Source organism: Gigantopelta aegis, chromosome 8 (genome assembly GCF_016097555.1).
Source record: "Gigantopelta aegis isolate Gae_Host chromosome 8, Gae_host_genome, whole genome shotgun sequence".
In the NCBI taxonomy this organism is placed as follows: Eukaryota; Metazoa; Mollusca; class Gastropoda; order Neomphalida; family Peltospiridae; genus Gigantopelta; species Gigantopelta aegis.
Genome location: NC_054706.1, coordinates 53,024,367 through 53,080,792, shown reverse-complemented (window position 1 = coordinate 53,080,792; position 56,426 = coordinate 53,024,367). Strand labels below are relative to the sequence as shown.

At 38.0% G+C, this 56,426-nt stretch overlaps 4 protein-coding genes across 6 annotated transcripts in view; 2 read left to right on the top strand and 2 right to left on the bottom strand.

Annotated features, from left to right (window-relative positions):
• LOC121380165 (protein TBATA-like) overlaps window positions 1-2,471 on the bottom strand; it is a 24,318-nt gene extending 21,847 nt beyond the window's left edge. The window contains exon 1 of the mRNA XM_041508960.1: window positions 2,305-2,471. Coding sequence (XP_041364894.1) covers window positions 2,305-2,351 — 47 coding nt within the window. The 5' untranslated portion in view covers window positions 2,352-2,471. The remainder of the gene's footprint in view (window positions 1-2,304) is intronic.
• Window positions 2,472-9,978: 7,507 nt separating this feature from the next.
• Window positions 9,979-17,593, bottom strand: LOC121378879. The gene is made up of 4 exons (XM_041507235.1): window positions 17,130-17,593; window positions 15,256-15,317; window positions 14,472-14,594; window positions 9,979-13,677 (listed from the first exon to the last, which is right to left on the bottom strand). The coding sequence occupies exons 1-4, from the start codon at window positions 17,353-17,355 to the stop codon at window positions 12,514-12,516; spliced, it is 1,575 nt and encodes a 524-aa protein (XP_041363169.1). The 5' UTR covers window positions 17,356-17,593; the 3' UTR covers window positions 9,979-12,513.
• Window positions 17,594-26,253: 8,660 nt separating this feature from the next.
• On the top strand, window positions 26,254-32,590 carry LOC121379347. Of its 2 annotated transcripts, none has more exons than XM_041507919.1 (5): window positions 26,254-26,392; window positions 27,551-27,788; window positions 28,669-28,730; window positions 29,626-29,751; window positions 31,002-32,590. In XM_041507919.1, the coding sequence occupies exons 1-5, from the start codon at window positions 26,345-26,347 to the stop codon at window positions 32,157-32,159; spliced, it is 1,632 nt and encodes a 543-aa protein (XP_041363853.1). In that variant the 5' UTR covers window positions 26,254-26,344; the 3' UTR covers window positions 32,160-32,590. The 2 variants fall into 2 exon arrangements, with proteins under 2 accessions (XP_041363853.1, XP_041363854.1); XM_041507920.1 differs by lacking the exon at window positions 26,254-26,392 and adding an exon at window positions 26,437-26,529.
• Window positions 32,591-40,216: 7,626 nt separating this feature from the next.
• On the top strand, window positions 40,217-50,620 carry LOC121379021. Of its 2 annotated transcripts, none has more exons than XM_041507460.1 (5): window positions 40,217-40,314; window positions 42,791-43,052; window positions 46,633-46,694; window positions 47,650-47,775; window positions 49,419-50,620. In XM_041507460.1, the coding sequence occupies exons 1-5, from the start codon at window positions 40,267-40,269 to the stop codon at window positions 50,568-50,570; spliced, it is 1,650 nt and encodes a 549-aa protein (XP_041363394.1). In that variant the 5' UTR covers window positions 40,217-40,266; the 3' UTR covers window positions 50,571-50,620. The 2 variants fall into 2 exon arrangements, with proteins under 2 accessions (XP_041363394.1, XP_041363395.1); XM_041507461.1 differs by lacking the exon at window positions 40,217-40,314 and adding an exon at window positions 40,829-40,960.
• Window positions 50,621-56,426: the final 5,806 nt, after the last annotated feature.

The following is a 56,426-nucleotide window of genomic DNA, read 5'->3' as shown; positions in this document are numbered from 1 at the left end:
GCTTAAAATATTAGTGGCTGTATATTAAACGTGTTTCTGGTCGTTCTAATATTTGTACTAGGTTAAATTTTATTTTCGTACGTACAAAATTATTTGAAGACGAAGTCCAGTTTGGGCTTCTTACAAATATTAAGACGATCTGAAACACATTGAATATACAGACACTGATATTCTAAACAAGAAAATATATTTTATATGTAAGTTTAATCGTAGAAATATTTTATTAGTCGAAAACATCTTACAATGCAGCAAACTCAGGAATGTCCCTTTAAAATAACATTGAACTGTATTTCACTATAGCAGGGGCGGTTCCATGAGTTATTTAAACATATTTAAAATATCTTTATTGCCCCAGAGAATCATACGGTAACGTTAAGGTTCGGTTCCGTGAGCTATTTAAACATATTTTAAATATCTTTATTGGCTCAGAGAATCATACGGTAATGTTTACGGTTATATGGCGCCAGACATATAGTTAAGGACCACACAGATATTGAGAGAGAGGAAACCCGCTGTCGTCACTTCATGGGCTACTCTTTTCGATTAGCAGCAAGGGATATTTTATATGCACCATCTCACAGACAGGATAGTACATACCACGGCCTTTGATATACCAGTCGTGGTGCCACCGACGGGGATCGATCTCACACCGACCACGCATCGAGCGAGCGCTGTACCACTGGGCTACATCCCGCTCCTCGAAAGGAGGGATGCAGCCGAGCTCACAAGGGTACATTATTGGAATTTAGACCATCAGTTAAACAAAAATTGGCTTATAAACATCACATTAAATACTGAAATATAGTAGCTGAATTAGCATTTTGGGGAAATTATCATAGCAATATATATTATAAATACTGATTCAAGCATGCTTATTTGAGAATACAACCTCAGCTATTTGGTCTATTCAGGACAGAGGTTAGCAGTTTGTTGTTAGTGAGAGAGAAGTAGGTGTAGTGGCCTTACACCTCCCATACTAATAAACCGTTAAAATTCGGTTAGGTAGGAGCCGGTGTCGGGGTACGAACCCAGTACCTTCCAGCCTTAAGGCCAGTGACTTACCGCCGTTAATAGGATTCGAGCCCAGTATCCACTAGCCTTAAACCTGGCATCTAAGCCACTATACCGTCAGTGCATCATGTCATGTGATTTAAGAATACCAAATTATTGTCAGTACTATATACATGTATATATACTGTTATTACTGACGTGTTCGTTTGAAAGGAGGGAAATTCAATCACCGCAGCCTGCGGTGATTGAATTTCCCTCCTTTCAAACGAACACGTCAGTAATAACAGTTAATTTACAACTCTATTTGTATGTGCGTGTTTGCGTTTCAGATCCGCTCGTTAACAAAATGCTGACTTAGTCTACCAATTAGTAACTCGGTATAGAAATTCAAAGCTCTATCCCGGTCGCCCACCCCTTGTCCATTTATTATCCTGTTTGAAACTAATATCCTCATAGCTAATATCTGTCCATGGGATGGGAATGTGTACTGGGGCTGGTGTCGTGATAATAATATCGACGTTTCACATCTGACTTTATACACAGTGACATAGTAATCGGCCGTAAAGCTACATGGTCATGGTTTCGAATCCCAATACTGGATCCAGACCAGAGTGCGTTTTAATGTGTATACCACCAAATCAAATACCATAGTCGACGATAGTAATATATATATATGTGGTTAAAACTGCTTGTATACACCATGGATGTAAATAATATAAACACTACAACCTCTCACTACACCTACGTTTTTGTTACTAACCAATAACAATTAACACTTGTTACAACAAGCAACATAAATGATAAATAGATTTTCATTAATATACTGTAGTACAAAACTTACGTACATCATAATTATCGATAAACTGAACTCTTGAGAGACAGATATAGTTTACAACAATGTTTAATCTAAACTAAATACATTTTTTACGGTCATTAGTGTTTAATCACTGTAAGAAGGAACCTGAAATGTTTGTGGTGGGTGGGTGGGTGGGGGGGGGGGGGGGGGGGGTTGAGCGTGTGCATAATTTTAGCAGTGGACGACCACAATTTATATGGGGGTCGAAACCCCTTAACCTAACCCCTCCTGCACACACGCCTGAAAACACTCAAAACTTTCACTTTGAACAAATTTGGTTTGCATTTAAAACGAGATCCATGTGCATGTACAAACACAATAGTCATACAAGTTTATCAACATTTCGATTAATAACAAATATTCAATAAACAGTTCGGTCATTATTAAATGTTAATACGGGCAATTCTACCTTTGTAGGCGCTAAACTGTACACCTACCTTGCACTTTTACGTTCATAGCCAATGGTTTGACTCTCGCCATACATTTAATATGGACTTCCGGTTTTTCCAGACGGCTGGAACTACTGACAATAGTTATTCCATTTCTAAGGCTGACGTTTCCAGACAAAATCATTAAGCTCATAATAATGTGAAACATCCCAGTCTTCTGATTTCCAGAGCAAAGAAATAATAATATTAAAAAAGCCGTGACATGATCGAATCATCGACCGGACGAATCTACACTAGTAGACAGGGGAACAGCACGTAAATGACGAACAAGGAATTAATTAATGATTTTTACTGACTTCTGCCTTACTATCCATCTACCTACTTACTTGCTGACTACCCATCTTCCTAGTTGTCTACCTACGTACTTACCGTCCTATCTACATACCTATCTACCTACCCACCTACCTACTTATATACCTTATTTAACGACCTATGTATTTATCTACGTACCTACCTACCAAACTAGATACCTACCTACCTACGAAACTACCTACCTGCTTATCTACCTACCTACTTATCTACCTACCTACGTAGCTGCCTACCTTCTTCTATACCTACCTACCGACCGAGCTACCTACCTACCTACCTACCTACCCACCCGCCCACCTACCTACCTACCCACCCACCCGCCCACCTACCTACCTACCGACATACCTATCCACCCACATACCTACCTACCTACCCACATACCTACCTACCTACCAACCTACCAACCTACCTACCGATTTACCTATCTATATGTGAATACATACATACATACATATATATATATATACATACATACATACATGGATGTCTCAACAGCTCAAAAGGTATCGTGGTAAGTTTTCAAGATGCGGGCGATTTGGTGCCATGGGTTCGAGTCCCAGCTACGGCATGGGACAATTTGTGAGGCCAGAAAGGATTAAATTATTCCATGCGCCAGTGCGTTAATATCTATGTATGTAACAGTCAACCTCGACATACATACAATATATAGATAGTCATACATCAATACATACATATGTATACAGGATACCTACATACATAGTTTTTGCTGTAGGCTACATCACTTTCTCACATCGAATATTTCTTTCATGTATATACAGTTATGAGAGACAAATGTAGTCCATATAACATTTTACTTAACACATGAAGCAGATATGGTTCCTGTGATAGTTTGTTTTCGATTGATATGCAGGGGCCTATCTTCCATATACGCTGGTACGCATCTGCGTACCACCTCGGATTACAAATATATATTTTTTAAACTAAAATATATGATGTAAATGCGTGTATGGGCACAGCCAATAGCGATTTACTCCATCGCCGAAAAAGTCTGCGCACTACCTGAAAATCCCAAGCTAGCCCTTGATATGAAGCAATCAAGAAAAAGAAAAACCCGTTACTTTTGCTGCCATGTTTTGTCTCTTCGCATATATTTATTAGTTTATTGTATATCCAAGAAATGGAAAAATAAAAAAGTAAATCAAATTCAGTAAAACCACCCCTCGGTTGTCGAAATGTTCACCTCCCTGGGTGTGCGTTTCATATGCTTGCTTTTATATTTTATGTGCTGATATTTTGTTGTGCTCTATACAGACAATATTTTTAAAACATTTTTTTTTTTTTTATCTTCCCCAGACGAACTGTTCGACAAAGGGAATGCAAAATGTCGTCTGCGATTTTGAAGTATTAGCTGTTCAATAACGGAGATCGATATCGCTTACAAAAGGTTACCGACCGAGCACAGCGGCATGATACGCACTTTGTCACCAGAATGAAGTCATAGTTGACAGAAACCACATGTTCGTTTAATAAAGCGTATGTGTTTTAATAACCAGTGTAATATTGTCTAATTTATTTGAAGGAACACTTCCCCGTGTTTGTTTGACACAAAAGTATTTATGGCTATTGGCGACTTTTATATTCACTTCCCACAAACAGGAAAGCGCATACCACGGCCTTTGACCAGTTGTGGTGCATTGATTGGAACGAGAAAACCCCCAAGTTGAATGAATCCACCGAGGTGGTTCGATTATGCAACGCTATTACCTCAAGCGAGCGCTCAACCGACTGTGCTAAATCCTGACACCCAAATTAAAAAAACCCCAAAACAATGTTTAATTTTCTATTAAAACTTTTTGGAAAAGAATATACTCTACAATATTATCCTTTTTTAAAAGAGTAAGTTCGCCACCTAGAATCTGAAATATCATATATATTTTTAAACTCCATGTAAAATACTATGAACAATATTATCAAGGTCGATTTTTTCACTTTTTGGATACAGTATAAATTCTGTACTGCGGTTGGGTTGGGGAGCATGCATCTTTAAATCTTATCTGCATGTCTGTGTCGAGTTAAAAAAAAAAAAAAAAAGGTATTTTTTGTTTCTTTATTTTACCGCGACACGTTAACCTGCCTGTAGAGGGCGACAATGTACAGACTATTGAAGAAATACTTAGGCCTTAAGTGGATATTGAATTACGTATACAATATATATTGAAAAATACTTGTTAACAAAAGGCAGTATCCTATTTTGCTGACATGCATGAATAAATGGCACGCGTTTTGTCTGTTATTCGATTGTGAATGTAGTACAATGTAGTTGTAATATAATTGAATATAAATTACATTTTGTACTTGAAAACCATTTATTTTATCTAAATTGACGTACAGTTTGTTAATATATGCCAGTTATTATTAAGGTTATGCCAATTATTATTAAGGTGTATATTATGTTAATAGCTTCCACCCATACGAATAGTCAAACATCCATCCTTCCGTCCGTCCATTCGTCCGATCATGCATTCATTTATTCATTCCACTCCTAACAGGAAAATTTATCTACTTACAAAGATGTATTGAAACCCCTCCCCCCAAAAAAACCCACTCAAAAAAACCCAAACAAAAAACCCAAACAAAACCCCCTCCTAAAAAACCTACAAACAACAACCCCACCCCACCCCCGCAACTCTTTGAACGTAACCATTATGAAATACTATTTAAAACTAAACCCAGTTCCAGCATGTTACCGTGTATGTTTTGACATGTGATATTGAAAATAAAGACCGGTGTTCGGTTGATTTCTTTAATCTCCCCGAGCCAAATCGCTTCTACCAGTAATTCAAATATTGACAGCCGTAATACAAATATAAATATACATGTTCTATGTTAATGCATACAATTTATGTGGATTACTTCTTTTTGTCTTTCGGTTAACAACTGACATGTTTCTCATCTGTACTGAAATTACTTATGGTATCTCGGATAACTGTTTAGGCGTGGATACACTGGGTGTGTGTGGTGTGTGTGTGTGTGTGTGTGTGTGTGTGTGTGTGTGCGTGTGTGTGTGTGTGTGCGTGCATGCTCGCGCGCGCGCGCGCGTGTGTGTGTGTGTGTGTGTGTGTGCTTGTGTGAATCTGATATACTCCTCCGCCCTCACACTTCGAAGTACTCGTAAACTTCAGCGCCCACAACGCCCCACGTCAAAAACCGGGCATATGCGAGAAATAGTCCATATACTGAAGGTGTCATTTTTTCAAAGTTGCGCCTCCTCCTTTGCTGTTTACTCCAACTTGCCTGGGTTTGGTTTGTTTGTTTTTTAGTTTTCTCTAGAACCTAGTTCCCTTCTAATTTTAAATATATTCATAACTCGTAGTAATAGGCGTTATGTGGTGAAGAAAAGTGTGTGTGTGTGGGGGGGGGGGGGGGGCGCGTGGGGGGCGTTTATGACAGATATTTTTTGTTGTTGAGCAACCGCCGTTCACCCAGAACACGCAGATGTCTTTGGTGCATTCTGGTCGCCTGTATGGGATACAGTACATTAAAGCGTGTTAATGTGTTATTTATACTAAAATACATCGTAAACTACTGAAAATTAACCTTCTTTTTAATTTATTTCTCGCTCCATCCAGTGCACCACGACTGGTACATCAAAGGCCGTGGTATGTTCTATCCTGTCTATGGGATGGTGCATATAAAAGATCCCTTGCTGTTAATCGAAAAAGAGTAGCCCATGAAGTGGCGACAGCGGGTTTCCTCTCTAAATATCTGTGTGGTCCTTAACCATATGTCCGACGCCAAATAATCGTAAATAAAATGTGATAAATGCGTCGTTAAATAAAACATTTCCTTCCTTCCCTCTCCCTTCTCTCACTCACTCACTCACTCCCTCTCTCACTCTCACTCGCTATCTTTCTCTCTTTCTCTCTCTCTCTCTCTCTCTCTCTCTCTCTCTCTCTCTCTCTCTCTCCTCTCTCTCTCTCTCTCTCTCTCTCTCTCTGTCTCTCTCTCTCTATATATATATTTACTCTCACTCACTCACTCTCCCCTCTCTCACTCTCACTCCCTGTTTATTACCGAGATAGGTATAAAATGTCTTTACTTGTTTTATGTTTGTATGTATTACGGTCACAGAGCTGAGGTAGAACTAAGAATGGAAAACAAGTAGACATCAAAGTGGGTATTAAAATGGCCAACGAGCGGGGCCATTAAAAGCAGGATATAAAAGCGGCACTAGCCATTAATCCCTGACATGGATTGGTATTAATCACTACACTAACATTAAATGAAAATATCAGAGGGCAGAGCGCCCTGCCATTTCATGTATGGGGAAACACTATTATCAATAGCAATTGCGATACGGTTTCTTTATCGGTCTGACACGATTTACCTTGATACACATACTATGAAAAAACCCCATTTAATTTTTAGACTTACAGCAGTTATTTATGAGAGAGAGAGAGAGAGAGAGAGAGAGAGAGAGAGAGAGAGAGAGAGAGAGAGAGGGAGAGAGAGAGAGGTGAGGAGAGGAGAGAAAATGAGAGAGGAGAGAGAGCGAGAGGGAAGAGAGGGGAGAGAGAGGGAGGAGCGAGAGAGGAGAGGAAGAAGAGAGAGAGGGAGAGAAGAGAGAGAGATAGTGAGTGAGAGTGAAAGAGGGAGTGAGTGAGACATGGGAGAGGGAAGGAAGGAAATGTTTTATTTAACGACGCATTTATCACATTTTATTTACGATTATTTGGCGTCGGCCCCGCTCGTTGGCCCTTTTAATACCCATTTTGATGTCTACTTGTTTTCCATTCTTAGTTCTATCTCAGCTCTGTGACCGTAATACATACAAACATAAAACAAGTAAAGACATTTTAAAGCTATCTCGGACTCGGTAATAAACAGGGAGTGAGAGAGAGAGAAGGGAGAGGGAGTAAGCGAGTAAAAAGATCCAGTAAAGATAGAGAGAGAGAGCGAGAGAGAAGAGAGAGAGGAGAGAGAGAGAGAGATGAGAGAGAGAGAGAGAGAGCGAGAGATGAGAGAGAGAGAGAGAGAGAGAGAGAAGGGAGATGGAGTGAGTGAGAATAAAAGAGAGAGAGAGGGGGAGAGATAGATAGAGAGTGAGAGTGAGAGAGGGGAGAGGGAGTGAGTGAGAGTAAAAATATATATAGAGAGAGACAGACAGAGACAAAGAGAGAAAGACAGTGAGTGAGAGAGAGAGGGAGTGAGTGAGAGATGGGAGAGGGAATGAGAGAGAGAGAGAGAGAGAGAGAGAGAGAGAGAGAGAGAGAGAGAGAGAGAGAGAGAGAGAGAGAGAGTGTGAGTGAGAGTGAGAGAAGGGAGAGGGAGTGAGTGAGAGTAAAAAGAGAGAGAGAGAGAGAGAGAGAGAGAGAGAGAGAGAGAGAGAGAGAGAGAGAGAGAGGGGGGGGGGGGGGGGGGGGTTGTTGGTGGAGGAGAGAATGCAGCATACCACGACCGTTGCTATACCAGCTATATGGCCCTGGTCAATCATCGATATCATACGACTTTTTTCCATCAAATATTTATGAATGAAATCAACCAGAAATTACAAATTATAATTATTGTAAAATGTATGTATGTACTTAGCCCACAAAAGACTGTCAGGTAAAATTTTGGAAGTTAACGTGTTTATGTCTAAGGAATGTTCAAGCACGCTTGCTGTGAATACAACCTCTGACTTAGGCTAGACATTTTAAGCATTGTAAAATAACCTGTTGACCGTAAAGCTTTATTAAATTTGTTGGCACGCCAATACAACAAAAAACAGACGTCAACCACCTACTTCTAAGTAACACACTTTTTCATTGGCCACCATTCGCGCATTCTCGACTTTTCATTGGTCGCCATTCGTGTGCTCTCAACCAAGTATTCACCCACGATTTCCACTTCTGCACAAGTGGTCAAATTACCACCATTGTACTTTAACCGGAGATTAATGATATTGTTTAGTCCAACGAGTAATTTGAATGCCCGACAAGTGGAGCTGATCGAAAACTCGTTGTAGTAACACATACCGGATACTCCGAAGGGCGCATGACCCGCGAGCGTGGCTATGTTTTAGTACCGATGTGATCAGACACAACTTAGTCCACAGCAGGAGGTGAAAGCCGATTAGTATACACTTCACAGCGTCAGTTTCGTAGTTCCAGTCAAATATGGTGAATATCATCTCCATATGAAGTATATAATACCACCATATCTCACTACGCGTGCTCTAGCAGTGAGAATTTGCGTCATGGGAAAACTTTGTGCCCATGACAGATGTGCTTGAACACATTACACATCAGGTGTTTGAATATACCAGTTGTAATCCTTGTGTTACAGAACACCAGAGAACGCCAATCGACCAATATCAACATTACTACAGAATGGCATAATCAGTTCTCCGTTTTGATAATGTTATTAAAGCTGCAATTTCGCCTTCCCATCCTGTTTCATCTGTTATTAATACAAAAACGTATTTTCTCAAACTGGGTATAAAATGCAGAAGGCAAGTTCAGAAATATAGGTTTTCATTTGTCTACACGCAGTACCTGTAATCTATTACACTGGGATTTCAAAATGGCGTCAAAATGTAATATTCTCAGTTACACATTGTTTGATTTTTTTTTTTTTTTTTTTTTTTTTTACTTTATTCATGTACCTTTGACACCCAATATCCGATGTATTTGTCATGCTGAGATGCCATTACACGTTTTATTCATTCATTTTCACCCTAGTAAATGTAATATATTGATCATTTAAATTTTGTCGTGTTCAATTTTCTCATGTAGTTAATTTTCGTTTTCGTATAACCATGTTATTCTTGTTTATTCTTGTGCGGTTTATCCATATCAATATATAATACCATGATAAATGAACACGCCTTTACATGTAACAGTTTTGCTTCGGTATTAAAATATCCATCTATATGGTGGATTAATAATTTGAAGTAAGGACTAATATCGAAAATAAACGTTAAAGGGACTATCCTGAGTTTTCTGTCCAATCAAGACATCATATTGTTCCAACAAAACAAACAAACATCCTGCTTTTGTAAACACTATCTTACCTTAACATTTTAAATATGAAGCATTATACGAATAACATTTGGAATTACATGTACCTTTGTCAGAATTATTTCTAATTTTGTCTGGCCGTTGGACGAATAAATAAATTTATACGTACGAAACTACTTTACACAAAAATCAACATTTTGATTCTACAAAACATTACGATATCCAGAAATGCTTCATTTATAGAAATTTTCATATTTTACGCAAGGAAATGTAAGTACTTGGTCATTTATTAATGTAAAAAAAATAGCAGAAAACCTTTTAAAATGGCTACAAACTCAGGATTGGACCTTTAATAATAACTAGAAAACGAATACACTAACAACTCTAGTGGTAGATTTTTCTTGATTTATTTTCTATAGCAGGGCACAGACTATCAAAGATAATTAAGAACTTAACATTTGCATTGTAATTATCAAAACAATGACATATATTTTTTAAAAACAAAATACTTTTTATCTGCTCTCACTGCATATACATGTACCGATATATAGCCAATAAAATAGATTTCAGGATTAGCGGAACATAAAAATCCTTTCCATTATCTATATTTCCATAACAGACACTCAACGCACTATGAAAGAGTTAACTGATTATATATACCAAACATCTAACAGTTTATCAATTTGTCGCACCTTGACACGTACAATTCCAGCGAGCCCGCTTAAGAGAAGTACCATAAAATTGCCATCCTTATTAACACCCGGAGAGCCCTTTAACCATACAGTTCACTTGTGAAGACTAAGATTACGGTTAGCATGGAGAAAATGAGAGGGAAAAAAAGTTCATGAACTTACCTGCAGTGTTTGACGATTGCAGTGCTCAAATCTTGAATTGAATACCTGCCGAAGGGGGTTGGCGGTGTGTAACGGTCTACAGTAGCAACCGGTAACTATGGACGCATTAGAGCAATCTTGCGGGCATTGGGGACAAACAATGCGCCCGGGGGATTATTGTATTAAGCAGTCCGTGACTCTTGATAAAACACAACGTACGGCAAACACTGTTTTGTAAGAAAACCCCGGACAGATCGGCCAACGATATGAATTGCTTGGAACAGTCAATATACGTAGAGAGAGAGACTAGCATAGCGAAAACAAATGCATGTTGGTTAAGGGGGGCGGGGCTGAAATGCCTTTGATCGACCCTGGGAGGCAGGGGGCTGACCGTCGAACACCTAATGTGTGGGCATATTCACCCAAAACAAATTTCTAATTGTTGATTTGATTTGATTTTATCTTGATTTTCGTACATGTAATCGATAAGGTTCAAGCACGATGACCTGGACATATACTTCACGGTTAATGGTTAGTGGTTAGTGAGAGATCAGTCGGCATAGTTGTATTACACGTCTCCAAAAGAAGCGGGATCTAGCTCAGTCGGGAGAGATTTCGCCTGAGGTGCTTGCGACGTAGGATCGAACCACGGATATTGATCCCCCGCCCCCCGTCCGAACCAGTGCACCACGACTGGTATATCAATGGCTGTGGTATGTATGTACTGTAATGTCTGCGGGAATGTTCATATAAAGGATCCCTTGACGCTAACGGGAAAATGTAATGAGTTTCCTCTAAGATTACTGAATTGTTAGTGGGTAAGAGTCGATACCAAGGTGCGACCCAGGGCCGTACCCTGATCAAAATCCTAGGGGGGTGGGGTGGGGGCACTACTTTTTATAAACAAATTAAACCCTGAGATGTGTATGCTATTTTTGTGGAGTAAATTTTTTTATTGAGATTCCCGGGGGGGGGGGGGGGGAGGAAAAACGACCCCCCATGCCCTGAGGAGGGTACGGCCCTACCGACCCCGGTTCCTATCAGCCTTACGGACGATGGCGTAACCACTACAACACCGATGCTGTTACTCTATTGGTGTTTATGATATAATTAAGTTTTCTGTCCGTTGCTCCACGACTAGTGCAGGCACCACATTCCCAATAACCGTTTAGCATGTTAATGTACTAGTAGACCGGTTGTCGACGACGTCTGTGCTAAAACGCATATGAATAGCATTTTACCGTGATTTTTGTTCCACTATAGGATTCTTATTTGACTGGGACACGAAAACAATATTATTGTTTTGATTTTTATTCAATAAATATTTATGGAAAACAATTTTGTTTTCGTGTCTTAATCAAATTAACCCGATTATTTATAGTATAATCTTGTATAACAGCCACCTATGTATAACAAACATTTCAGATTCTTCCTATTTACATAAATCGTATATTTTACCTTTCTGTATAAAATCGACCAGGCCTCATGTTTATAAAACTTGTACAGTCTTGACCCAAGACTTTAATTCGTGACGGTACCATACAAATCGTACGCAAGTGATGTCATGGTACATTTGAGTTTTATAAGCACGTGCCCTGGTGACTGGTTTTATGCTTATACAATTTTAAAATGCAAGAGTCTGTGTTTGTACACCTGTAAATCATTATTATTTTAAATAATACGTAAACCATTTTTTTTGGTAGTCAGATGTAAAAGTCAGTGTTTGTAAACCTTTAAATCCTTATAATATTAAAATATACACAAACTATTAATTTTCTTCTTGTAGTGAAGTGTACAAGTCAGTGTTTGTACACCTTTAAATCATTATAATATTAAATTATACCTGAATAATTTCTTTTTGTAGTCAAATGTCACATTGTTTGTACACCTTTAAATCATTATAATATTAAATTACACCTGAACTATTTTGTTTGTAGTCAAATGTAAAAGTCAGTGTTAGTACACCTTTAAATCATTATAATATTAAATTATACATAAAATATTTCTCCCTGTAGTCAAATGTAAGTGTCAATGTCTGTACACCTTTAAATCATTATAACATTAAATTATACATAAATTATTTCCTCTTGTAGTCAATGTCTGTTGTGCCAGCCGAACCGTCCGCCTAACAAGTCTGGATCGTAGTACACCATGTCTTTATCCACACCTTTCACGTAGTCTCCTAGAGAGTTCAAGACGTCGTTCTCAATTTGACGAAAGTGACTCCTTGGCGTGTATCCGTCTCGCGTTGACCTACATACCGTGACTATTCCTGGCGTCATGTACGCGTCCTTGAGAATCTCCCTCAGATTCACCGTCCGAAAGTTGATCTCCTCCACGGATGGCATGTGGAACGGGACGATGCTGTCATTGGGTTTGTTGTAGCCGTCGCACAGCTTCATGCCGTACCTCGATTCGAAGTCGTAGGAGCTCACGGAGCACCTGTGGCATATGCCGACCTGCGACAGGGCGTCCAGCTGCGGCACCGTGTATTTGACGGAGTGACGTATCAACCCGCCGAGAATCGTGTTCAGTTTGGACTCGTCTTGCGTGCACAGCGCCGACCGGAGCACCTCCTGTCTCTTCAGGTCCTCGATCATGCTGGGAACGAACTGCATCAGAGTCTCGATCATTGCCGGATGCTCCTCGCACCGGTTGGTGGCGTTGTCCCCTTCCAGTCTCGTGCAGTAAAGTCTGACGTTTCGGATCTTCTGCATCAGGGAATGGTAGAACCTGTCGGCCATCGTCTCCTGAGCGGCGTCCCTGCTGCAGAAGAGTCTGGACACGTAGAAATCCGGCCACGTGAGAGTTCTCTCGTCCAATCCGGCGTCGTACAGCGGCTGCACCGCCGACTCGACGCCGTAGTAGTCCTCGTCGATGTCGAGGATGATGCTGTCGTCAGGGCTGATCCAGTTTCCGCGATACAGCATGTCTATCGCCGTGTCCTCGCTGACCACCTCCACGGATCCTCTGGACTGGATGTTACACTCGTCCACGCCCACCTCAACGGGATCCGGCTCGGCTGTCGTGGCGTCCTCTGTGAGGTTCTTCATGAAGCACATGGGCTCTGTGATGTCGCTAAGGCCCGCGGGGATACAGATGCAGTAGTCGAGTATCAGTTCGTTGTCGAGGCTCAGTCGCATCATGGTCCCCAGTTCGACTGTTTTCACTGCGTTCCCCACGTCTGCCGCAAGATCGACGTCCCAGGGAGGCGACACCCATATGTAGCGAGTAATCAGCCCTGTCAAAGCTGCTGCCTGAAATGAAAACATTATGGTAAGTCATCATTATCAGCGTCGTCGTAATCATCATCATCATCATCATCGTTGTCGTCATCGTCGTCATCATCATCATCATCTTTATAGTCATCGTCGTCGTCATCATCAACATCATCACCACCTTCATCACCACCACCACCACCACCACCACCACCACCACCACCACCACCAGCAGCATCAACATATCAAAACCATCAAAACCATCACCACCACAATTATAGTTATCATCATCGTCCGATCTATTATCGCCATTACTACTACCGCCATCATCGTTGATATCATAACTCACCTATTATACGCACCACATCATCATCACCGATACCACCACCATCATTATCACAACCACAGAACTATCAAGATTACCGATATCAGAACCAGCATACAACTAGTAACCTCCAGCGACAGTGATGTTATTGTCACCAGTTTGCACCTCCATCTCTGACATTATATTCATCATCACCGCTACCATCGACACCACCACCACCACCACCACGCAAACCACCCACACCACCACCATCACCACCACCCACACCACCACCACCACCACCAACATCATCACCATCATCACGACCACCACCATCATCATCATAAAGAAACAACCACAATTTATGCAATGTCGGTTCTGTTTTTAAATCTAACCCATACTGACATACTAATGCTTTCGGCTTTCATACAACAGCTCTTTGTGTTTATATTTGTCATGGACAAATTTAGAGAACAGAACGGAAAAAATAAAAACAACAACAACAACAACACGTGGATAAGCAACTCACCACGATAAAGACGTCGTTTTTCTGCATCATTGCTTTGACCTGTTTGGATGTTGGCCATTTGAACAACGTCAGAATATCACTGTGCGGCGGCATTCCACCGTCCGAATGTCCGTCAATGTGAAACTAAAGAGAAAACGGTCTCATTCAAGCTTAATTAATTAACATGTTTAGTTTACGTTTTAAAGATCTTAATGATGCAACAAAACCTGATGCAAATACTACTACTACTACTACTACTACTACTACTACTACTACTACTACTATTACTACTACTACTACTAGAACTACTACAACTATTTCTACTACAGCTGTTGCTACTACTATCGCTGCTGCTGCTGTTATTACTACTACCACTACTACTACTACTACTACTACTACTATAACTACTACTACTACTACTACTACTACTACTACTACTACTAGAACTACTACAACTATTTCTACAACAGCTGCTTCTACTACTATCGCTGCTGCTGCTGTTAGTACTACTACTACTACTATTACTAGAACTACTACTACTACTACTACTACTACTACTTCTACTACAACTGCTGCTGCTAGTACTACGACTACTATTACTCCTACTACTACTACTACTACTAGAACTACTACTACTAGTAGTAGCAATAGTAGTAGTAGTAGTTTTACTACTACTACTACTACTACTACTACTACTACTACTACTACTACAATAACAACAACCACAACAACAACAATAACAACAACTACTACTACTACTATTATTTAATCATCGTTATATATATATAAACAATGCAGCACTTACCAAAACGTTACCCTTCTTTGCAATGAGGCCTTTCTCTGCAGCTTGAAACCAGTATTTCAGCACTGTACACAAAATACAAAAAGAAGAAGCATATATTAGACTTCAAAATTAAAAGAAAAACAAAAACATTGATTATTTTTTATATTACTTAAATTTATTAATGGAATTTAGAAAGAAAAAAAAAAACATGGGTGCAGCAGGTGATTTTATATAAATGATTAAGTTTGTTTTTGAGCGTGGTCAGCCTCTGTTGTATGGTCGCTCCAGCCAGTGCACCACGACTGTTATATTAAAGGCCGTGGCATGTGCTATCCTGTCTATGGGATGGTGGATATAAAAGATCCCTTGCTACTAATGGCAAAATGTATCCTTTCCAGGACTATATGTCACAATTACCAAATGTTTGAATCCAATAACGGATGATTAATAAATCAATGTGCTTTAGTAGTGTCGTTAAAAAAAAAAACTTTAACTGTTATATGTAAATGTTAAATGTACTTATTTTAGAAAATGTATTACTAAATTTCGTTTGTCATCTCACAATTTAGCTGTCGAGACCGGTAGATATAACACTACTGACCGTTCTAAAAGAACATGTTTTGCTTGTGTTGATGAAATTGAAGATGAATTTCATTTTATACTGGTTTGCCCATTATATAACGATCTAAGAAAACAATATATCAAACCTTATTATTGGAAAAACCCTTCTGTATTTAAATTTATTGAATTGTTTCAAATTAATAACACTAAGTAGTTACGAAATTTTGGAAAATATTTATACAGTGCCACAAATGTGAGAAATACTTGTATTGTTTGCATTCTCCTAATATTTGAATATTTTGTTTTACTCTTTGTCATTTGTTCACCATGATGTAATGTATTTATTGCTGAACCAATGAGCTGTTAAGCTTAAGGTAAAATAAAAGAATATGGTGGTTAAGCCATTGGATTTAAGTGTGAAACGTACTGTTTTTCCTGAACGAATTTTAACGGCTCACTGTGTTGTAAAGCAATTATACTGATTTCAATTTTCACTAATCAACTAACCTCAAACTCACTTACCGGTGCTTCAATGCGTGCTTGAACCTTAATTTGATATAAGCACGAAAATAGGCCTAACTTAAAATGAATGAATTTAAGCGTTCACCATTTCAGAGCAATGCAAGGGAAAGAACTATTTTATAAAATGTTTTTAATTAGGCAAAGAGTTCTTAAAGATTAAATGTTAAATATGATTGTCTGAAGGGATTTTAAAAACTCAGCTACCATAAAAATATATTTAAAAAGCTCTAGTGTTTGTTATAAAATGATATTATTATAGTACAAACTCGCATTTAACAAAAACTGAAAAATACCAAATTATGCTAGCATATTGTATTTTTAAAATTCCGTTTTACAAATGGATCTATGTTTTGAAAAGCCAAATAATTTTATCACGTTATTTAAAAAAAAAAGCCAAATTACTAAATCATGTTAGTTTCTATAAACAAATTTTAAATGATAAAACACATGGCTATTTTTATCTAACCGTAACGATGTCAAAAGGCGAGATATAGGTTTAATTTTCCGACACAAACTGCAAGTTTCAGACCATTAAAACTTGCTTTATAGAAAGGAAGGAAGGAAATGTTTTATTTAACGACGCACTCAACACATTTTATTTACGGTTATATGGCGTCAGACACATGGTTAAGGACCACACAGATATTGAGAGAGGAAACCCGCTGTCGCCACTTCATGGGCTACTCTTTTCGATTAGCAGCAAGAGATCTTTTATATGCACCATCCCATAGACAGGATAGCACATACCACGGCCTTTGATGTACCAGTCGTGGTGCACTGGCTGGACCCTGAAAATAGAGAACGTATCTTACCTTCATGGTGTTCTTCCACTACATAAACTGGCGTGTTATCCGAGGGATTCCGGAACCCTCCGATGTCCAACGAAGATTTAAATTGTTCTGTTATAATACACGGTTGTCTAGAATGAGAAGATTCGCACGTGCTTCTCATATGCCAGAAAACCATGACACTCACCATTAACAACAGTATGACAACAGCTATCAAGTCCCGAATAGCAACTGCGCGACATCTTACCATGGTGAACAAGGAAAGAGAGAAAGAAAAAAAAAGCCCTTCACAAAAATTAAATTAGGCCTATATTTTTAAAAATGTCATTTTTACTACAAAACGTTTAATATATGCTTCACGTCTGAGATTGAGTATTTTGTGTATAAATTTGTCAAGTTTGTATCCATATGTTCCTCTATATGCACACGGACAGAATATATCCGGGTTTGTGTGTTAATGAAAAATGGTTTTATGTGGCGAACGGAAGGGGAGAGACTACCCAGTGAGGTCGAATAGGACTTTCATCAGGCCATATGTTGCGGAGAGTCTTGACACCTAGGCACACACACACACGGATCTAAATGGTGTTCGAGAACAACAAACTAGGTATAATGTGCACAACGTAATTAGTATACTGTCGTAAAAAAGACGTGAATGAACAAATACATTTAAAGACTGGATGAATGAATGAATGAATGAATGAAGGAATGAAGGAATGAAGGAATGAATGAATAAACGAATGAATGGATGGATGGATGGATGGATGAATTAATGAATGAATGGATGGATGAATGAATGGATTGATGAATGGATAGGTGGATGGATGAATGAATGGATGTGTGAATGAATGAATGAATGAATGAATGAATGAATAAATGAATGGATGGATGGATGGATGGATGGATGGATGGATGGATGGATGGATAAACAGATATAATTCAGTGGATGGATGAATAGATGAATAAATAGATGAATGAATGATTGATTAAATGATTGACTGAGTGATTGAATGAATGAATGGAAGAACGGATAAGTGAATGGGTGGGTGGATGGATGAATGAATGAATGAATTAATTAATGCATAGCCCCTATCTACAAGATGATTTTTATAACAAATTGTGAACGTAGATGATAAATAAAACTATTATGTATGTTTTATTTAAATATCGGCAGAAATAAACGGACATTTATGAACAAAAAGTTAACAGAAATACTTCATATGCAAATTAAAGCAAAATGAATTAACAAGTCATCAGATTTTTAACATTAAATCTATTTGAATACTAGTATATGCATGATTCGTGCAGGTAAATGTGAACGGATATAGGATATAGATTTTGCATAGAGATTAAAGGCATATTGTCACAGACCACTGACCTATTTAATGGTCTAACAAAGTATTACCTGAACAAATATAATTTGATTTGTCCCTAAATGTACTTTATTCAACCATCTTCATAACCACCATACTCTATTTATTAATGACATTTTGTAAAAAATAATTGAATTATGGCAATGGTCCATAATTCAAAAACTAAAATTGCCGAGAGGGATGACACGGATTTCACTCCATCGTGGTTCAGTTAAGGTGATGCGATAGCTAGATTTGGTTTCCAACAATTAATGTAATTTTTATTTATTATCCATTTTTAGAGAAATAAGGTCCTTAAATCTGTGACAGTATGCCTTTAAATCTTTATATTATAAGCGACGTTCACAGACAACATTTTAATATGCAGACAGACAGACAGGTAATTTATTAACGTCTCACTTTATTTACATCACACATATTGTTTATCATATACAAAATAAAACAAACATAAAATTACATACCGTAAGACATTCCTTACGGAAATGTGAGAGACCTTATAGTTAAATAACACAAGAAGGTACAAATAAAATAATAATGAAAACACTATTGTGTATGTAAAAAGCCTCAGTGACGTTGTAAAATATACAAACAGGTTTTGGCTGTTACAAATGCAAGGTTAGGGCTCTCACATTAAAACACATAACGTTTCTAAATTAAGTAACAACATATTTTTTTATTTTTTTTATTTATAATTTTGTTTTACTGAGCATGTTGGTACAAATTGAAACGGAGATCCTCATATAACGGACAGCTGTTGATAAAACACGAATTTCACCCTCAGCAGATTGGTATCCTAACTTGTATTCTTAAAGTTTATAAAGTTTGTTTTGTTTAACGACACCACTAGAGCACATTGATTTATTAATCATCGGCTATTGGATGTCAGACATTTGGTAATTTTGACATATAGTCTTAGAGAGGAAACCCGCTACATTTTTCCGTTAGTAACAAGGGATCTTTTATATGCACCATCCCACAGACAGGATATACCAGTCGTGGTGCACTGGCTGGAACGAGATATAGTCCAATGGGTTCACCCAATGGCGCTTTACCAATGGGCTACGTCCCGCCCCGACTTTGTATTCTCGTCATATATGCCGTTGTAAAATGGAATGGCCAGAGCGTATTAAACTGGTTTCACAAACAAACTGTAACATATGGCATAACCGGGCTTATTGTTTAACTGACTGCTATAAGAATCTCGGCCAGTATTTTTCAAGGACCATACATACTCAACAGGGGCGGATCTAGGATTTTGAAAAGGGTGTGTGTGTATGTGTGGGCAGATTAATAAGTTAGGCAGTCAAACTATAGCAGGTGTTTTAACACCCAGCAAGACAGAATACCAAGAACACCTAAAATTCGCCCACTAATGAACCGTTGATGTCTAAAAGTAATATTTGGTTGGGGACGAACTGCTCTGGGTTATCAATGGATAACGTTTTGTATATTGGTGGAAGAATTGAACAATTGATGAATCGTCAGCAAACCCGCAAACAAATGTATACGTCAGTGGTTTGCGGAAAATCGATGGAGGAGGGACAGACAGAGAGAGAGAGAGAGAGAGAGAGAGAGAGAGAGAGAGAGAGAGAGAGAGAGAGAGAGAGAGATTTTCATGATATTGGAATAGGTTGATTGTTTCGAGGACAATAGTCTAGAGAATATAGTGGACAGAATTTTCTATAATATGTCCGCAGCCACGTGCCACTAATATTTGTTGGAACTTAATGTACAACAACAACAACAACAACAACAACAACAACAACAACACAAATGCCAATGCAAAATAGATTTAATTCACAAAACGTGACATGATCAAATTAATGTGGCTACAGTAAAATGCATGTGAATGATTGACGTTTACATTCAGGTTATAACGATATGAAGTTTACTTTAGGACTCTTCAAGAAATGAATGAATGTATAGAAGTAACTTTAATTAACATCCTCCCCAAATAAAAAAACAAACCCACAAAACAAACAAAAACAACAACAACAACAAAAAAACAAAACAAAAAAAAACACGCAAAAAACCACACTATTAAATTAAATTAATTAATTAATTTTTAATTTCCGTCTCCTTGTAACCAATCCGAGCGCCATACAAAGCAGAAAGATTTCTTGAACATCATTTATAACAGCAACATTATGAAAAGCATTTTCTTAGAAAACGTTTTGATTGGTGGATTCTGTTTTGTTATATTCCATTTTGCTAAGTTTAGAAGGCAATCGGTTACAGGCTGGTAGGTACTGGGTTCGGATCCCAGTCGAGGCATGGGATTTTTAATCGAGATACCGACTCCAAACCCTGGGTGAGTGCTCCGCAAGGCTCAATGGGTAGGTGTAAACCACTTGCACCGACCAGTGATCCATAACTGGTTCAACAAAGGCCATGGTTTGTGCTATCCTGCCTGTGGGAAGCGCAAATAAAAGATCCCTTGCTGCCTGTCGTAAAAAGAGTAGCCTATGTGGCGACAGCGGGTTTCCTCTAAAAACAGTGTCAGAATGACCATATGTTTGACGTCCAATAGCCGATGATAAGATAAAAAATCAATGTGCTCTAGCGGCGAGCGGCGTCGTTAAATAAAACAAACTTTACTTTTGCTAAAGTTTTGTCCAGTTTACGATCTATCAATTTTGTAAGCAACACGAATGGAAGCAAATTTGTTTTACAACCTTTTTCTTCCTTGATAACCCATCGGCATAGCACATTTCATTCATTTGAATTTATTTTTGTGCTTATATCCAATTAAGGTTCAGGCACGCTGTCCTGGACACGCACCTCAGCTATCTGGGTTGTCTGTCCAGGACAGTGAGTTAGTTGTTAGTGGTTAGTGAGAGAGAAGAGGGCGTGGTAGTCTTACACCTTCTCATTGAGTCGTTCAAACTCGCTCTGGGTGGAAGCCGGTACCGGGCTGCGAACGCTGTACCTACCAGCCTTATTGTCCGATGGCTTAACCACAAAGAAATTTCTAAGGACGAACGTTTAAATTGTTGACTGCAAAGCGAAATCATTTAATTTTTATCGCGCCTGTTATTATATTCGATCAGCAAAATGTATGCTACATTTGTGTGTCTCTACTGTAGTGAATACTAGACAATCTATTTATAATAATTGTATATAATTTTGAGTGTATAAATCGTGTTAATTAAGAATCAATTCATTAGAAAATTGATAATTTCAATCTATTTACTGGTATGAATGTAATTTCTATCTGTACTGACATCACGTTTTAGCGATGGGTATTGGTAAAACGCGGAACGGACCTTTAAACAAAAAATTTAAAAAAGTGTTCGTCCACTATGCATAGTTGAAAAACAGAGATTGAAAGGTTATTATTTTCCCAAATGCATGCGCCTGGACTCAGTTAGAAACTACCATCCTTTCCTGTTTATAAATTTTTGCTTACTAGAGTGGATTCGTTTTACGTCCATGTTGTTGATTTTTTTTCGTTAACTGATTGAAAATAGAGAATAATACATTCGTGTCCGTTAGATACCATTTATCTCACAACGAGTTGTTTTAAAATGTATTTAACGGACACGAATGTATTATTATATTTCTTACATATCCTCAAAAACCAGGTTTTAAGCAAATTTTAACATCTTTTTCAACTAAAAGTTATTTACATCCGTTGCACTTGTAGCGAACTTACGCGCCACAGACACATGGTGGTCAGGTTAACTATACGACACAGGGTAATCTATTTCCACCGTGTTGTTTTTCATTGGCTGCATGACACTGGTGACCTGGTCATCACCTAGTAGCAGCCAGTCGTATGTCTTGAAATTGTTAACACACGTACGTGTGTTAACAACCATAGTGTTATCAAAAATAATACATGGTGTTCTCACCAACGGGTGTGTTAGAATACATTTTATTTTATGTACCGTAACTGAAAAGAATAAGAAGAATATTCATTCCGTAAGTATGGTATTTCTATTTTTGTCGTTAGTCAAACGCAATTTGGGACGTCGATGGTAAATAATATCTGATTTCAATTATTAAAAAACCCTGACTGTAATTGTAAAAAATACGCCATTGTGATTCGAAGTAAATACTTAGCATTTCATTGCACATTGATTCACATACATGTATACTCCAGCACTACACTATACCGTGTTGTCACTGTAACTTTAATATTACTCTAAGGTGCAAAATACACTGTTCCCCAGATGAATAATAAGAATTATTTTCAGTATACAATGTCAGAACACAACGAAGATGATTCCAAATATAAATATAAAATTTATAATTTAAAATATAAGTATAAAATTTATAATTCGAAATATAAGTATAAAATTTATATAGATGTATATTCGATAAAGTTATTAAATGCCGGATAACTTATTTTTAAAACTTTAATGCACTTACACTGTTAAAAACGTTTAACTGATCATATCATTAATATTTTTTTGTTAATGAGTCATAAACATTTTGTGAATATTTTCATTATCTGCTCTTCTACTGCAAACAAAATCTTCGGTACACAAAAAATATATGCAGGTAACTTTTCCATGTAACTTAAAGGTGAAATGTCAGAGTATTTCTTCATTTTCTTCATTTCAACTTATTTTCGTGCTTATATCCAATTAAGGTTCAAGCACGTTGTCCTGGGCACACACACACCTCAGCTATCTGGGCTGTCTGTCCAGGACAGTGGGTTAGTAGTTAGTGGTTAGTGAGAGAGAAGAGGGTGTAGTGATCTTACACCTACCCACTGAATTGTTAAAACTTACTCTGGGTGGCAGCCGGTACCGGGCTGCGAACCCTATACCTACCAGACCTTGGTTACAAAGAATAAATCCACTCGCTGAACAAACATGTAGCATTCGAGGGCTGTTCTTACAAATAATGAACTAAGAATCTTAGAATGATAGTTATCTGACGACAGAATACACTGCTTAAGTTTTTTGTGTTTTTTTTAAAGTGTTTTTTTGGTATGTTTGTTGTTTGTTGTTTTTTGTGTTTGTGTTTGTGTTTGTGTTTGTGTTTGTGTTTGTGTTTGTTTTTGTTTTTGTTTTTCTTAATACCATTAATTTTAGATTAAAATTGCATGTGTGCAGGAAATTTACATATGCAAACTATTAAACTATGATAAAGGCATGGAAGGGTAGCGATGTTGCACTTTATACAAAATACACACTATATATAACCGTGGAGAGATAGTCTACATGAAAAACTACAGAATAATAAATGTATAACATATTGGGGTATAACTTGATGGTTAGACTGAATTTAAATGAGAGTCACTTTGATTGGCAGGCCCGGTGCAGACTTCTACAGACTAAATCACACGGGGAAGTGGAAGACATGCTGAACAAGTTTTGCAGTGAACACGCTGGTGCCCAATGAAACTGAACGGGTCGAATAGAATTTAACTTTTTCCCAGAGGAGGAAAGAAGTGTCTGCACACGCCAGCAAGTCAAGTGTATATCAGGCAAATACAAGTCAAGTATGCATCAGGCAAATACAAGTCAAGTGTACATCAGGCATATACAAGTCAAGTGTACATCAAGCCAATACAAGTCAAGTGTGCATCAGACAAATACAAGTCAAGTGTACATCAGGCATATACAAGTCAAGTGTACATCAGGCATATACAAGTCAAGTGTGCATCAGGCAAATACAAGTCAAGTGTGCATCAGGCAAATACAAGTCAAGTGTGCATCAGGCAAATACAAGTCAAGTGTACATCAGGCAAATACAAGTCAAGTGTACATCAGGCATATACAAGTCAAGTGTGCATCAGGCAAATACAAGTCAAGTGTACATCAAGCATATACAATTCAAGTGTGCATCAGGCAAATACAAGTCAAGTGTACATCAGGCATATACAAGTCAAGTGTGCATCAAGCAAATACAAGTCAGAATCATTTAATCTGTATCATGAAACATAGACACACACACGGAGGAGCAAACGCCAAGCTCAACCTTCTGTGACACCTCAAGTAGGCCTTAGGAAAATTCCAATAAGTACCACCAATTTCCGGTTGCTAAGCACCTGTTTAAATATTGCACCACCTTCAATTAAAGGCTGTCAGAAACTCCCCAGCAATCAAGTAGCTAGCACCATCACAGAAGTAAACCAAGAAAGTTTGTTTTATTTAACGACGCCACTAGAGCACATTGATTTTTTATCTTATCATCGTCTATTGGACGTCAAACATATAGTCATTCTGACACTGTTTTTTAGAAGAAACCCGCTGTCGCCACATAGGCTACTCTTTTACGACAGGCAGCAAGAGATCTTTTATTTGCGCTTCCCACAGGCAGGATAGCACAAACCATGGCCTTTGTTGAACCAGTTATGGATCACTGGTCGGTGCAAGTGGTTTACACCTACCCATTGAGCCTTGCGGAGCACTCACTCAGGGTTTGGAGTCGATATCTGGATTAAAAATCCCATGCCTCGACTGGAATCCGAACCCAGTACCTACCAGCCTGTAGACCGATGGCCTAACCACGACGCCACCGAGGCCGGTCAAAATATTAAAACCAAGAAGACATGCATGTAAAATGGGACGAATTTAAATTAATTCATTAAACTTATGTGGACAGATTCTAACATTGTCAACATACAGTGTGGCGGGATGTATATCACTGTATTCTTGCATAGGAAAAACACCCTCCCTCACAAGTGATAATATACACTGCTGTAGAACACACACAAATTGAAACAGCTTATAGCACTTTCCACAACAAATAAATTATATTAAAGGGACATTCCTGAGTTTGCTGCAGTTTTTAAGATGTTATCGACTAATAAAATATTTCTATGATTAAACTTACGTATTAAATATATTTTCTTGTTTAGAATAACAATGTTTGTATATTCAACGTGTTTCTGATCGTTCTAATATTTGTACTAGGTTAAATTTCATTTTATTTCCTAAAATATGTTTTAAATTATTTGAAGACAAATCCAGATTCGACTACTTACAAATATTAAGACGACCAGAAACACATTGAATATACAGACACTGTTATTCTAAACAAGAAAATATATTTAATATCTAAATTTAATCGTAAAAATATTTTATTAGTCGGAAACATCTTACAATGCAACAAACTCAGGAATGTTCCTTTAAGAAAGCAACAACGGCAAAGTGATTCGGAAAACTGTGCTGAAAATGTTCGCGTGACAGTCCTATGACTATGTTGATTGGAAATGAAAAATAATGTGTCAAAGACTGTTTACTACAAATTAAAAGTAAGAACAGTTTACAAGTACGACATCTAATAACAGGTTCGGACACAGATTTTCTGAAAGACGCCACTGAACTGTATCAGGAAAATATCACCAACACCGAACCGTATTCTCATCTCGACACCAGGCATCTTTCTGAAAACCAAAAACGGTAGGTTATATATTTTTGGTTTGTGTATCCATTTGTTGCACTATTTCGGTTGAGAAACGGTTAAAACATAGTGCCACAAGTTTTGAATGCCAACAATATATAGGGTAATGTAACAATATCCGGACGTACAAAGAACTACACTTTCTACGCCCCTTCGGACTAGGTATCATGCACTAGTTTTAACATCTTGAGTATGCTACATAACAACTGTAAACTAAATAAACGTTTATGTTAATTTATTGGAAACGGCTAATTATCTTTTCGCAAATAACCAAGGTCACATAATTATCAACACTAATCGGAGAGACAGCTGTTTTTACTCCGTAAATATTTGCACCTCGAACTTTGACCCAGAACTCTCTGATTTGGTACAGTGCAACCTGGATTGCGGCTCGCCCGCTAGATGATATGTCATTTTAGTAGAGGTGTTGATTTCCCACCTTCCTGTTGGAGCACCTGGTCTGCGTATCAGCTGGTTGTACGCGATCCTAAATAGATTTCTGTGATGGCTGATCATTTGTCTGTAATTTTCACATCCAAAACCAAAAACGGGGTAAGTTTCTTATTATTTTGATACAATATATTATACACAGATGTCTAAAGTCCATCCTACGTTTTTTGCCGATGTTTTAAAAATATATACTTTTCCCTTTTTAACATTAGACTTGTTATGACCTGAAAAAATTAAAGGTACGTATAAGTTGTCTTAATTTTTACACATCCAATCTGTTCTTTGTCATTCTGTTGCTTCTAACAGCATAAAACGAGTTTACAATTTATGCGCTCGATATTTTATAACCGTCACATTAAAAAAAATTGTCTTTATAATATATAGGCGTAGCCTAATCATATCTATATTATAATGACTTTTATTGTATATTTTTTTCCCCAATATATCACCAAAATACAAGTAGATTATAACATATTTTCACCATGAAGGCAATTTTGTCACTTTAGTCAGGTTAGCGTAATTGCTGTATAACAGTTGTATTGAGGATATTTTTTTTAATAGGCCTAATAAAACCACGAGGAACACCACATCCAGTGGCGGATCCAGAAAATCTATTTAGGTGGGGCCCCAATGACATGAGGCGTAATGCCAATGGAACTTTGGGGGAGATTTGGAGGGGATCGTAAAAAAATGATAATTAATACATAATAAAATTATAACCGTCACAAAATTTGGGGGGGGGGGGGGGCCCTGCCCCTAGGTCCGCCTCAGATATCTAGAGACGAGGCTGCAATAACATACTAATACACAGTGTATATATTACCACCGGCCTCGGTGGTGTCGTGGTTAAGCCATCGGACATAAGGCTGGTAGCTACTGGGTTCGCAGCCCGGTACCGGCCCCCACCCAGAGCAAGTTTTAACAACTCAGTGGGTAGGTGTAAGACCACTACATCCTGTTCTCTCTCAATAACCACTAACCAACTAACCCACTGCCTGGACAGACAGCCCAGATAGCTGAGGTGTGTTCCCAGAACAGCGTGCTTGAACCTTAAGTGGATATAAACACGAAAATAAATTGAAATGAAAATTAATGAATAATATATTACAAGTAAAAAAACAAAACAAAAACAAAACAAAAACTTTTGCCTTGTCATATTTCTTGTTTTACCGAAATGTACTGAAATTTTATATCATTATTGCCTGGATTTGTATAAATAAATAGCTACACAATGATCTATTATTTTGAAACCCACTTTAGACCTGTAACTGTCTTGGCCTGTGTGACAAGAAGATGAAGATTCGCAGTGTCAGGTTGACGGAACTTGTTTTGATCATAGTCCTCTTCTGTGCGGCGTGTTGTCTGTTTGTGTGGTGGATACGGACTCCCAGCGTCTGTTCCGGTTCATCTTCCACTAGTCTACCTGTAGCGGGACAGTCAGAAAACCGAGCCGCCCAGTCGAAGATCCCAGTGTACATAATGGAGGAACACCACGAGGGTAAGTAGTTCTTGTAAGTTATATATGCTCCTTTAATAAAAGTTTATACACGTTATATGCGCTCCTTTAATAATAGTGTTATATGCTCCTTTAATGATTGTTTTGTGTGCTCTTTTAATAAGTGTTATATATGCCCCTTTACTAATAGTGTTATATATGCTCCTTTAATAATAGTGTTATATATGCTCCTTTAACAACAGTATTATATATATGCCCCTTTACTAATAGTGTTAAATATGTTCCTTTAATAATAGTGTTATATGCTCCTTTAATAATTGTTTTATTTGGGTTTTTAATAATAATGTTATATGTGTGTTATTAAAAATAGTGTCACATGTTATATATACTCCTTTAATAATAGTGATATATGTTGCTTTAATAATAATGTTATATGCTCCTTTAATACATATTTTGTGTGCTCTTTTAATAATAGTGTTATACGTGCCCCTTTAATAATAGTTAATAATTGTTTTATGTGGGTTTTTAATAATAATGCTATATGTGTGTTATTAAAAATAGTGTCACATGTTATATATGCTCCTTTAATAATAGTGATATATGTTGCTTTAATAATAATGTTATATGCTCCTTTAAAAATAAATATTTTGTGTGCTCTTTTAATAATAGTGTTATACGTGCCCTTTAATAATAGTGTTTTATATATCAAACATCAAACAGATCTAACAAAAACGTTAATGTAATTGAGTGTTAAAATAATCGTTGTCAGTGACTAGCAGGTGAGTACAAGTTGATCTAGTTGTAGGTACCTTCTGAAAAAGAATAATTTGACCATCCTGCATATTGAAATAGCACCATTCGCATACTTGAACACTAAATGTAACCATGATTTCAGCTGTATGTGTTATTCTGTTTGATTCAGTAATAAAGTACTGGTACGGCGCCGCTAACCAGGGGTATATTCCGAAGTCTGGAAATGTGCTGGTAAGTGTTAATCAGGAAATAATGCCGTCCCAACCGTTTATTTTTGCCAGTTATCATCATCACAGGCCGGGAGATTTTGTTCCCAGTCCTCCCGTCGGACCGGCAATTATTTTACGTTTATAACACACATTAGTTTGAGTCAACCATGTTTGGTCCGGCAGGTTTCGATTCGGGCCGGAAGAATTTGTAACTTGCCGGACCGAATATACGGCAGGAAGGAAGGACATGTTTTATTTAACGACGCACTCAACACATTTTTATTTACGGTTATATGGCATCAGACATATGGTTAAAGACCACACAGATATTGAGGGAGGAAACCCGCTGTCACCACTTCATGAGCTACTCTTTTCGATTAGCAGCAAGGGATCTTTTATTTGCACCATCCCATAGAGAGGATAACGCACACCACTGCCTTTGATGTACCAGTCGTAGTGCACTGACTGGAGCGAGACATATACGGCAGGAATGTTAGCCATCTCTCTCTCTCTCTGTCTCTCTCTGTGTGTGTCTCTCTCTCTCTCCCTCTCCCCTCCCTCTCCCCTCTCCCCTCTCTCTCCCTCTCTCTCTCTCTCTCTCCCTCCCTCCCTCTCCCTCTCGCTCTCTCCCTCTCTCTCTCTCTCTCTCTCTCTCTCTCTCTCTCTCTCTCTCTCTCTCCGTCCCTCCCTCTCTCTCTCTCCCTCGCTCTCTCTCCCTCTCTCTCCCCCCCTCCTCTCTCTCTCTCTCTCTCTCTCTCTCTGTGTGCGTATTTGTTGCAATGTTCTGTTCTGTCTGTTTTGAAAAAAAGGAATATTAATTTTAAAAACGTAAGATTGAAATTCACACCATTTCATGTATTTTAAATTAATTCATGGTTTGCTTATTATATTTTCCAATCAAATTACAACTCTTTCAGCTTCACATAGACGGCCATTCTGATGGAGCACCTCCTCCCAAATGGAAGCTTGGGCCTCTCTTTCGATATCCAATCAGCAACCACGAGCTTACCAACATGATGCAGCAAAACGACGTCTTTGTTGTAGTAAGGAAATCATCTTAAAGGGACTATCCTGGGTATCATTGTTACATCTGTCGACATACGGAGTCTCTCTGTTGACGAAAATTACATTTTAAAGATTTTTGTTTTTGTTTAGAACATCAGTGTATGTATAAACAAGGAGTTTGTTGTCCTAATGCATTTTATCGCACTAAACTGGATTTTATCTTCCAATAATTTCGTACGTACGAAAAAACATATTACGAAGTTAAATGGAAAATCATAGTACAAACATTAGCACACGACTGCAAACATATTCACGGGGAACTAATTGGGATTGAAACAAAAACCCAATCAGAGAAGGGTCCATTGAGGAGAATGAAAGTAAACCTAGGATTATGCATGCATTAGTATTTAACTTTATTAAAGATGACACAATACGATTTTAGGAAGTGTCATATGCTTGATGATTTTAAGGAAACTATACAGACTTGAGTGAAAACATGTCAACGATATCATGACGCAGTTAAAGCCACACGGCATGCATCCACAAGTACCTCCATTTCTATTACTGATATAAAACAAAATTAACCAGGGCAGTTGCTTCTCCCCCCCCCCCCCCCCTCCACTCCTCATCTCCAACCACCACTCCACAAAATACGAAACAGTTTCCTTTTAGTGTAATAGTGCCCTCTTTGACCAGTTTGAGAAAACCTTATTACATTACTGTCCTGCGATTCGTTTTTCTTACTTCCTTCCATTTAATATAAGGTAGGGCCGGGACGTGGCCCAGTAGTAAAACTCTCGCTTAATACACGGTCGGTCTGGGATCGAACCCCATCGGTGATGTCAGCAATTTCTCGTTCCAACCAGTGCACCACGACTGGTGTATCAAAGGCCATAGTATATGCTATCCTGTCTGGTCTGTGGGATGGTGCATATAAAAGAGCCTTTGCTACTAATGAAAAAAATGTAACGGGTTTTTTCTCTTAAGACTATATGTCAAAATTACCAAATGTTTGACATCCACTAGCCGATGATTAACAAATCAATGTGCTCTAATGGTGTCGTTAAACAAAACAAACGTTATTGATTTCATGCAATATAACGATAACCCATGCCCACAGCGATAGATCCTTGATGCAGAGGTGTTGATTGTCACATGACAACCGGAACTTGAGGAGCACGTATCAGCTGGTTAAACAAAACAAACTTTAACTTTAATGTACGCTAGGTACTGTCCAATAAGCATCAGATTTGTTATAAATTAATGGCAATCATTTTTTTCTTCACAGGCTTCTGCGCTAACGGGTTTCATCAGTCGGTACATCTGGGTGTGGCCCGCGTGGAACACGAAGAGTGTGGAGGGGCAGAGTAAACACGAATACGCCTCCTTCGCTGCGCGTTATGGCGCCATGTACCGCAATGACTCCAAGACGGGCAGACTTGTGACCGAACTGTGCGCGTGCATCACTTCCAAAGAATATCATTATGACAACTACTGTTTCATAAATAACGCAACCGACTATCTGGACATGGATGGAACACCAATTGAAGAATCAGAATGTAATATTAAGTATTCTGGGCTGGTTGAGATTGTGAGTGACACCAAGGCAATATCTCTGATTAAGTCTGGCACCTGGATAACCGCCAAGGACAAGGTCTTGTTGGATGTGGATGAGGACTTCTATGGTGTCGAGGCATCAGTATCGCGACTGTATGGGGTTGGGATTGACCAGGACAGGGTGGATGAAGTATCCCAGATGGTCGAACGTTTGGTATGCGCCTCGAATACGCATCAAGAGAGACAGACAGACTCGTTTTACAACTTTTTAATACAAACCATTATTGATTTCAAGATCGTCTGCTCTTTGAGAGAAAGAGCTAATGACAGTATTTGTAAAAATTCCAGGCAACTGGGCTCTGCTGTACGAAAGCTACAGCCAGAGTTCATGAAGAATCTTCGAGAGAGAAATCTAGAACAGAATCTATGTGATCATACTAAAATCAAATTTGCTCTGAACAGACTCATTTTGGAATTCTGTAAAATGTCTATAGATCAGCTGAAAGCATTGGCTGAAGTTGGAATCTGCTTAAACCAAAGCCCAAAGACAATGAACTTTGATCACAGACACAGTATGCGGGTCTGCTATGGATACAACACGCCTGACGACACCCTGGTGATGTTTTACGTCCCATCTGTAGCCGAAATAGATAAAAGGACGGATAATCTGAAGGACATATTAAAACAAAAACAGTTTGTTCCTGGTGCTGTCACAATCTGTAGATCTACAAGAGATGGCTATACACCAAAGAAATATTTTACCAAAATAGAATCAGACGTTAAACTTGTACTTAGAGACGCTTTCCCCGGAATACGAGAGGATTCGTTTTACTATGACGAGGACCTGTTAGGAGGACCTTCTGGTTGGCATGGGAGATTTCTTGTGTAGACAAAATTGTATTAAAAATAATAATTAAAGGAACAGTTCATATTCAGTTCATATATTACACTTAACAATTAAGAAAAACATAAGAACATAAATGATTTAAGATTAAACACATAAATAAAATACAACTTGTGTTAATTCAAACTAAATAAATATTGGGAAAATGTTACCTCCGATATGTTAGCCCATATCGGTAATAAAATATACCTTTATACCTTTTTTTTTTTAATCATTTGAAATAATTAAAGCTGCAATGTCTGGTTTCAATCGTATATAATCAAGTTCTAAGTTCAAATACAAGCATAACTGCACTTTTAATTCACTCGCGAGTTGTCGTCATTAACGCATATCGTCAAATGCTTACTAGCCAGTTAGAACAAAACTCGTCATTTTGTAATACCGAGCGGATTCTAGCAGCCACTTCCTAGCAGCCAATTACGCTAGCAGCCAATTTCAGCAGACACGCATGGCGACGTTCTAAACACCGGACTCATACGCCTTTTATAATGTGTGTTGTGGTGTGGGCTATACGAAACTAGTTGGACATCCTACATTACCGTAGTACAGACGGATTTTTAAAGTGATACTTCAGATATTATAAAAGTGCTTAATAAAACGGTTAAGTTGTATTTATACGGATATTAGTAACAATAAGACTGTGAAAATGAGTCTTGGTTGTTATTTTGTTTTTGTGTTGTTATTATATAAAGATACTCTTTGAAACTCTAAAATTCTTAAGTTGTAGTGAATAATAAAAATTAGCATAACAGTGTGTTTAAAAGTGTGTGAAATACAGGTAACAATCGAAAGGCGTATGAGTCCGGTGTTTAGAACGTCACCATGAGGGTCTGCTGAAATTGGCTGCTAGCGTAATTGGCTGCTAGGAATTGGCTGCTAGAATCCGCTCGGTTTTTGTAATGCAACAATAGCCGAACCGTACTATTTTTAGCCCAGAGGGAGCCCGGCAAAAGTGTCCCACTTTCAAAATAGTGGGTTTATTTTTAACTTAGAAAAGCCAGTGTAGTGAAACCAATTCGGAGTGCGGCGTCTTATATGCACCAAACGTAATGGGATTTTCTGTTCTAAATGCTTAAATAATAAAAATATTCCAGACAATGCACGTTTAACTAAGGTGCGCATATTTCTGAGTCTACGGTATATACATTTTCACAGCTGAAGTCTTTGACAGAATGTAATACGCGCCCAAATTAGTTTCTAACTTACCACAAAAGAATAAATGATAATCATATATTTTTTGTTTATATTTTATTTTTATTTCAGTGAATTGACTGCCATTTAGCAGAATATAAATAAAGAGTGTGAATTAATTATATTCCACTTAGAGTGACACATGTCTGTGCGTGTGAATTATCTCAATTATTATATATTTGAACAATATAACGTCATCCCATTGGTCCAGACGTTGCAACGGGAGTTTGTTCATTTTTTGATGAATGTAAAAATTACGTCGCCAGGGAACGTCATATCTGATGACGTCATTTTATATGGGCAAGTTGTCTTTTGAGCGTTATTGTTTATGGACCAAAACTAATTTAAAACAAAGTATGAATTTTTAGTGTTATTATTAGCAAGTATGGTAAGGATGTAATGTGCGACATTACCAGTGGTGCAGTTTATAAATAATATTTGCATTATTGTTGACGTTCGTATTTGAAGATAATGCACCTTTAATATAATCAAAGAAGAACGTTCGTTTACATCTTGTTTACACTTATGTTAATGGCAAGTTGAATTACTCACAATTCATACGACATATCATTAGATATGTTTAGCATTAATGGAGGTATTTATTACCGCATGGCAGATGTTATCAGTTTTTAAGTGGACATAAGATAGAATATTAGTAATAGTAACTCGAAACAGACGACATTGACCTTGCAAAGAATAAGTGCTATTTTTAGCTGATTATGTATTTATGTGTTTTTAATACCAGAAATATCTTATAAAAGTTATAAAATATGTAGAATTATATAGTTAGCCAAAATAATATATTTATTATTTTAAAGAGTTAATTCTGGCGTTATTGGCAAGTTATCCAATAAAGGGCTGAATAATTCTGCCGTTCCAACCATTGACGGGATCAGCGGAACTGTACAGTGCAAATTCCGCAAGCGGCTGGAAATCCAGCAATAGCAGAATTATGCCAAACGTAGAATGTGGCGGGGGTATAAATAGGAATCCAGCCAATATTTGTCATATAGTCTGGTCGTAATAACGTCATAGTATAGTATAGTATTTCGTCCCATTAAGTGGGTTGGTGTAGTGTTTGACAATAAAGATTTAGCCAGGGCCGTACCCAGATCAAAATCCTAGGGTTTGGGGGGGGGGGGGGGCACTACTTTTTATATACAAATTAAACCCTGAGATGTGTATGCTATTTTCTGGAGGGAAAAAACAGAAGAAAAAAGATTCTCAGGGGCAACACCCCCCCCCCCCCCCGGAAGGTACGGCCCTGTTAGCAGATGCTTTAGTATAGGCTAATAAATAAGGACCAGACTCATTTAGGCCATGAAACGAAACAGGTTTTGACTATGCATTAATTAAGTTAGAGAATAGAGTAAGCAATACCCAACACATAAAAGTGTAGTTCCCGGGTATTGTTTAATTACAAGTGTATAAAGAATAGAGTGTGCACACATACCATGAGGCGTGTGCAAGTACACTGATTAGGCAAACAGTTGGATATTTTTAAGTAAGTGCGAGTGCACTCGTATTTGACCTAAACAATTTGAGATATTATTTGTAGACTACAGTATTTTTCTTGTGAAGCGTTGGGGAAATTTAAGTAGTACAAAATCCATTATCTGTTGGGTTTTTTGTTGAGACTCAGTCTGTTGAGTTTTATAATAAATTAGTGAAACTGTTGGTGGATGATTGAACTCAGTCATTTTAGGTTTTCACCTGACTTGTTAAATACATTGAGTAGAATATATTGTTAGTTATTTAGCCCTGGAATAATTTAGTGTTAGTATATAGCTATTATTGATTATTTAGTTACTAAAGGAGACATGTACATATACATTCAGAGAGTTATTAACCTGTGAAAATATATTTATATATTAATAAACGTTGATGAAGTTGAATATTTGTTCGTGATCTTTTGCCTTCATTAGTAAATTGACCATTTACCAGACACCCAGTTTTCCTGGTCGTCGCAGTATGATTCAAATTTAATTATAAGTATTGGCTGTTATTTCTTTTACATTGATCTGGGTATCAAATTAAAAAAAAAAAAAAAATCATCCGCAAACTTACGTGAAAACGGCTTCGACGATTCACACAGTTTGCGTATGATTGTTTTTGTTTTGTTGTTCATACCCCGATGAACGTAAAAGAAATAACAGACAATCCTGAATTAAAATGCAGAATATACACCTAAGATAATAAGATCAAGATGAAACTAGATGTCATTTCTGAATACTTAAATTTCCGTTACATTCATTACAACATATTATTTATGGACGCTATTGTTTATGGACTAAAAATAATTCAAAATAAAGTATAAACTTTTAACGCCATTATTAGTAAGTATGTTTTAAATTTACGTATATGGATTGTCTGCATTTCTTTTACGTTCACCTGGGTATGAACAAAACAAATTAAATAATCAACAAACTTATGTGAGAACGGCTTCGCCAATTTACAGTTTGCGGATGATTGTTTTTGTTCATACCCCGATGAACGTAAAAGAAATAACAGACAATCCTTAAATAAATACACTAGAATAATGGATAATCAGTCAATACAAAACACACATAAACCTGCCCTATCTACCACCTGTATTAAGCGGCCATATTTTTATTCTTTCAAATCATCTAATATAGTAATGGCACAAACTGACCTGTCTTAAAAAGCTTCTTTTTTATCCTTCCTTTGATTGGTTACGATAGGTTTGACTATATAAACATAATTTGTTTTATATAAGTAAGTTATAAAGTATATATAATGTATACAACTTTACAAATGAAATATAAACGATATCGTTACACAGCGATATCGCAATCCTACCTTTATCAAGATGAATGAAATAAAATAAAAAATCTCCTTTCTCATTTTTTTCTCTCTTTCTCTCTTCCCTTTCCTTCGGGTACTTCTCTTTAGAGCAGTTGCAGGATGCTCTTTGTAGAGCCCATCATACTTAAGAAGATGAAATACTCTATCTGGTGACTTTCCTTCTGTTTGGAAAGAAAGAAATGTTTTATTTAACGACGCACTCAACACATTTTATTTACGGTTATATGGCGTCAGACATATGGCTAAGGACCACACATATTTTGAGAGGAAACCCGCTGTCGCCACTACATGGGCTACTCTTTCCGATTAGCAGCAAGGGATCTTTTATTTGCACTTCCCACAGGCAGGATAGCACAAACCATGGCCTTTGTTAAACCAGTTATGGATCACTGGTCGGTGCAAGTGGTTTACACCTACCCATTGAGCCTTGCGGAGCACTCACTCACGGTTTGGAGTCGGTATCTAGATTAAATATCCCATGCCTCGACTGGGATCCGAACCCAGTACCTACCAGCTTGTAGACCGATGGCCTAACCACGACGCCACCGAGGCCGGTCTTCCTTCTGTTTGGAGAAAGGTAATTATCATTCCTATACCTAAGCCTAGTAAGCATCCGGCAAATCCTACCAGTTATCCCCCTATCGCTTTGACAAGTTGCATTTGTAAAACCATAAAAACTAATCAACCGAACATTTGTCTGGTATCTTGAGTCCCACAAACTGCTTACTAATGTGCAATGTGGGTTTAGGTCTAATCGTAGCGCGGTCGAAAACGTTTTGTATGAGTGTTTTCATCCACAACCAGTAGTTGGTATCGGTCTTGTTTTGACCTGGAGAAAGCTTATGGAAGTATAAAATTTTAAAGACCTCCTTGGCATAGACCTAAGAGGTCATATGCCTGACTTTATCTCCAATGTTTTAAAAGATGGGTCGCCAACGTAATACCTATATCTTGCTTTTTGTCAACGTCATTACAAGACAAAACATAATTTTCGCATGGTCTATTTACACTAAAACATATTGTGTTATTTTTGCATCATTTGTGATACAACTTTCCATAAAACTACTTCGAAACATTTGATAAAAACAAGTTTTCGAATATTCTAGGGTGTCCATGAAATATGTGCCCTATATAAAATTCGCAGGGGTTTTCGCACAGCAGACCAACATTTCATAACTTCTGAGATAATAAACTTGAAATAAAAAATGGTTTAAAACGTATAGCAGAAGGATTCACCTTGACCAAAAGTTCAGCCTTGGCTCCCTGACTACAACGATTAAGGGCAGCCATTTAAGATATTACCATGATACTGATACCGTATAAATTGACATACTAAGGTGAGCTAAAAATTACTCTCCTTGAACTAGTCACAGGTGAGTGATGGTGAGTGAGAGTGATGGGGAGTGATGGGGAGTGAGAGTGATAGCTCTCCTTAAAATGTTGTTGTTGTTTAACAACACCACTAGAGCACATTGATTTATTACTCATCTACTATTGGATGTCAAACATTTGGTAATTTTGACATATAGTCTTAGAGAATAGAATAGAATAGAATAGAATAGACACCCCAGCAAGAAAAATACATCGGCTATTGGGTGTCACAATATAGTATATGCAAACATTAAGTTACAACCTTAGAGAGGAAACCTGCTACAGTTTTTCATTAGGAGCAATAGATATTTTATATGCACCAGCCCAGAGACACCCCTGCGTGTGCTGTAACCTCACCGTGGTGCAGGGGTGTAACATTCTCTTTGAGAATGGCCAATACAGCACAAAATTGAAGTTTTGAGTAAAATTCAGTATCCGTAAAATTCTGTGATATTTGTGTTTTTTGATATTGATCATCACTTTATTTATTTGCATTACCATAGTTTGACACCCAATAGCCGATATATTTTTCGTGCTGGTGTGTCGTTAAACATTCATTCATTCATTCATTCATCCCAGAGACATGATAGCACATACCACAGTTTTGACATACCTGTTGTGGTGCACTGGCTGGAACGAGAAATAGCACAATGGGCCCACCGACGGAAATCGATCCCACGCCGATCGCGCATCAAGCGAGCGCTGTACTACTGGGCTAAGTCCCGCCCCTAGCTCCCCTTTAATGGCGAGATCTGAAATAGCATTGACCCATGTCAGAGTATTAACGAAAACCTCCAAGGAGAGAATCTTGTAAGATCTGACTATTTCCTAAAAGACCAAACCAAAAGATAAGGGCGAGATATAGCTCAGTGGTAAAGCGCATGTTGAGTGGTCGGTCTAGGGTCGATTCCGGTCGGTGGATCAATTGGGCTATTGTTCGTTCCTGCCAGTGTACCACAACTGGTATATCAAAAGCCTGTCTGTGGGGTGGTGCATATAAAAGATCCCTTGCTACTAAGGGACAAATTTAGCCGCTTTCCTCTCTAATGCTAGTCTCAGTCTACCAACTGCCAGCAGACAGTTGGCTAAATTTCTGTTCTCACGACCTCTACGACTGTCCATTTGCTAGTCTGAGCGCTATTAAAACGCGATTTTCGTCGTATAACTCATTAGTTGTTAATCTGAGCATACCCGTCATTTGCTAGTCTGAGCGCTATTAAAACGCGATTTTCGTCGTATAACTCATTAGTTGTTAATCTGAGCATACCCGTCATTTGCTAGTCTGAGCGCTATTAAAACGCGATTTTCGTCGTATAACTCATTAGTTGTTAATCTGAGCATACCCGTCATAAGTCGGGAAAATTTCAACCCTACCGTCGAGTTGGCCAACGTTTTGCTGGCAGTTGGTAGTCTTACCCTAGCATTAGACTCTATATTAATAAATCAATATGCTCTAGTTGTTTCGTTAAACAAAACAACCTTTTTAAAAGTCAGAAGGAAAAAAGCGTGTTTCGAATAGCAGTGTCTCAAGTTTGCAGCAAACACGTGTGTTCGGTATGTTTACGGAAACACTTTACGTGAAGATATGTTATTTAAACGAACGTTATTGTCGTTATGCTATTCAAACTGGCGTATATCATGATGTTGAGTCATTTATACCTACTAGTTTTATCTGTATATCAGAACAATATTTCTTTAATTATTTAAATATGAATTATGTTTTATTTTAATAGTCATATTTTAAAATTTTATAAAACTGTCTCGAAATAGTCCTACATAATAATTTAATAGAACGATACCACTATATCACATTGATTTATTAATAATCGGCTATTGGATATCCAACATTTGGTAATTTTGACATAATACAATATTATTTATTATTGTCCTAGAGAGGAATATTTTTCCATTAGTTGCAAGTGATCTTTTATATACATCATCCCACAGACCGGATAGCACATACCACGACCTTTGTTATACCATACATGGTGCACTGGCTGGAACGAGTAATAACCCATTAAGCCCATTGACGGGGAACAATAACAACAACAAAGCCCATAACAAATAGAAAAAACAAAAATTGTAACATAACGCCGTGGTCATAAACGTAGGAGACGGGGGGGGGGGGGGGGGGGGGGGGGGGGGGGGGGGGGGCGGGGGGGGGGGGGGGCGGGGGGGGGGCAATTCGTTTACATATACAAATGCGTAGTAATTCGTTTACAATCCAATCCCATATAGCTGTTTTGGTAGAAATGCTAAAATGAATAAATGTTGTTATACAGATTCGGGCATTTTCGTTTAATTCGGGCAAAAACAAGCCTGCTCCCCTACCCCCTACACAAATTGCAGCTCGTACGCCTATAGCCGCGGTGTCTTTCAACTATAAATGAATAGGAATTTTTTGGCGGCGCATTTCCTCTGAAGATTATCAGAATTATTACGCATTTGCCGACCACAAAGTATTACATGCGTTAAGTAAGTATGTTCAATAATTAAAAGGTACACGCCTTTTCCGCATGTTTTAGCTACAAAGAACCGCGCCAGCGACATGACATTTGTGGTGACCAGCATGGAGATGGATGACAGTGAGCGCGCGCTATACGATACGTCCTTGTTAGCAGAGGCGTTGATTTCCCACCTGCTTTGCGGAGCACCTGAAATGCGTATCAGCTGGTCGTATACTATCATAGATTAACTTTCGGTGATGACTGATCACACGTCTGTAATTTTTACATCCAAAGCCAAAAGCGAGGTAAGTCAGTGTGTTATTATATTTTAATACAGTATATTAAAAAAAAGGTTGTATGGTCCCACCCACCTCATTTATCGTATTACAATTTTATAATTTGCATATGTTTTAAAAAAATACCATCGTATGTATATTTTAAAATATTTAAACATTTAAAATAGACTATTAACGTCTGGGTTTTTCCCGTACCAAATCATTCTTCTATTTTATTTACATATTTTTATGTAATCTAGGTCACTCTCAAATACAGTTCTAATGAAATTGACAACTTGATGCGACACGAACTCGCGATGTGGACAATAGTCGATGTGGAATTAATTTCCTTGTAACAAAAAGTTAAAGTTTGTTTTGTTTAACGACACCACCAGAGCACATTGATGTATTAATCATCGGCTACTGGATGTAAAATATTTGATAATTTTGACTCGTAGTCATCAGAGGAAACCCGCTACATTTTTTCATTAGTAGCAAGGGATCTTTTATATGCACTTTCCCCCAGACAGGAAAGCACATGCAACGACCTTTAACCAGTTGTAGTGCACTGGCCGGAACAGCGGACGGACCTACAGACAGGTCGGCGGCGGAACGTACGGACGGCCAGACAGACAGAGAAACGGACATATGGAGACAAAACCTATAGTTCCTCCCGGTTTGTTACAAATAATATAATTGGTGATATATTTAGAGATAGAAATAGCGATGTGACTATTGGATTGCATCAAGGCAGTCAACAGTATTCGTTAAAAGAAAGACTTGTAATTTGTTTAGGTAAAAGATATTACGTAATAGAGATAAAATGCTACAGCTTTAAAACTAGACATTTTTTCCAATTCAACTTTGTACGGTATTACTTTTTTCTGGCTAACACCAGCTTTATGGATCTGAAAAAATAAATTGCACTTTACAAGTTCTGGCTTGGAAGATTAAGTTTTACACATTCGTTGTGTTTTTCTCTTTTCGTCATTTTATTTTTTTTGTAGTAGCAGAAAACAGATTTTCGACATGACATTTAAGCGTTTGATATTTTTTAACGATCACACTTTTCAAGGTAATCATATTAATAGGGCCTCCATGAGTCCAACATATTGAACTCGAGTACTCGAGGGTCAAACTCGAACCGGACCCGAGTACCCTACATTTACACAAGATGATAACGAGATTAAGGAATAAAGTAAAATTATCATTATGCATTTTAATTCTAGCACTGAACATGGATGCCAAATCATGCCATTGTATTGCATTCCACACAATCGGGGGGCAAGACATAGCTCGGTGGTAAAGCGCTCGCTTAATGCGCGGTCAGTTTGGGATCGATCTTCGTCGGTGGGCCCATTGGGCTATTTTACGCTCCAGCCAGTGCATCACGACTGGTACATCAAAGGCCGTGGTATGTGCTATCATGTCTATGGGATGGTGTATATAAAAGATCCCTTGCTGCTCATCGAAAAAGAGTAGCCCTAGAAGTGGAGACAGCGGGTTTTCTCTCTCAATATCTGTGTGGTTCTTAACCATATGTCCGACGCCATATAACCGTAAATAAAATGTGTTGAGTGCGTCGTTAAATAAAACATTTCCTTCCACACAATCGACTTGTTTTCCATCCATGACTCATAGCCCTAAAATGTAACCGGCTGCAAGCACATTGCAAAATGACATAAAAAATATAATTAAACGAGAGTCCTCTTCCTTGTGAGGGTACTCGAGTTCTATGAACGGACTCGAGTCTTGCTAGACTCGGCCCGTGCCCGAGTACTCGCGGGGACCCTACATATCAACATTAGAACTTTTGCTGTATACTGTTTCCAAATACATTACCAAACTACGAGTTGATTTTAACATAGTTTCACCATGAAGTGATTTTATCACTTCAGTGTAATCACTGTATACCAGTTGGGGAAAATGTTCATTTAATAAAATAATGGTGATCATATCTAGAAACGACGATGCTATAACATAATAATTCACAGTATGTATATCGGCAGTAAACCTTTTGTCACGTCACGTGACGTCACGTGTTTTGTTCCTTGCTTTACCGAAATGTACTGAAATATGATGTCACTATTGCCCAAGTTTTATTTAAAGGGACATACCCTAGTTTCAATCCGTGAAAATTAACACTAAGTTTAGTTAATCTACAAACCTGTAACACATTTGGATAAAGTTACAATTGAGTGAAACATGAGTCTGTGACTTTGAAATGGTGAAATACCCTTTAAAAATAGACTAAAACTCGACTCCATAAATGTTACTTCTCAGACGCACGTGCGTTTTTAAAAATATGAGAAATGCATTTTGTGATATTAAAAACACCAGGATGACCAAAAACACTTCGAATGTACGGAGATTGATAATCTAAACAATAAAATCTAAGTAAAGTATGATTTAAGTTATCAAAAACGGTTATAATAGTCAAAACTATGCGTTAGTGTTTAAAAATGTACCTTTAAATGAATAACAATTATTTTGAAAACCACTTTAGACCTGTAACTGTCTTGGCCTGTGTGACAAGAAGATGAAGATTCGCAGTGTCAGGTTGGCGGAACTCGTTTTGATCATAGTCCTCTTCTGGGCGGTGTGTTGGCTGTTTGTGTGGTGGATACGGACTCCCAGCGTCTGTTCCGGTTCGTCTTCTATCGGTATGCCTGTGGCTGGACAGTCACGTGTGGGAGATTTTTACGTAAAACAAGACAGCGCCGCCCAGACGAAGATCCCAGTGTACATTGTGGAGGAACACCACGAAGGTAAGTAGTTATACCAGGGACATGTCCTTGGAAATTCAACGGGTGGGGTAAGGCAATAGTGTATCCAAGGCGAGGAGTTCAGAGTTACTTGTCTTGCCTAAAAATTAATGTGCCCCCTTTTTAATAATTTGGTTACAATTTTTATGTGTTCGTTTGCCATTGGTGCTGTCCCAAAAATATTTGTGGGGTCCACTCTTGGAAGGTGGCTATTTTTCCCCACACTACCAAGTGTAAAGATATGATGATGATGATGATGATTATGATTATGATTATGTAGGTTGTGATGGTGATAATGATGATGATATAGATTGTGGCGGTGATTATTCTGATGACATAGGTTATGATGATGATGGTGACGATGATGATGATGTAGGTTGTGGTGATGGTGATGATGATGATAACGATGTAGGTTGTGGTGATGGTGATGATGATGATGATGATGTAGGTTGTGATGGTGATGATTATGATGATGTAGGTGCAGGTGATAATGGTGATGCTAATGATGATGATGTAGGTTGTGATGATGATGATGACGGTGATGTAGGTTATGGTGTTGATGATGATGATGATGGTGCTACAAACCACTGAAATATTAAACTTGCGCATACTGTTTTGGATGTTTGCTTATCCGTTACGACGAATCCGTACATATTTGCATCAAGCGGAGATGGGGTGGGTGGGGGGGGGGGGGGGGGGGGGGGGGGGGGGGGTGAACAATGGCAAGGTTATTTGTACAAAAATACGATTTTTCATTCAGTAATGATTTTGTCGTTCAGATAAAGTAAAGACCCTAAACACTGTACATTTAGTGCACATGTATCATTTTTGAAAATCGCCTTGCTAACTTATAAAGCAATTAGTACTTTCTACGTCCCGGTACTAACACCAGTTACATTTTCTACTTCCTGGGGCTGCCGTCGCCTATTTGATCTACAATGACCATCTGACAAATCCTGTTCCAACTCTGAGCGCAATTTTACTCGCGGAGGTGACAATAGTCATTCGCATGTTACGATCTTATCTGCTTGACAGCTGACAATGACCATTTGCCAGCGACATTCACACAAACTGTGAGGTTTGCTCTACAGGCGTCGTTTGTCTCCAGGTAAATGGTCAACATGGTAGGATGTAGCTCAGCGAAAGAGCGCCCGCCTGAGGTGTGATGAGTCGTAGGTTCAATCACCTGCGACGGACTCGCCACCCCCCCCCCCCCCCCCCCCCCGTCCCCCGTCTCAGCCAGTTTCCCAACACTGGTATATCGAAAGCCGTGGTATGCACTATATAAATATTCGTTTGCTAGTTATCTATAATTGCTACGAGTCTCCTCTAGGTTATCATGCCACGATCTGAACAGATCAGGCCCTTTTAAGGGCCCTTAGCCTATGGGTAACCTAGGGAGACACCTCAGCAACTACTAGGTCCCCTTAACGAGCTACTCTCGGTATACTAAATTCAAAAACTATATGTAGCTCCTGCTTTTTTTTTCATTGAAATGCGCACCATTTCCAATTGGCTATTAATCCTACGGGACATTCCAAATTTCATAGCACCAAACCACCCTCCGCCTGTTACCGACCCCGGTCGGACTGCTGTGCCCAGGACAGGCGTGCACTACAACAGCTTGTTCTGAATGTGCACGTTAAACACTCTGACCTGACCTGATCAGTTATCTATAACAATTGTCTATATGGCAACATGTGGTCCAGGATCGATCTCCGTAGGTGGGCCCATTGGGCTATTTCTCGCTTCAGCCAGTGCACCACGACTGGTATATCAAAGGCTGTGGTATGTATTATCCTATCTGTACATATAAAAGATTCCTTGCTACTAATGGAAAATTGTAGCGTTTTTTTTTCTTTAAGACTATATGTCAAAAATTACCAAATGTTTGACATTTAATAACCGATAATTAATAAATCAATGTACTCTAAAGGTGTCATTAAACAAAATAAAATTTCTAATTTTGAACCAAGTGTGGAAACAACCATACGTTATATATTTAAATGTGTTGAAGTCTTGGTAAACAAGTGTCCCTTTCCTTTCCGTGTGTGTGTGCGTGTGTACCTACTATGTATGTATATATGTATGTATGTATGTATGCATGTATGCATGTATGCGTGTGCGCGTGCGTGCGTGTGTGTATGTATGCATGCGTGCATGCATGCGTATGTATGTGTGTGCGCGTGCGTGCGTGCGTGCGTGCGTGCATGCATATGTATGTATGTATGTATGTATGCATTTACGGCTGGACATATTGTTGTAATATTTGGTGGATTAGTTTCTATATCAGTCAGATGAATTCTGTTAAAATATCTTGTTATATATTCATTCGGACACAACTTTGGTCTTTAATCCATGATGGTGGTGTTGGATAAAAAAAATGCCGATGATGACGACGCTATACTATACTTTTGAAGTTATACAAATTGAGTTCAAGAACTACTGTTCTGGGCATGCAACGTATCTGCCTAGGTGGGTTGTCTGTCTATAGCAGAGTTATATTCTCTATGCTCTATTCTCTATAATCAACTATTAGGTTCAAACAATAACCCTTAGTTTTATCATATCTTACAGTTTTGTAGTTCAGATTTAGTATCGTCTAATAATAGTGTTATATGTTTTCTTTTAATTTGTTATATGTGTTCTTTTAATAATAGTGTTGTTTGTGGTCCTCTAATAATGGTGTTATATGTGCTACTTTAGAGTGTATACTACCAAATCAAATACCCTAGACGACAATAGTAACATATGTGTCTAAAACCACGCAGCGTACTAATCGACATAAACACCACGAATATAAATATTACTATCCCTCACCGTTACGGTCAATCAGAAATTGTTTGGGGTCAAGCTCCTCATTTCAGAGATAACGGGTAGCGTCTATTACTACCCTAGTTCCGCACACAATTTGAATACTTTTTTTTACAGGCACAAGGCTAATTGACACACTGGTACTAGATGAAATAATAATGGAATACATTTTTTTGTTTGCCCAGATGAAGCTAAATGTTTTTTCATCCAAGACACTCACATTTATTTCCAATCACAGGACTTGTGGTATTAACTTCGGTGCACCTCGAACTTTGACCCAGCCGGACGTTATTTGGTTTAGTACTACGTTTAATAACAGTGTTATATGTGCTCCTTTAATCAAAGTTTTTTTTTTTTTTTTTTTTTTTTTTTTTTTTTTTTTTGTGTTTTTTAAAAATACGAAACAGATATGAACAAGATACCGGTTTTGTAAAGAACAGTAGCCGAATATTAAAATCAGTGTTGGATTAGTCTGTTAATCTTTGGGTATTTTAACGGGTGGATTTCTAATTAAAGCTGAATGAAGTGGATGAGTAGAAATGAAATAGAAACTAAAACATTCCAATGGTGATGTGACACAATAGTATATATGGTGCGTATATCACGTGTAAATATTTTGCTGTTTCTTTTCAAATAAGTTGCAAAAATTAAAAGGCTAGTAGTTAAATACACGAAAAAAAATGGCGTAAAATTGAAAATAACACCCAACGAATATTCAAACATGAAATTTAGCAATAATTTTATTTGTATGTTATTCTGTTTCTTTCAGTAATAAAGTACTGGTACGGGGCTGCTAACCAGGGGTATATTCCGAAGTCAGGAAATGTTCTGGTAAGTTTTAATTGCTGCGAAATATATTAATTGTTCTCAATAATGACTGACAAAACAAAACGTCAGATGCCTTTTATATTTACAAACATAATGGGCTCACCTTTTTGTTTTCAAACATTTGATATTAGTTTTTACTGATTCACGAGTGCCTAAAATTACATTATTGTTAAAACACCCCTTGGACTCTGCGTTATTTAGAGGTGCGGCTTTGGCAGCGATAACTGTCTTGCCTTTCAGAAAAAAACATTGTTTCTAATACAAGGGTTTCCCGACAAACCTCCAAATCCTGAATGTCTCAAATTTTTGAACAAAATCAGTGGTAGTTTATCTGACAAGTAATGCGAAGCAAGGTCTTTCACATACATACTGCAGCTTCATTAAGTGTTCATCTTTGTCTTAGTGTTATACGTTTGTGGCATCAACGACAGGAAGAACAACAGCAAATATTCATAACATCATGGCTCAATCGTTTTGGGGTGGTTTTGTTTTGGCTCCCATGGAATCACAATTCAAAAAAATATCTCTTAGTAGTTGACATGTCTTGTTTTTGTTTTCAAATGGTATCCAACAACAATCGGCATGTAGAATAAAAGCAATTTTAAAAAAGAGAGTAAAACTGCTTTGCACATAAGATCGTGTATGTTTAATTCATTATTCGTTGATTTGTAAATTTACCAATGGACTTACAACTCTTTTAGCTTCACATTCTCGCTCCAGCCAGTGCACCACGACTGGTACATCAAAGGCCGTGGTATGTGCTATCCTGTCTATGGGATGTTGCATACAAAAGACCTCTTGCTGCTAATCGAAAAGAGTAGCCCATGAAGTGGCAACAGCGGGTTTCCTCCCACAATATCTGTGTGGCCCTTAACCATATGCCCGACGCCATATAACCGTAAATACAATGTGTTGAGTGCGTCGTTAAATAAACCATTTCCTTCCTTCCATCTTTCAGCTTCACATAGACGGCCATTCTGACGGTGCCACTCCACCCAAATGGATGTTGGGGCCTCTCTTTCGATATCCAATCAGCAACCACGAGCTTACTAATATGATGCAGGAAAACGACGTCTTCATTGTAGTGAGAAGTCGATTTTACACATATTATTAAGTATTCTTCTTTAGATGGAAGGTGTGAGCTGTGTTTTGCATAAAATTGTAAATGTTATGTTTGTCTTAACATCTAAAAAAAACCCCACTACCAGTCTATGTGGTTTTGTAGTTAACAACAGAGGCGGGACGTAGCCCAGTGATAAAGCATTCGTTTGATGCGCAGTCGGTTTGGGATAGATCCTCGTCGGTGGGACAATTGGGCTATTTCTCGTTCCGGCTGGTATATCAAAGGCTGTGGTATGTGCTAGCCTGTCTGCGGGATTGTGCATATAAAAGATATCTTGCTACTAATAGAAAAATGTAGCGGGTTTCCTCTCTAAGATTATATGTCAAAATTACCAAATGTTTCAAATCCAATAGCCGATGATTAATAAATCAATGTGCTATAGTGGTGTCGTTAAACAAAACGAATGCACCCACGCATAACCGCACGCACACATACACATACATTCATTCATACATACACACATACACATATACATATATATACATACATACTTACACACACACACATATATATATATATATATATATATATATATATATATATATATATATATATATATATATATATATATATATATATACATAATGAAAATATATCTGTGTTCTTATTGGTCAAAAACCAGTCACATGACCGTCCATAAATAGTGATATTGCCCTGAGACGGTCTCACCGGTCCATCAAAAGTGATATTGCCCTGACCAATAAAGATGAGACAAAATTCTATCCAATTAATGAGTAGGTAACGTACTGCAACGTCAACTGCTAATTCTAATGTAAACATACGACAAAAACAAGGTCAGTAATCGTTAAATTGTGTACGGAATATATCAAAATGCAGTTGGAATCGGCACTCTCAGGATTTTATGTTACAAATAAAAAATGCATTTGAAGGTAATCGGTAACTGTTCAGTATAAATGTATGTTCAGATTTATCACATTTTGTGTTTTATTTTGCTATTAATATGATTTTGGCACTCTTGCTGGTTATCGTGTCTCGAATTTGATTTTGTTGTTGTTTTGGTAACGTTTCAACTGTTTATTTCCGCATTCCTCTGCGTGTCATACAACGTCGTAGGATTACGTGATGTCACTAAATCCCATCAGTTTTAACGCATTGCGGGAAATTATAAGCGTTGGCGTATTTAGATTCTGATAAACAAAGCCGGAATGTACGAGTCTTATGGATGACATTATGTCATAAAACAATTATTGACCACATTTCGGGCAATATAATGTTTTATGGACCGAAGAAATTGATATTGACCAAGGCCAACGGCCGAGGTCAATATCAATTTCTTCAGTCCATAAAACATGATATTGCCCTCAGTGATGGTCAATAATTATATATATACACACATGTACATATACATACACACACACACACACACACACACACATATATATATTATACACATATACATATACATACATACATACATACATACACACATATACACATACACACATACATACACATACACATACACACATACATACATACACACACGTACACAAAACATACACATACAATACTTATGCATAATTCGATAATAAACATAAAAAGTATGCAAATATTGAAATAGTGTTCTTGTGGGGTTTTTGCAGGCATCTGCTCTAACGGGTTTCATAGATCGGTTCATCTGGGTATGGCCGACATGGAACACAGACAGCTCGGAGGGGCAGAGTGAAAAGGAATACGCCTCATTCCCGGTACGGTACGGCTCCATGAACCGCGAGGACACGAAAACAGGTCGACTTGTGATGGAGCTCTGTGCGTGCATGTCATCAAAGGAATTTAATTTCGAGACCTACTGCTTCATGAATAACGCCTCCGACTTAGAAGACATGGATGGGATACCCATAAAGGAATCAGAATGCAATATTAAGTATTCTGGGCTGGTTGAGATCGTGAGTGAGATTAAGGCAATATCTCTTATTAAGTCTGGCATCTGGATAACCGCCAAGGACAAGGTCTTGTTGGATGTGGATGAGGACTTCTATGGTGTCGAGGCATCAGTATCGCGACTGTATGGGGTTGGGATTGACCAGGACAGGGTGGATGAAGTATCCCAGATGGTCAAACGTTTGGTATGCGCCTCGAATACGCATCAAGAGAGACAGACAGACTCGTTCTACAACTATTTAATACAGACCATTATTGATTTCAAGATCGTCTGCTCTCAGAGTGAAAAGGTTAATGACAGTATCTGTAAAAATTCCAGGAAGCTAGCCTCCGCCGTAAAGAAGCTACGGCCAGAGTTCATGAAGAATCTTCGAGAGAGAAATCTGGAACAGCATATATGTGACCATACTAGAATCAAACTTGTTCTGAACAAACTCATTTTGGAATTCTGTAAAATGACTATAGATCAGTTGAAAGCATTTGCAGAAGTTGGAATCTGCTTAAACCAAAGCCCAAAGACAATGAACTTTGATCACAGACACAGTATGAGAGTATGTTATGGTTACAACACACCCAACGAGACTGCGGTGATGTTTCACGTCCCATCCTTAGCAGAAATAGATCAGAGGACGGATAATCTGAAGGACATATTAAAACAAAAACAGTTTGTTCCCGGTGCTGTCACAATCTGTAGGTCTACAAGAGATGGCTATACACCGAAGAAATATTTTACCAAAATAGAGTCAGACGTTAAACTTGTACTTAGAGACGCTTTCCCCAGGATAAGAGAGGATTCGTTTTACTATGACGAGGACCTGTTAGGAGGACCTTCTGGTTGGCATGGGAGACACTGATTTATTGCGTAGACAAAACCTGAACCTATAATAAAATACAGAATGAAAGAAACCAAGAAAGGTTCATTTTCATTTCATACATTATTACATTTATTGTTTACAATTAAGAAAACCAACACAAAATAACAGAACAATTAAATTAAGATTAAAATATAATTAAAATAAAATACATTTTAAATTAATTCAAACTTAGAAAACGCCCAAGTAAAGACTGACTCTCCTATCTCCTCTTGTCTTCTCCCTGTCTCTCTTTCTCTGTCTGTCTCTCTTTGTCTATCTCTCTGTCTCTCTCTCTGTCTCTCTCTCTCTCTCTCTCTCTCTTTGAGTCTCTCTCTCTCTCTCTCTCTCTCTCTCTCTCTCTCTCTCTCTCTCTCTCTCTCTCTCTCTCTCTCCGTTAGAAGTCTTCTTTACAAGAGCTAAGCAAAACGAACGTCATTCCCGTGTCAGATGACTTTTTCATTCGACCAGTCAAAACACCACTTGTATAAATCTACCAGTAGCTTAATGCTTTCACAATGAATTTGTATAAGTTCACCTGGACACAAACTAGCAAACATCGACGTGAATAATTAATTGCTCCCCTAACATAGATTATAATGGGAGCCATTTAAGATATTACCATATTGATACCACATAAATTCACATAATAAGGTTAGCTAATTGAACTAGTCTCAGGTGAGTGATGGGGAGCGAGAGCGTTTTATTTTTGTTTTTGTTTTGTTTTTCTGGGTTTTTTTAGCTTTTTTTTGTTTTGTTTTTAGCTTTTTTATAGCTCCCTTAAACGGCCAGGTCTGGATTAGAATTAACCCAGGTCAGAGGAGTTATTAAGGAAAACCTCAAAGGAGAGAAACTTGTAACATTTGACTCTATTCCTCCCAAACACCAAACCAATCGATAGAGAAAAAACACCACCAACATCATTTGTTACAAGCGACTGTTTCGAACAGCAATGTGAAGTGTGCAACAGACACGCGTGTCCTGTATGTTTACGGAAATACTTTACGTGAAGATGTGTTATATAAACAAAGGTTACTATTCTAACTGGTCGTTTGCCTAAATTTGCGTAAAAACCTATCGTTGAGTCAGTTAGTCAGCTAGATCTAATGTTTTTATCTGTAAATCACAATAATATTGCTTTAATTATTTAAATTACCGATACGAATTGTCTTTTATTTTACTAAATAGGCACAGAGACGGATCGTAGTCATGGTTTAAAATGTTATAAAACTGTCGCCAAACAACTATTTAAAATAATAATTTAGATTTTCATTTAATGACCATTTTATAAAATGAAATTCTGAGACTTCTAACTTCTGTTACATATAAATTGTTTTATTGCTGCTTAAATAATGATTAATCAGTGGTGGATCCAGAAAATCAAATTAGGGGGCCCCATTGACATGAGGTGGAATGCCAAGGGAACTTTGGGGGAGGTTTGGAGAGGGATCGTAAAAAAAAATGAAAATTAATGTATAATAAAATTATAACTATCACAAAATTTAGGGGGGGGGGGGGCTGGGCCCTGGGGCCCCCCACTAGATCCGCCTCTCTTAATGCAACATAAAAATGTTCAAGTTTGTGAATGTGTATAGCAATATTTACTGCCGTGTATTATAATTCTATTCTTTACAAATCTGACGAGAGTTACGTCCCTTTGTTCATACTGAAGAGTTCAGTTGCTTTCTTAAATCATTTTAACTAAACACGGTAACTTAAAATTATGTTATTTATTAAAGAACCCATATCATTTGGCCTATGCTTATTCAAAATATAACCTAAAAACCGCATGATTATTTGGGGGGTTTTAAAAATCGATTGCCAATAGGCCTATTGGTAAATGGTATTTTCTAAATTTATCTACACTGTAATAATACTGTAAAACGTTACAGGATCATAAATGCTATTTATTCAACTGCGTTAAAATTATTGATTCCCCAGTGTAGCACAAGCAGTTATTTTTAGCAAATTAATAAACTTGATTAGAGTTGCGGCCCTTCGCTTACTTGTCGATTTGATCGGTAAATACCGGCCTCGGTGGCACAGGGGTTAAGCCATCACACTACAGGCTGGTAGGTACAGGGTTCGCAGCCCGGTACCAGCTCCAACCCAGAGCGAGTTCTTAAGGCCTCAATGGGTAGGTGTATGGCCACTAGACCCTCTTCTCTCTCACTAACCACTAACCAACTAACAACTAACCGTGTCCTGGACAGACAGCATAGATAGCTGGGATGTGTGGCTAGGACAGCGTGCTTGAACCTTAATTGGATATAAGCACGAAAATAAGTTGAAGAAAGAAAGATCGGTAAATTTTCTGAAATTACCGTCAAAGGTCAAGGTTGAAATAATGTGTGTTAAAGTTTTGACGGCAACATATTTTGAGCTTGGGACATTATGCATATACTGTGAGTTTCGATAGGCTTGTGATTCGTTGCTTTTGTGCATTCCTTGAAGTGCAGCCAATAATTATGTATGTGCATCCGTCATCCACTAGCACAAACTCAACAGACCACCTGTTTTCTTAGAAAAATCTGTGGATGGATACTTCCATGATCTGATCCATTGGTATTTTAATACATGTTTATCACCAGTCAGAGAGGCATTAGAATTTTTCATTCAAGAATTACTAGCTTTTAAATATTAACCATCTCTACATAAAAGTAACTCATATTTTGATCAAAGTTTTGGCAGTTAAAACTACATTCCCTGGAATATTTTTATTATTTAAGCATATAGAACAGAAAATCCAATTACGTTTGGTGCATATATGACGCCGCTCTCCGCATTGGTTTCACTACGCTGGCATATCCTGGTCAAAAACAAAGCTATGCTTTTGAAAGTGGGACGCTTTTGACGGGCTCGTACCGATCTCGGTTTTCATTAGCTTATCACAAGTATAGTATTCCCCAACAAGAGATCACGTGAGATTTCGCAATTTTTGAACAAATTTAACTGTCTTGATTGAGGGGTCGTCTCATATCTCCAAAACATATTTATATTCATAGAGGTATGGTACAACGCCTTTCCAGGGGTCGGTGAGTGGGGGATTTGCCTTGAAATGTTTACAGTGGCCAGCTGTTGGCATACGCGTTACATGTAAGGGGGTGTTACTAATTACGTAACGCTCTAAGGGTAGCGGAAGAGGGTACATGTACTATGTTCTATTTACGTAACATTTTTCAAGACTATATGTTATTTTTTTTCATTACTTAGACCTAAAAAGGTTTTTTTTTTAAATGCGCGGTCAGTCTAGGATCGATCCCCATCGGCGGGTATACAAAAAGACCATGGTATGTGATATCCTGTCTGTGGGATGGTACATATAAACAATCCCTTGCTAAAAAAAATGTAGCGGGTTTCCAAGGCGCGTGTGCAGGGATTTCAGCGGGGTTGGGGTTACAGACTGTGTTAAGCGAAGTTTATATGGGGCCATGCTCCCCCCAAAAATACATTTCAATTTTTGTTTTTAAGCTTGGGCAAGTAAGGGTTTCGACCTCCAATACCTTCCCCCTGCATATGCACCCGATTCCTCTCTAAGATTATATGTCAAAATTACCAAATGTTAGACATCCAACAGCAGATGGAAGGAAGGATAGGATATGTTTTATTTAACGACGCACTCAACACATTTTATTTACGGTTGTATGGGGTCGGATGATTATTAAATCAATATGCTTTATCTTTGATGTCGTTAAACACCCCCCCCACCCCAACTTTACCCTTTCCAAACGAAATAATATTTATTTGAATTTGTCGATTTTAACACGTAAAATTAAGAAGTGAAAACGTTCATTGTCTACTTTAGTATATTTTATTTTAAAAATATATACATGATTAATGTGTTACTAGTATACAAACTAAACTTTGAAAGTTCTACTAACACTTTATAAAATATCAATTCTGAAATAGGAAGGTACGACTGTCGATAATACGTTGTTAAGATCAAACCAGTTTTAACTACAGCGCAAGATTTCTCTTTTAATTTTTTGAGACGAACCCTACAATTTGAAATCGGCAAACGCACGTGTTAACTGAAACTGGCAACAGGCTGTCGTTTGTGCTTTGCCGAGCTATGGCGACAGAGGCGACGAATCGTGCGTATACTTTTGACGATCTCCGTTCATAGCGAACACACACGACTTTTTTTAAAGTGCATTTGAGCTTGTATTTGACATTTGTACATGATGTTATCATATGGTAACCAGATAATGTAACTTTAAAACCAAAACACCGCAATAGGAAGTGGTAAACTGTTTCAAGGAATGTTTCCCCATTTCCTGTATGTTTCAAGTAGACCATATTTAGGAGATCCACATATCAGTGGCCATTCCTCCAGGGTGTCGATTTTAAGGATTGATTGTTTACTACTTCATCAAGTGTATCTGATGCCTGTTCAATAGTTCAGACTTTAAAAGACCATATTGTTAAAATTAACCGAGTCTGCTGACATGGTAACAGAACAAGCATGTATTCATTCATCTTCATAAATCAAGGCTAATATTCGTTCCTCGTATTCAGCCTTGATACATGTCATCAAGAAATCGTGCCACAAAATGCTTAAATTTCATTGGATGCGATGAGATCTGATTGCAACGAATCGCAACGCTCCTTATAGATTCCCTTGTTATTGTAAACAAAGATGGCAGCGTCAGCGTCCGTGGAAACGTGTCGTGTTTGTCACGATATGTTAAAAAAAAGGTTTCGGCGGTTAATTTTTGATATTGCTTTCAAGATTGTCACATGTTACCGATGCTGTGATTGGTCAGCGATGTCATCGTGTAAGAGACATAATCGGTGTTACAAATTTTCTTCCAATAGAGGGCGCTAGTAGTGGATATCAGTAATCTTGACTACATGTATCAAGGCTGTATACGAGGAACGAATATTAGCCTTGATTTATGAAGATGGTATTCATTAGGAGCTGGATGAAGGGCATTGCACGTGAAGTATTATCTAAACAGAAATCTAGCTAAAATTGATCTTAAGAGTGCTTTAAACAACGGTTTGTAGTAGCATATACCCTATTTAACATTTTTAACCCTTATTAAATTTACCAGAAAAAAACGTCACAGACTGCCCACCCAGATAGCTGACGTGTGTGTCCAGGACAGCGTGCTTTAACCTTAATTGGATAAGCACGAAAATAAGAATGAATAAATGAATGATTGATCATCCTGTCCTGGATGGAAAAACTGGCGACAATCAGAACTTGCGCCCATGACAGGCGTGCGCTATAACAGCTTACTTTGAAAGAAAGAAAGAAATGTTTATTTAACGACGCACTCAACACATTTTATTTACGGTTATATGGCGTCTGACATATGGTTAAGGACCACACAGATTTTGAGAGGAAACCCGCTGTCGCCACTATATGGGCTACTCTTCCGATTAGCAGCAAGGGATCTTTTATTTGCGCTTCCCACAGGCAGGATAGCACAAACCATGGCCTTTGTTGAACCAGTTATGGATCACTGGTTGGTGCAAGTGGTTTACACCTACCCATAGAGCCTTGCGGAGCACTCACTCAGAGTTTGGAGTCGGTATCTGGATTAAAAATCCCATGCCTCGACTGGGATCCGAACCCAGTACCTACCAGCCTGTAGACCGATGACCTACCACGACGCCACCGAGGCCGGTAGCTTACTTGTTAAACATCCTGAACTGAACTGGTTGATCGTAACTTTGCATTTCGATGTTAAAGTCATAATGTCTAAAATTAATAAAAAGGAAAACGGAAAGATTACCTCTTGACAGAAGTGAGCAATTTAAGCCTGGAATTTCTGAACTGAAATTGAAACTCTTTACAAACAATTTCAAGTATTTAAGCCAATGAAATTACGTTTATGCCTGCATTCCTAT

Excerpts from the sequence above, each read along its gene's own strand:
- LOC121378879 (XM_041507235.1), bottom strand. The coding sequence starts at position 17,355 with ATGGTAAGATGTCGCGCAGTTGCTATTCGGGACTTGATAGCTGTTGTC. Across the intron at positions 15,318-17,129 it reads AGTGGAAGAACACCATGAAG|TGCTGAAATACTGGTTTCAA; the intron begins GTAAGATACGTT and ends TTTTGTGTACAG. Across the intron at positions 13,678-14,471 it reads AAAACGACGTCTTTATCGTG|GCAGCAGCTTTGACAGGGCT; the intron begins GTGAGTTGCTTA and ends TTTTCATTTCAG.
- LOC121379347 (XM_041507919.1), top strand. The coding sequence starts at position 26,345 with ATGGCTGATCATTTGTCTGTAATTTTCACATCCAAAACCAAAAACGGG. Across the intron at positions 27,789-28,668 it reads AATGGAGGAACACCACGAGG|TAATAAAGTACTGGTACGGC; the intron begins GTAAGTAGTTCT and ends TGTTTGATTCAG. Across the intron at positions 29,752-31,001 it reads AAAACGACGTCTTTGTTGTA|GCTTCTGCGCTAACGGGTTT; the intron begins GTAAGGAAATCA and ends TTTTCTTCACAG.
- LOC121379021 (XM_041507460.1), top strand. The coding sequence starts at position 40,267 with ATGACTGATCACACGTCTGTAATTTTTACATCCAAAGCCAAAAGCGAG. Across the intron at positions 40,315-42,790 it reads CATCCAAAGCCAAAAGCGAG|ACCTGTAACTGTCTTGGCCT; the intron begins GTAAGTCAGTGT and ends AAACCACTTTAG. Across the intron at positions 47,776-49,418 it reads AAAACGACGTCTTCATTGTA|GCATCTGCTCTAACGGGTTT; the intron begins GTGAGAAGTCGA and ends GGGTTTTTGCAG.